At 37.5% G+C, this 62,567-nt stretch overlaps 8 protein-coding genes and 1 long non-coding RNA gene across 9 annotated transcripts; 7 read left to right on the top strand and 2 right to left on the bottom strand.

Annotated features, from left to right (window-relative positions):
• The first annotated feature begins 1,806 nt into the window (after window positions 1-1,806).
• LOC137000072 (uncharacterized) lies at window positions 1,807-7,128 on the top strand. The gene has a single exon (XM_067355702.1). It carries the CDS (start codon window positions 1,807-1,809, stop codon window positions 7,126-7,128), a length of 5,322 nt encoding a protein of 1,773 aa, XP_067211803.1.
• A 6,082-nt stretch (window positions 7,129-13,210) lies between these two features.
• On the top strand, window positions 13,211-16,241 carry LOC105672574 (uncharacterized). The gene is made up of 6 exons (XM_067354658.1): window positions 13,211-13,283; window positions 13,379-13,927; window positions 14,052-14,257; window positions 14,327-14,492; window positions 14,597-14,690; window positions 15,405-16,241. The coding sequence occupies exons 2-6, from the start codon at window positions 13,396-13,398 to the stop codon at window positions 15,544-15,546; spliced, it is 1,140 nt and encodes a 379-aa protein (XP_067210759.1). The 5' UTR covers window positions 13,211-13,283; window positions 13,379-13,395; the 3' UTR covers window positions 15,547-16,241.
• A 2,465-nt stretch (window positions 16,242-18,706) lies between these two features.
• Window positions 18,707-21,570, top strand: LOC137000073 (uncharacterized). Its single transcript, XM_067355703.1, has 4 exons — window positions 18,707-19,776; window positions 19,847-20,737; window positions 20,801-21,442; window positions 21,486-21,570. The coding sequence occupies exons 1-4, from the start codon at window positions 18,707-18,709 to the stop codon at window positions 21,568-21,570; spliced, it is 2,688 nt and encodes an 895-aa protein (XP_067211804.1).
• Window positions 21,569-22,415, top strand: LOC136999920 (uncharacterized). Its single transcript, XM_067355005.1, has one exon. It carries the CDS (start codon window positions 21,633-21,635, stop codon window positions 22,413-22,415), a length of 783 nt encoding a protein of 260 aa, XP_067211106.1. The 5' UTR covers window positions 21,569-21,632.
• A 1,544-nt stretch (window positions 22,416-23,959) lies between these two features.
• On the bottom strand, window positions 23,960-25,232 carry LOC136999921 (uncharacterized). Its single transcript, XM_067355006.1, has one exon. It carries the CDS (start codon window positions 25,230-25,232, stop codon window positions 24,141-24,143), a length of 1,092 nt encoding a protein of 363 aa, XP_067211107.1. The 3' UTR covers window positions 23,960-24,140.
• A 4,686-nt stretch (window positions 25,233-29,918) lies between these two features.
• Window positions 29,919-34,263, bottom strand: LOC136999922 (uncharacterized). The gene is made up of 2 exons (XR_010890204.1): window positions 33,474-34,263; window positions 29,919-33,374 (listed from the first exon to the last, which is right to left on the bottom strand). It is a non-coding gene; the product is annotated as an uncharacterized lncRNA (long non-coding RNA).
• A 1,413-nt stretch (window positions 34,264-35,676) lies between these two features.
• LOC137000165 (uncharacterized) lies at window positions 35,677-36,501 on the top strand. Its single transcript, XM_067356116.1, has one exon. It carries the CDS (start codon window positions 35,677-35,679, stop codon window positions 36,499-36,501), a length of 825 nt encoding a protein of 274 aa, XP_067212217.1.
• Window positions 36,502-36,515: 14 nt separating this feature from the next.
• LOC137000166 (uncharacterized) lies at window positions 36,516-37,079 on the top strand. Its single transcript, XM_067356117.1, has one exon. It carries the CDS (start codon window positions 36,516-36,518, stop codon window positions 37,077-37,079), a length of 564 nt encoding a protein of 187 aa, XP_067212218.1.
• Window positions 37,080-45,787: 8,708 nt separating this feature from the next.
• On the top strand, window positions 45,788-58,917 carry LOC136999886 (S phase cyclin A-associated protein in the endoplasmic reticulum-like). Its single transcript, XM_067354789.1, has 6 exons — window positions 45,788-48,451; window positions 48,528-48,974; window positions 49,050-49,159; window positions 49,241-49,362; window positions 50,997-51,132; window positions 58,793-58,917. Exons 1-3 carry the CDS (start codon window positions 48,326-48,328, stop codon window positions 49,152-49,154), a joined length of 678 nt encoding a protein of 225 aa, XP_067210890.1. The 5' UTR covers window positions 45,788-48,325; the 3' UTR covers window positions 49,155-49,159; window positions 49,241-49,362; window positions 50,997-51,132; window positions 58,793-58,917.
• Window positions 58,918-62,567: the final 3,650 nt, after the last annotated feature.

Genomic DNA, 62,567 nt, shown 5'->3' on the forward strand with positions numbered 1-62,567 from the left:
GATCAGATTGTTCCACTCGAAAATCTAAAAAAGAAGCATTTGCAAATACTGCACAGTAATTTCGCGGGCGGACATTGGGTTACTTGTCATTACGACGCAAAGTCTGTTATTATATATGATTCTCATGAAGGCAGTCGTAATGCTAATAAGCAAAATTTGAATGGAGAAATTCGAATTTTTGTGGAGAGATTATTTCCTTTTCATGATTTTCAAAACAATCCGATAGTCTTTCCTACAGTCCAGTCGCAAGTCGACGGTTGTAATTGTGGTCCTATGGCGATTGCGTTTGCTACATCGATTCTGTTTGGCATAAATCCTTGTATTGTGACGTACGATCGATCTTTGCTAAGACCTCATTTGTCTGCAATGTTTGCAGGACAAACAATCACTCATTTTCCGTACCTCTGTAATTCAACTGCTCCATTAATGTTATTACCGTTGGAGACATTGAAAATACGAGAGGCGGATGCACTGAGAAAAAGGCTTGCACGTAGCAAGGAAACTGAAGAACAGCGTTCAAAACGACTCGAGAAAGATGCTTTTTCTCACAAACAACAATATGCCAAAAACGCTGATTTTTTATGCACTCAAAAGCGCAATAAATATAAACAGGACCCTAAAATAAAATGTTATAAAATGTGTGAGGTATATAAAAAAAACCCCAAACCGAAACGCCAGATAATGTGTGATCAGTACATACAAGATCCCGAAACACAACGTCAGAGAGTGCGTAATCAGTACAAAAAAAATCCTGAGGAACAATGTAAAAGAAAACGCGACGAGTACCAAAAAGATTTAGAAAATAAACGAGCTCAAAAACGCCATAATTACTCACACCAATTGCTGTACAATCGGCAAATCAAAAGAAAAAATTATTTTAAAAATGCTGCACGTGAAAGAGATCGCCGAAGAAAATTTAAACACAAACATTCTGACTCAAAAAAACTGTACAACAAAAAGTATTATGCAAAACGTGGTAACAAGTCTATCGTACAAAGATCAAAGACGATCGAGAGAGTAAAAGAAAAATTCAGTACTGTCCGATCTTGGCAAAAGTGTTTTAACTTTCCAAAATGGTCAGAGTTCTATATTCGACGGATATCGAGGAAAATTAATAAACCGGCGATATGTGCTCGATTGGAAGCCGAATATATATTCAAGTGGTGCATGATAGCAAAAAAATCGTACGTCAATGCAGCAAGAAAAGTGTTTTTGTATTTGAAAAATGCTGCTGAAACCGCACTATTGCGATTCAATGAATGTAAGACTTTGAAATATCCAAAAAGCGATCGAATTAGAGCTCTTTGTGGCTCATCCAAACATACTTCGTCTTCCGAAGCATACTTTTTTGAAACTGCTTACGAGCAAAGGAAAAAGTTTGAGCAACCACTTATAATAGGACAGTCCTCTTCTCATGGAGTGATAAATGTTTTACCGTTAATGGATAACAATGATAAAAAGTCAAAAATATGGCACTGTGACGAGAAACGATGCCGCATAAGTGATATTTCCTTGGAAAAGTATGTGAAATTGTTGGAAGAGTTTGAAGGAGCTACTATAAAGAAGATAATGAATGCTAAATTCATGGCGCGGCTCAAAAATTGTTCTGTTTCACATATGAGTAGCAGATTGGGACATCCTCCGGACTGTTATGCGAATCCAAATATTTGCGAATCATACATTGCAACGATAAGCACTTTATCGCCTCATTTTCCTCTCGTGAGAAATATTCGAATAAATGTCTACAAATTGATAGGCAATTATAAAAAATTTCATCATTTGTTTTCAGCTTTGAGATTTGTCAATATGGATAAATTGCTGGAAATTTCCAATGATGCAAAGGTTAAAGCAAGATTTTACAAAAACAATTTGACCGTTAGTTTGGACGAGGAAAAAATTTTGTCGCAAAATTACGAAGCGTTTACAGTTATGAAAAAGAGATTGTTGGATACACCACGTTTCCCTTGTGTCTCTTGCGAAAAACTATGTGTGAATAGTGACGTTTCTGAGCTAAAAAAGCTGAAAAAACCAGTAGAGGGACCTTTTTGGAAAAACTTGATGACTTACGTAACAGAACACAATAGCGATACTGGATTAATTTGTAAGTTTTGTTTGGGCAAATTTCGGAAAGGCATGTTGCCTTCTACTTGCGTTTTGAATAATCTTGCCGTAAAACCATTACCGGATGTTTTGTCGGATTTCAATGATTACGAAAAAATGTTAATCAAGAGAATGAGCAGCTTCCAAGTAGTGCAAACAATGGGCGCTGTTTCGAACAAACATTTGCCGCACAGACAAATGATCCGTAAAGTAAAAGGTAGAACATTTCATTTGCCACTTCCTTTACAAGAAACATTGGATAAGATATGTCCTCCGGAAAATCCTATAAATTTGAAACACGAGTTGCACATTCTCGTTCGAGGTATGCCTAAAAAATCAAAAGTTGTTTGGGAAAATTTGGTGGATATTAATAAAGTGTTTAAGGCTTTGCAATGGTTAAAAGAAAATAATCCGCACTATTCGGAAATTCGTCTTCCAGCGTCATCTGATGATTTATTAAATGAGAAGTTGCAAGAAACAGAATATCAGATCGTCGATGATGGGGGCGAGGAGAGCAATAATGACGAAATAGATGAGGTGGTTGAGGACACCGTACAGCAGATTAAAGATAATGACCAAATCGTTTTGAAACGTAAGGCTTTCCTGACGCAAATTACCAAAGACTCGGGTATTAATGATCAGTATACGATATACCCAATGCGCGTGAAAAGGATTGATAACGAATCTGCACTCAAACTTTATCAAATGTTAAAAATCGAAGATGTTCCAATGGATAATCGTTATAAATATCTGGATGTCATGTGTTTCCCCGATTTATATCCAGAGGGTATCAATGGACAACGAGAAGATAGAAATTTTGCATTACCGGAATATTTATTCATCAGAACGCGATTGATGTCGAAACACAATAGATTCAGATTGAATCCGCAGTACTTGTTTTTCCTTCTTCATGATACTAACAACCGACAATTGAAAAACGGTATATATTATACGATGATGGTTGCTAACGCACGAGAGAGATATACTGCTGATAGATACTTGAACGAATTGAAAGACGAACAATTGGAATCGAATTTAATGAGTATTTTCGGAAAACTGAGAAATACGGATCAATTTTGGCGACAACCATCCAATAATGTGAAATGCATGACTCTGCATTACGGCCCAGCAACGTGGTTTTTGACTTTGAGTCCTAGTGAATGGAAATGGTCCGATTTGGGTGAATATTTACGAGACATGAATCCCGATAAAGAGAAGTTAAGCATTAACGAACTAATCGCATATGACCCTGTTAGCACGTCTAGATTCATGTGCATAAAATTCAAAGCCATGATTGATTTTATTCGTTCAGTTGATAACCCAATAGGGGAAGTAATCCACTACTTCTGGCGATTAGAATATCAAACTAGAGGTATCCAGCACATGCATTGCTTGATTTGGATAAGAGATGCTCCTGTGCTAGGAAAATCGCCGGATGAAGAAGTTGTTTCGTTTATTCAAAAATACGTGACGTGCGAAATTCCAGATAAAAACGTTTCGCCAACATTGTACGAAACGGTTACAAGTGATCAGAATCATAAACATAACTCGTATTGCATGCGTACAAAGAAAACCGAAACAAATATTTACAGAAAGTGTCGGTTTGATTTTCCGCGATCAGTTACGACAAATTTCGTTTTAAGAGACGTTGTCACTTCAATAGTGGGTAGAAAAAATTTACGCAGTAGAAGCAGGTTGTACGATCTTCCTCGCAAGAAGTCGGAGAGGTTTATTAATGATTATAATCCGGCTATCAAATTGGCTTGGGAGGGAAATATGGACATACAATTTGTTGGAGAAAAATCAGAGTTTTTAAACTCGTATTTAACAAAATACACGACAAAGTCGGAAAAATGTAACATAGACTTTGAAATGATAGATTCCAATAAGCCTTTGGCATCAAAATTGTGGAATTTTGCGATGCGTCGTTTGAATAACAGAGAATGCGGTGCTTTAGAAGCTGCGGATACACTATTAGGGCATCCCTTGTATGGTACGGATTGTGATACCATTATCAAATGGATCGACGTCAATGAAGTGAGAAACAGAAAAGTTAAAACATTCAATGAAATTACAGCTCTCGATAAAAATTCTACGAATATCTATTGTCCGTCGCTCATCGATGATCATTATCCAAACAGACCTAAAGAACTAGAATCATTGAATTTGTACGATTTTACTAGATTCTGGGACATTGTAAAACAGATGCCAAAAAGTGACGAGGTCGAATATTACGAACTGGTATCGCGTTTATTTGTAAAGAAACGAAAAAAGGGTAGTTTAATAAACCATTACCGATTCAATGTAAAAACTGAACCCGAAAAGTACTTTTACTCGCTGCTTCTTCTGTTCAAACCATGGAGAGATTCGAGTGAACTCAAAGGTGCGTACGAAACTTACACGGATGCCTTTAAGAATTCAGAGACTGGATTGACGAAGGCAATGAAATATCACGAAAGGCTCGAAGAAATACAGAAAGCTTTTGAGGATGTTACTGAATTGATCGAGAAGCGTGAAAATGATTTAAAAATAGCAGACGGAGACAAATCTGATGACGATGAACTGGATTGCAATCCAGTACAAGCTGACGACGCGATGAAAAATCTGGAAGATTTTGGTAAGATTGACGCCCCGATTAATTTATCGCAAATGATGTCGCAATTGAACAAAGATCAGAAAAGAGTCTTCGACAGGGTATGCCAAGTTTTACAAAATAAAAATCATATTCTACGATTGTACGTAAGCGGTGAGGGTGGTACAGGAAAAAGTTTTCTTATTGAAACGATCAAATATTGGATCAAAATAAATTTGAAAAAAACGACTGCGATATCTGCTCCCACGGGTATTGCAGCATTCAATATCGATGGCCTGACAATCCATAGAATGTTTCAGCTACCCGTCACTCATGAATCTACGCCTAAGTACGTGCAATTGTCAGACGTAATCTTGAAAATTTTGAGAGACAAATTGAAGAATGTCGAACTATTCATAATCGATGAAGTATCCATGATTTCGAATGTGACACTTATGTTTATCAATCTACGATTATGTGAAATTTTTGATACGACAGATACAAATGATGGTTTCTTTGGTAGAAAACACATTCTCTTGTTTGGAGACTTGTTGCAGCTTCCTCCTGTAAAAGGACATCCTCCGTTCGTTAAAATGTCTCGATCAGATGTTCAGAAGTATTTAGGTACCATGGGTGGATTTGACTTGTGGAGATTGTTTGATTACGACGAACTCTTGATAAATATGCGACAAAGAGGCGACAACAGATATCGCGATATACTTTCTAGAATACGAATAGGTCTCATAACGGATTCTGACATCAATGTACTTGAATCAAGAAAAATCATTTTCAAAGAAAATAGTTGCGACGAAAGATTGAATGAACTTTACACTTATATGAATCAATTACCGACCGATACAATATGTTTATTACCTACGTGTTATTTGTGCAAGGTTTTGAACACGGCAATGCTTAATAAAATCGACGGCGAGGAAATTCTACTAATAGCAGAAGATGATGTCGACTGTGCTCCAGCAATGAGAAAAAAAGTGCAAAAAACCTTGGAAGATAAAGATGACAAAGTTTCAGAAACGGCAGGCATTGAAAGAGTAATAATGATTAAAATTGGTGCTAAAGTGATGATTCGACGAAACATTGACGTAACTCTGGGACTTGTCAACGGAACAATAGGCAATGTAGTTGCGGTTAATCGTGCTGCTGATGGAAATATTTATTCCGTCACATTAGTTACTTCGGATAACAAAGAATTCGCAATAACGAGAGTAGACATTAAATTCGAGATATTTCACAAAATAGTGGTACATCGCAAACAATTTCCATTGTCCCTCAGTTATGGAATAACTATACACAAAAGTCAAGGCGTTACGTGTAAAAATGCAATGATGGATCTGGGAACGACTGTATTCAGTGATGGTCAAGCCTATGTAGGTTTGTCTCGAGTGAGTACATTGGAAGGCCTACATTTGATAAACTTCAATCCGGCATCAGTTCAAGCACACTCAGGAGCCATTTCGGAATATAATCGACTAAGATCTTTGTTCAAATCTCAGCTGCCACAAATCGATTTATCCAAGAAAAAGGCTATAAAAGTTTACGATCGTCGATGGACCATACCTAGTATCATTGATAATGTACAGAATCATGGTTGCGAGGAATCAAAAAGTGTAATTACGTGGAAAATATACGGCCTTCTTAATGACGATAATGTTTCGTGTTACGCTAATGTAATATTGCAGTGTGTATTTCATTGCGTGCGTATCAGGCAACAAATACTAAAATATAAAGCATCGAACGCATTGACTGATGCTATATGCGCGTATACTGAGCGTAAATATTGCAACGTTCAAGCGGTTAGAAGATCTGTCGGAGAATGCTTCGAAGAACGAATACAACAAGATGCTTCGCAATTTTTCATGGCTCTAATGTCGACGTATTCTGAAATCAATGATATATTGGAACACGAATTGAAGCACGTAACATGTTGCTCAAATGCCAAATGTAATTACACGGTAACTACGTTGGAAAAAAGTTGTTTGCTAATATTACCTATACAATCGACATTAAAAAGGAAAAGAGGTGTCACGCTACAAACTTTGATTGATTCGGAATTTTCCAAATGGGAAACGATAGACGGCAGTTGTAACGCATGTAAAGGTTCCGTTCTGAAAAAGAAAACCGTAATCGAATCGACTTTATCCATCTTAGTGATACAGCTCAATTTATACACTTTTGTGAACGGTGTTTGCAAAAAAATTATCAACAATCGGATTAACGCCGTACCGACGAATAATATCACGATAGATAAAAAAAAGTACAAGGTAATAAGCGCTATATTTCACGAAGGCGAAGAAATGAATCGTGGTCACTACACGTGTATGTTGAGAGCAGAAAAAAAATCAGAATGGTATTGCTCTAATGACATGAAAGTCATTAAGAAAAACTGGCCCAAAGGAGCACAAGGGGCGTACATATTGTTCTTGGAGCAGATTAAGTGATTTTGGAAATAACTGCATTTAATGACACTTTCCTCGAATGTAAGTGTCGGAATTTCTTTGTAGTAAATTTACGTGAATTTTTTAGATCCGGAAAATTATAACAATTAATCGGCTGCTCTGGCGCTTCATAAAAGCTGCCGTAGGCGCTGAACTAAAACATCGGCTGCCATAGCGCTGAGTTTAGACTTGTCCTAGGTGCCAAATTAAAAAAATTATTTTTGGGCCCCAAACAAAAATTATTTTCGCAATTATAGCGTTTACGGCTGCAATAGCGTTGAATTCAGGCTTGCCCTAGGCGGTCAATTAGAAAAATCTGGGATAGAATTCTGTGCACAAAATGTAAAAAAGTAGGTGATATAGCACAAAAATTCATAAATGATAAGATCAGGCCAAGTTCCAAAAAAGACACTCCAATATGTTTATATTTTAATAATAATCTGAATTTTTAATATATTACCAACATGAAAAGTAACTGATATATTGTTCAAGGTGCAAATTCAAAATAAACATACATAAAATATACATAAAATGTATAAATAAAACTGATCATAATTTGATTCTAGAAAGTAAGTGATATATTATTCTTAGTGCACATACAAAATTTTTTAAAATTTAATTAAAATAACAAAATATTTATTAAAAAATACAAAAACACTTGGCGCTGCCACACCGAACAACATGTTAACTTACATAATGTCAATTAATTACATGATGTCAGTTAATCATGCTATTATTACATTATTACTCATTTTCGTTGTTTCATAATACTATAGGTGTAAAGATGTAAAGGGGTGGAGGGGTGGTGGAGCCTCTTGACGGGGGGGGGGAGGGGAGGAAAGGGGAAAATGGCGTAAAGGGGTTGCGCTAGGGGGAGGGGGGATGGTGAAGCCCGTTGGCAGCGCCAAGTGTTTTTGTATTTTTTAATAAATATTTTGTTATTTTAATTAAATTTTAAAAAATTTTGTATGTGCACTAAGAATAATATATCACTTACTTTCTAGAATCAAATTATGATCAGTTTTATTTATACATTTTATGTATATTTTATGTATGTTTATTTTGAATTTGCACCTTGAACAATATATCAGTTACTTTTCATGTTGGTAATATATTAAAAATTCAGATTATTATTAAAATATAAACATATTGGAGTGTCTTTTTTGGAACTTGGCCTGATCTTATCATTTATATACATATATGGAGAATATATTATTTTTTATATTATAAAATCGTAATATTTATTTCTATCGTATTTGTAAGTTTTATTGTTATTTTCAGATATGTTTTATGATGTCACATCTACCAATTTTGATCATTGTGTGAAGAAATTAAATTTCAGTGATTGTATGTAAACTGTTCGATTGTAATTACCGTACGAAAAACATTTGAAAGATACGATACGTTTGTTTGTAAAGAAAGAATGAAACGTTTGACAATCGTTACTGTTAAAATACTGCGCAGATTTTTCAGTGTATTTATTAATCATTTGAATAATCAATTAATCAATCAATTAATCAAGTTTATACGTTTGTAATAATCTTTGAGGATATCAAGCGTAAATTGTTTTTGCTTGATTATTTTACATTTACAGTTTATAATTTAATCTGAAGCGCTTCAAAATTCAATACAATTTCGTTCGTTATAATAATGATCTTATTAAAAATACATATAAATATAATTTTACAACTTTACAAATTTACAAACGTTTCGATCTATATCTGATCATCTTTAATGAAATTTAATGCTGTCGTTGTCTACTGGTGTCAAAAAACTCTTAAAACTCTTAAAAATGATTTCCTTTCCAAATATTTCTCGTATGCTTATTGATTCGTACAGTTTTTCGATTTAGTAATAAATTATATTTCTGTTTACAATATTTGACAGATGCAGCAGATGTATGCATACCTACCATTATTCAAAATACGACAACGTGCAATAAAGAAAATACTAGTATAACGTGCAATAAAGAAAATACGAGTATAACATGCAATGAAGAAAATACGAGTATAACGTGCAATAAAGAAAATACGAGTATAACGTGCAATAAAGAAAATACGAGTACAACGTGTAATAAAGAGAACATTAATCCAGTACCACTTTCAGTGCTACCCAATCAGCAGACAATGTTTTTAAAATGTTTTTTTAATATTTATTTTTTTTCAATTATTCATTTGTACGATTCATTTTCAAAATAATATTTATTTAACGTTTATTTTATATTTATTTTTCATTAATTATTCATTTAAAATAATGATTCAGAGAAAAATATTTATTTAACGTTTATTTAAGATTTATTTAACGTTTATTTTACATTAATTATTTATTTGAAATAACTATTTCAAAAAACATTTATCTAACGTTTATTTAATGTTTATGTTACATTCATTATTCATCTGAAATAATGATTTCAAATAACATTTTTTAAATGTTTATTTAACGTTTATTTAAAGTTTATTTAATGTTTATGTTACATTAATTATTTATTTGAAATAATAATTTCAAAAAACATTTATCTAACGTTTATTTAACGTTTATGTTATATTTATATTATTCACTTGAAATAATGATTCGACAAATATTTATTTAACATTTATTTCACATTAATTTAATATATGTTTATTTTACATTAATTCTTCATTTAAAATAAAATGGTTTAAAGAAACAATTATTTTACATTTATTTTATTTCATGTTTATTTTACATTAATTCTCTATGTGAAAAAATGATTTGAAAAGACATTTATATTTTATTCAACATTTATTAAATATCTTTTTTCTCATTATTTTAATATTTATTTTTAATTTATTATCATTTAAAATAATTTTAAAAGACAACTATTTAATCATTATTTAACATTAATTTAATATTTAATATTCGTGTTCTATATATGATACTATGTATATACATATATACGTGTGGCATATTAATTTGAAGAAAATCATGCACAAAATGCAGTGCATTATATTTGAATGAAAAATGACTTTCGACATGGGACTATGGCCGGTATTCATAGTCAGATCTTATATTTATTAAGATCGTCATTTGCAGCCATTTTATTAGTTGAACGAGATCTTAAGACCCAAGACTGCTCTTAAGATGATCTTAAATCTGACTATGAATACCGGCCTATATTATACATATATTCCGCGCGCGCGGCGTGAGCGAAACCAGGTTTATTGTTTATATACACAGTTTTTTTCCTTTCCTTCCCCTTCTCCTCTCCCTTTCTATCACTCTCCCCGGTTAGAGAGCTTTCGAGCTCGCAGAGTTTTCCGATTTCAACGACAGATTGTCCCACAATAACCAGTTTATGGCCGTATGAGCCTGCACTACGCGGTTCGGTGTCAACCAAATCCGAAGAAGAAGAAGAAGAAGAAGAAGCTTTTTTATATATACACGCATCGCGCTGGTGTGCAGGAGGCGCAGGAGCCATTATTGTGTCCTGCAGACCAGAGGCTTTACCCTTGAATGCCCTTGATTCGAAAGCGAAAGGACTTGAGAAATCATCCCGAAAAAAACTTCGCTGCTGATGCAGAGTAAATTGGCTTCATAGAAAATAAAGGTTTTCATTTTAATAATTTATTATATATAACCATTATTACCGTATCGTTGCATAACCTTAAATTTTGCACTTACGTGTCTGATGCAAATTTTATTGCTTGGACTGGAATTTATTGCTGATCGAGGAAAGGACTTTTTTTCACGAGCCCTCGATCTATATAATATATACATTGTGTGTGTCGGAAATAAAAGAAACAAGTGGAAAAATTTACATTGCTATATTTCATCGATTTGTGTCGGTGGTTAAAATATGTCCATCGGCAAATCATCATTATACCGCTGCAGTGTACGGTAACTAAAATACTTACGAAAAAGTACGACTGTGAACAAATCATAGAAAATTACGTAAAAACTTGTGATACCAAGGCTGCGTTCCGTTTCACGCATATGCGCGCATTTATCTACAGTACACATTACGTATATTATATATTATGCGCGCATATGCGTGAAACGGAACGCAGCCCAAATATTATGCGATTTTGTCTAACCTATAATAGTATTTTACAGGAAAGCGTGTGCGGTTGAACTCTGAATTGCTCTGAATACGGATTCACAGTGCAAGTTTATAACATTTCAGAAGCTTTTGATCAATTAAGTAAGTAATACCTTATTTCTTATCATATTTGTCATAGCTAGTTTGTAGACAAGTTGTCGCAGCAAATTCCCCCAATATAGTTAAAAAATGTTTGTGTATTATATGACAAGTATGAAATATGTACACATATGAGCTTCATATCAATTCATATTTAGTATAACTAAACACATTCTAAGTAACAAAGGTTAAGTATAACCAAAGAAATATAAATAATATTTTATCAAATAGGGAAACAAAAATGTGAATGCGCAATCAAAAAATTCCACTGAGTTTATATAATAATTTATTTCTATTTGTTCGTTTAAACTCAGTTTCTATTATGTAAATCAATAAATTATATGAAGTATGTATGTAGATTGTCCATGCTATTTATCATTATGCTCAACGTTAAACAATATTCATATCGACTGCATGCGTATACAGTTAAAAGTGGATTTTTTACTTTCTTTTACTTTTATTACAATGTGAACTAAATTCCTGCATAAATCATTTTGCTTAAAATATGTGCATGTTAATGCCAGTGATTTAAATATATTTGAACAATATTTGTAAAACAAAATTTGGAAAAAGTGAAAACAGTTAGAAAAATCCATTTTTAACTGTACGTATGCAGTCAATATGAAAATGGTTTAACACTGAGCAGAATGATAAATTGTGTGCATGGAGAGTCTACGTACATACTTCATATAATTAATTAATTTACATAACAGAAACTAAATTTACACGAAGAAATAGAAATAAATTATTATTAAACTCGGCGGAGATCACTTTCTGATTGCATATTCACATTTTTGTTCCTCTTTGAGTTTGCTAATATATTATTTATATTCTTTTGGCTATACTTAGTTTTTGCTGTCTAGAATGTTTAGTTTATACAAAAATATAAAAAAACAAAAGGTGTCGTTTCTTTTCTAAGTATTAATATGATAAACATGCCATTGTAATAGATTATTTTAATGCAGTATATTTTAGTAATACGATCTTTGTATTTTCATTCATGGTAATTTTAATTTTACAGATCATTCATTTCATTGTCTAAATCAGTGATAAGTTATTAATTTCACTGAATCAATCTGTGAGTATTCACTGATTGTCATCACTGATTGTGTATTCACTGATGGTATACTTATGTATAACTGCAGCACATTGTGACTTATATATATTGAAGATCAGTGAGTTTTCTTTACTAATTCAGATTAAGAGAGTAGTATTGATTCATTTTAATGTAAGTTATTTTTATTCCCTGATTTGGGCATCACTTATCAAATATTTATTTTAATTTTGCTTGCTGTATATATAGATCTACCATAAATTAAAAAATGTGCCATACGGTTTAATTTTTATCCGGGGTTATAGTATTATAACTTTTTGCAATATCTTATTATGTGCTTCATTTAAAGTATTGGTAATTAAATACATAATATATATGGTTATGTCTCAATCCGATCGCAACATAATAACTGATTGCTAATGTTTTCAAAAGATTAAATATAACAATTTTCAACGACTTAAAAAGTTATTTCTGTCAATTTCTTAAAATTTTAAGGAAAGTTTTCAACCTTCAAATATAATATCTCGGACATGGTTTAAAATATTAAATATGATTAAAAATTGAAGGCTTTTACGGTTGACTAGCCTACACATACGCCAATGGCGTCAACCGTCAAAGCCTTCAATTTTTATTAAAATTATTAAATGTGGCTTTCGGGTGGTTGCCCGGGTGTCAGCAATTCAAATGTGGCGAAGAATGCAGCTATCACTCGGAAACATACATAGGCTCAATATATGTGTATTGGGAAAACATGTCGGGGATCTTTAGTTTGTTGTGTAATTTTTCAGACTTTTTGATACCTAAACTCTTTTTCATTCTTAAGTCGTGGTCCTTGATCAAGACCTGCATACACATAAAGCCTTTTGTTATAGAAATTAGTCAAGCAGTGTGCGAAAGCTAATCCGGAGTGGAATTGTTTTTCTATCCGAAAGATTGAACAAGGCATTGGTAAATTTCAGATGAGATAATTTTTCTTATATAATTTATCTTACAATGGTTTACACTTTCTTGCCCTAATATATAAAATTCATAATCTTTTGCAGAAAACTATGATCGGGGCATGAAAATGCTAGTAAAAATTGATAAAAATCCGAATGCAGCACTATATTCAGATCTTGAAGAAAAAGGCAAAGGAAAACGACTTAAAAAAACAACGCAGCGTTTTGTCGGTTCGCACAATAAAAACGTCCAGAAAAAGCAAATTACACAGACGATGTTACCACCTATTCCGAAATTGGGGAATATAAGCAAGCCTGAACAGGCAAGCCGGTCATTGAGCAATATAAAGGATGTAACGGATAATCAGTATTCATTATTGGACAATGCACAGCAGCCGAATTGTAGCTCATGTGATGAAATATCGATAGATGACAAGGGAACTAAGGGGCTAAAGCCCGCAAAAGAGGATTCTCTCGTCACGAAGATGCCGACTTCGAACCGTGCAACAAATAAGCCAGGAGTGTATAGTGCTGAACATTTTTCAAAAATTATAGGATGTAAAATACCTTCGAAAATAAATCACAAGTGTGCTTATATCGAAGGAGGAGTGGCCACACTGGAATCTCTGGCCGATGCAATTTGTTATCTCAACGGTATGTTGAAAATGTCGTTTATATATACAGAGTAATGAAGATATAACAGATAGTGAAGTAGATTGTTGCTCTCTCACTTATACTAACAACCCTAAATAAAACTTATGTTTTCGATTACTTTCAGTTGAAGTGTTTTCGTGCAAAATGTCTTTGCGCAAAACTGACAAAAATATGGAAAGTTTCTTGGAAACAGCGGCAATGGTGAAGAAGCCTTCAACCGTAATGATGACTCCTACTGTCCATGTTTTGGACGAGTTTCCTGTAAAAAACATAGAAGAATTACGCATCGTCGAACGTAAACTAAAAAAAGAAACTTTTCATTTGCAAGTGGTGAGATATTTTATTTTCTTGCTACATTATTTTTTAGTTACATTATCTATAATTATATATAATTTTTAGATCGAAGCGCTACACTCAGGAGTCATGGGAGAACCATTAAAAAAACAGATTAATTCCATACTCCGGTTAGTTCTGGACGATGAAGTAGCAAGTGTTTTCAATTGGAAAGGACAACGAGGAACGAAGATAAAGTTATCAAATCGTCGAATTGCCAAAATAATGATTGGTAAGATTTTATTGTCTCACAAATAGACCTGTTCCAATAAATAAATGTAATTGAGCCTGATAGAGATATACTGTGTGCTCTTATATTGTATTTTTTTCTTATAGAAGCAGTAGCTATGGATTTTCCAATGATCAATAATACCACATTTGGGCGGAATGCAGGACCTTGGTTAGCTCAAGCCACCTTTCGTTTAAAAAAGTAAATATTACATATTTTAGTTTTTTTATAACACTTTTTTAGCAGATCTTGACTGCGCACGTATGTAATACTAAATTAAATTGCTTAAAAAATTAGTAATATTACGATTTTTAAAATATTTTCCCGTCGATTTTTAAACTTTTTTAAACAAGTTTGCGATTTGTATAACATATAAAACTTTCATCTTACATTACATTTAATTAAACGTATAATTTAGCTATTAAATCGGATTCAATGACATAATTAGAAGTTAAATTTGTTTCAATTACAAATTTTAAAAAATAATTAAAAGTAAAATTTGTTTTAATTAAAACTAACTCTTAATTACTTTACAAATGTGTAATTGAAAATAATTTAACTTCTAATTTTTTTCTAAATTTGTAATTGAATCCAATTTAAATATTACATTATATGTTGATTTAAAATTATGTAAGTTGAAAGTTACATATATGTTGTATTGTAATATTATTAGTAAAATATAAAATGTTTAAAACCTTGTATTATTAGTTTTAATTAAACATGTAATTTAGTTATTAAAGTGTATTCAATTATAAATTAACAAAATAATTAGTAATATAATTAATAATTAGTATGTAATTTATTTACATTTGTAATTATAGTGTTGATATGCTTGATATGAAGCCATCGAAGCCACTCTGTGGTACATTTATATTTTTGAACGTTTAGTAATATCTATTTTCTATTTTGTATTAGCAAAAACGTCAATAACAATAAGAAAGACGACCCAGAAGATGTTACCGATGATAGCGAAAGCGATTCTTCTGAAAACGATGACGAATTAGGCGATGACCTGAGTGAAAAAGACTGTGATGAAATAGATAAAAGTATCTCATAAAACATCCATAAGTACCCTTATTTTTGTTTTATTATATATTTTAATTATAAAGTACATATTATTACTTATATAATATATTGATGTTACATTATGTATAAATATACATAAAAATACTTTCTTTGGTAACCAAAAAATGTTGTTTGTTCATTTTCATTTATTCAATTTTAACCCATTTTCAAATAATAAAAAAATATTTTTTCAAATCTTAAATAATCATTTTTCAAATCTTCAAAAAAACGTTTCTCAAATCTGGAAAATACATTTTCTTCAAATGTTAAACAATCGTATTTATAACGTTAAAAAAACATTTTTTCCAATTTTAAAATAAACATTTTTTAACATTATAAAAACATTTCTTTAAATGTTAAAATAAACATTTTGTAACGTTATAAAAACATTTGTTCAAATATTAAAATAAACATTTTTTAACGTTATAAAAACATTTTATCAAATGTTAAAATAAATATTTTTTTAATGAGAAAAAGGGGACTTAACCCATTATTTTTAACGTTTTTCAAAATGTTTTTAAAAATGTTTTGAAAATGTTTTTAAAAACATTTTTAAAAACATTGTTTGCTGATTGGGTATCTCCAATATCATCCCCAGTACCTGCATTGCATGGTATGTATATTTATGTTCTTTTTCAAAATTACTTTTGTATATTAGATACTTTTGTATATTAGTTTTTATTAGATAAATTATATTGACTAATTTGCACCCGAGAAAAAATGGTATAATATGGTCAGATGTAAATATATATAATTGATTATAAAAAGATCTGATAACATATATAATTTTATATGATCATATATAATCATCAATAATTTTAATATCGCCCGTGCAATGTTCATCATAGTGACCGTTCTGAAACTAAGTTTACGAATAATTTATATAAAAGTCATTTAATACGTAATGTAACAAAATATCTTTAAAAGTTTTAAAATTCTGTCTGTCATATGATGCACATGTGCGACTAGTTTTTCTATACAATGATAGTATAATGACCAACTCCGTTACGAAAAAATTAAATAAAAGGTCACATGTCAATGCAGCTGTCATGACCTTGATCTCGATGCATAATATAAAGATATATCTTGATTGAAATTTGATTATATTTTAAGCAGTTGTTACGTGTTATGTTTTGAATAACATACTTACGTAGATATAAAAATATTATTACTCCTGTTTTTCATTTTCTTTGCAGTTTCTTGTATATTTGCCACATATTTACACGTATTTGTATCATAAATAATATATAGGACTTCATAAGGAAAATAATAAAAAATAAATTTAATTAAGCCTGAAATTTAATATAGTAGTAGCTATACTATAGGGGTTCTAACCCATGGGGCAATGAGGGGGGTGCGGGTGAAGAGGGGAAGAGGGGTATTGGATAACAGTGGAGGGGGTAATAACGTCATCGTTTTTGGAGGAGAGGGGGTAAATGTGGAGTGGTAGGGTATCAGATTACAATAATTTCCGGAAGATAAGGATTGTTAATACAAATCGCGAGATAAGGATTCCCGGAAAAGATAAGGATTGTTTTTGGAAAGAGAACTGTTTACATCCTATGGTTTTTTTCTACACATCAAAGTAGAGCGCCATGTTGTTGGAATCGCAATGTTTATAGTATGTAGGTTCGTGCAGGTTTACGGATTGCGTCATCGCTGTATTTTAGAACAAAAGCCCATAGCAACAGGCAGCCACGTCAACATTTTTCGGCGCCATGTTGTTAGATTTCAATTTTGTATGCAACAAAATAATTCCCGGAAGAGATAAGATGAGGATTGTTAATACAAATCGATAGTTTTAATCAGTGTCGTGTGCAACAAGCGGGTATATAAAGCATGTGAAAAAGAATAGGGAACCATCAGTCGTTCGAAATCATTGTGAAAATCACTAGTTCGCTGTGACGTTTACTAGCAACGATGTTTTGCACCATGTCAACCGTGAATAAACAGATCAACGAACAGCAGAGTGCGAAGAAGCTGCAATTACCTAACGTGTAAGTTGACTCTCTTACTATTTGCACTTTTAAACTCACCGCCATTGTTACACTTTGAACTCACGCAAGCTTTTATCCACAGAAATAAAAGTAATTCACCAAGTAATTCACCAAGAAGCATGATCACGCCTCCCAGAATTTTAGCTAGAAGATACCCGTTGACAAAAACCGGCTATAAATATCTGGATATTGGAATCAATATTTCTACGCCGAGCCACATAGAAATCGCTCTCGGTGACAACCATGGCAGAGAGATACATTTTACATACAACATGTGGAAGATCCTCCTGGATCAACGACATGCCATCAACCATTTCTTTAACAATGATGAAGACAAAGCACATGCATCATCTCAAACCATCGAACATGTCACGCTACGGTTTGGAAAGATAAATAATCTAAAAGTGCTGCGTCTGGAAACATCAACGGTGTGTTTAGCAATGTCACACAACACCATATATAACATGATCGCTCTCGAGTATTGTGTGGATCGTATCGTTCAATCGTTGAACAACGTCACTAGTATGGTCGACATCAAGTTCACACACTTTCGAAAAATCGCGAGCGGTGCGAAGGATCCCATCGCGGTGATACGTGAGAGCGAATCGTTCGATAAGAATGATATAATCGATTGTGAGCTGTTAGCTCAGGTCTTTGGATCGCAATAATTCTAGCATATCACATATTTTATTGTTAAAATATTTTCACCATCATAATGTATTTATTAGATGCATCTGTTTAATAAATATTATTTCAATTAAATTATTTTTTATTATCTCGACTATATACCTTTCTCACCCTATCCGCTATACCGACTTATCCTACAACGCGCGCATCAAAGTAGAGTGTCTGTTTAAATCGCGTCATCGCTGTATTTTAGAACAAAGAGGTAGCATTTGAGCGCCGTTTCTTAGAGGGTGTGATAAGGATTGTTAATACAAATTGTAGGCATCGCCATGTTGCTAGATGCGTAATCATGTTTGGAGGAGAGGGGGTAAATGTGGAGTGGTAGGGGTATCAGATTACAATAATTTCCGGAAGATAAGAATTGTTAATACAAACATGAGCCATTGTTATGCTTATAGTTAGTGTCGTGTGCAACAAACGGGTATATAAAGCAAGTGAGAAAAATATGAATCTTCAAAATCATTCGCAATGGAGAAGGAGCGCGATCTTACCGTACGAGCAGCGAATATCAAAACGACGGGAGAGTTCCTTCCATGGGACTACGAGTGCAACGAGTACCTCGATTCTCTCAAGGAACAATGTCGCAAGAGACAACGCACCGGAGTAGTCAACTCTCTGGTGGCGCAAATTGCACGTCTGGAGGGTGTGAGGGACGCCCTGCACGAGCGTTTCGTACCCATCGGTGCTGGATACGGTGGATACGAGAAGAAGGGCTACACGTGGAAGGAGATCGAGACGGCGTTTAGGAACCGTGTGCTGACGGGTGTGGTTGTCAATCGCGAATACATCGATCCTCATGAATTTTTTGAAAATGTAAAAAATACGGTTATCGAGCGGATCCAGGGCGTCATGGCGGAACACAACAGCGTCAAGATTAACACCGCGTTCAACGGGGAATTCGTCGCGGGCGACAAGACTGCCGTGAAGACCATCGCCACCAAAAATTGCGAGTTGTTTCCCACATCCGATCTCAACGAGTGGTACACGCGGCACGTGGAGGATGATATTCTGGCAGCTTTGGAGGAGTTTCAGGAACGCGATAGCGGATGGGCGTTGTCGCGTATCCTGAATCTCACCGTCAATGTGAACAAGTTCAATCCTCTGCACGCGGGATACCACATCGAGTTACCGTGGCAAATTATGCTAAAAAGGGCTGTGGTTAACGTGCAATCGACGGACAATGCATGTTTCGCGTGGGCGGTGGTAGCAGCTTTACATCCGGCGGAAAAGTACCCGGAAAGAGTATCGCAGTACCCGCACTATTCAACGGTGTTGAATCTGTGCGGCATCGAGTTCCCCGTGACGCTATCACAAATATCAAAGTTCGAGAAACTAAACGCCATCTCCGTCAACGTCTTCACCACCGAAGACTCAAAAATCGTCCCTCTGCGGCTCGCCGATGACAAAAAGGAGAAGCACGTCAACCTGCTATACGTGCGTAAAAACAACGATGCACACTTTGCGTGCATAAAGAACCTGCCGCGGTTGGTGAGCTCACAACTGAGCATGCACAAATGTAAAAAGTACATTTGCGATCGGTAAGTAAAAACACATTTATAGAATAATTCGAAACTTTATTCACAGTATTAATCATACAAATTATTACAGGTGTCTACACTACTTTTATACACGGGAGAAATTATCGGCGCACAGCGTCGACTGCGGGAAAATGAACGACTGCGCCGTCGTTCTCCCCAGCGAGGACGACGAGTGGCTGACGTTCCGGAATTACAATCGGAAGGAGCGGCTCCCGTTCGTAGTGTACGCCGATGTCGAATGTACGCTCGAGAAAAAGGTGGATCAGGACGGTACTACTTACGCCTATCAACATCACAGAGCCTATAGCGTAGGATTTTATGTAAGTTGCACGTACGATAATTCTTTATCTAGTTTTAAGTCGTATCGCGGTGAGGATTGCGTGACGTGGTTCGTCAACGAACTTCACGATTTGGCGCGCTGTGTGAAAGCGATCCTCACCACCGTCGTCCCCATGGCGGATCTTACGCAGGAAGAATCGGAAAAATTCCGTAGCACCGCGACGTGCCACGTGTGCGAGAAACCGTTTACGCCGGACGACACGCGGGTGCGCGATCATTGTCATCTGACCGGGCGTTACCGCGGTGCCGCGCACTCGTCGTGCAATCTAAATTACAAAGACTCCCACGTTATCCCGGTGATATTTCACAATTTATCCGGTTACGACGCGCATTTCATTATTAAAGACGTTGCCAATGCCTTTGAAGGCAACGTCGAATTGTTACCGCTGACGAAAGAGCGATACATTTCTTTTACAAAAAATGTTAAAGATACCATGAATCAAAAATCAAAATTGTGTATAAAATTACGGTTTATTGATTCGTTTAAATTTCTCAGTACAAGTCTCGACAAATTGGCATCATATTTAACTGTGGATGAATTAAAGATTACACGATCGGAATTCAATCATTTATCCGCGGAACATTTCAATTTGCTTACTCGGAAAGGTGTGTTTCCCTACGAGTACGTCGACAGCGTCGACAAGCTCCGGGACACAAGCCTGCCATCGCGCGAATCGTTTTACAGCTCGCTCACCGGAGAAACGGTATCCGAGAGTGATTACGCGCACGCGACAAACGTCTGGCAAACTTTTTCGATCGAAGATCTAGGTCAATACAGCGATTTGTATCTAAAAACAGACGTTCTTTTATTGGCGGATATTTTCGAAAATTTTCGAAACATGTCAATAAAGAGTTACGGTTTAGATCCCGCTCATTATTACACTCTACCGGGGTACACGTGGGACGCTATGTTGAAGTACACGTGTGTAAAATTCGAGTTGCTCACGGACATCGATATGGTACTGTTTGTCGAGCGCGGTATACGCGGTGGTCTCAGCCAATGCTCCAACCGATACGCCGCCGCCAACAACAAATACATGCCATCCTACGACCCATCGGAACCGTCATCGTACCTAATGTACTATGATGTAAACAATTTGTACAGGTGGGCGATGTGTCAACCGTTGCCCTACGCCAAATTTCGATGGGTCGATGATGTCGAAAACTTTAACGTAATGTCCGTTGCATCCGATTCGGCTACCGGTTATGTGCTGGAAGTCGATCTCGAGTACCCGGTGAATCTTCACGACGCGCACTCCGATCTGCCGTTCTGCCCGACGCGTGATAAGCCGCCCGGCAAGCGGGAGATCAAATTACTCGCCACGCTGTGCGATAAGCAGCGTTATGTCATCCACTACCGTAATCTGCAGCAATGCGTGCGACACGGTCTGCGAATTGCAAAGATTCACCGCGTACTGCAATTCGCGCAATCTCCGTGGCTCCGCGGATACGTAGAACTAAATACACAGTTTCGGACACGGGCGAAAAATGATTTCGAGAAAAATTTGTACAAATTGATGAACAACGCCGTTTTCGGCAAAACCATGGAGAATGTGCGAAATCACACGGATGTACGACTCGTTACACAGTGGGAGGGACGGTACGGAGCGGAGGCTATGATCGCGAAACCGAATTTCCACAGCCGAAGCGTGTTCTCGGAGGATCTGATCGCCGTAGAGTTGCGAAAACTCGAAGTGAAATTCGTCAAGCCGATCTACGTGGGTATGTGCATCCTCGACATATCCAAGACCTGCTTGTACGAGTTTCACTACGAGTACATGGCGCCTCTCTACCGCGACAATTGCAAAATTATGTACACCGATACCGACAGTCTGATATACTTTCTGCACTGCGAGGACGCGTATCGGGATATGAAACATGATATATCCAAATTCGACACGAGCGACTACTCCGAGGACAACGTTTACGGTATGCCGCGCGCCAACAAGAAAGTACCCGGTCTGATGAAAGACGAGAACAACGGCGCGATCATGACGGAATTTGTCGGACTGAGAGCGAAGATGTACGCGTTGAGAGTCACCGGTCAAAAAGACACCAAAAAGGTTAAAGGTGTAAAAAAGAGTGTAGTCGCTAGAACGATAACGTTCGACGATTACACTCGGTGTCTCAACGCCGAAATCGAGCTGACGCGGCGTCAATCGTGCATCCGCTCAAAGTTGCACGAGGTGTACACCGTGTCGGAGTCGAAGCTCGCGCTCAGTCCGTACGACGATAAGCGGCACGTCGTATCCGGTTCCACCGACACTCTACCATGGGGACATCGCGAGATACATTTGTAAATAATGCGTAGTAATTTATATAGTTTAATATTTTATGTATTATTGTTATTAGTTTTTTAAATGTATATATATTGTAACATATTGTAGTAATAAAGAACACCATTGTATATATATATGTATAATAGTTTATTATAATACAATGTAAAATATACACAGTTTATTACAATACATCGTCTTTATTTATCCAAGAGTTGTGCGAATTGTCGAATCCCAACCACTTTACAAACACCTTATCGTCCTTTCGGCGCAACACCTTCTCCACGAGATAAACGTCGGGTTGAGCGGTCTTGAGCAATTCGTGCTCGTAAAAGCCTCCCGCGACCTGATCTCCGCGATAATCTTTAATCAGATACGTCACAGGATTGGTACGTTGCACCGTGGCGATCTTAAACACCTCCGTCGACCAATTCGACGTGTATCCTTTCTCGAATACAGTTTTGAATTTGCTCACACGCACCGAATCACCCACCCTGAATTTCGCCGGTGCGACAATTTTTATGTTACTGTACACGGTGTTCAAGAGTCCCTTTGCGATCGCGGGAGTGACATCGATCGGACGCATACCGATCGTACGATGTTTACGACCGTTGTATTCCGAGACCAATCGCGGTAAATCGTCGATCCACTTGTACGATCCCGCGAGCGTAAAAAACTTCCACATTTCGTTCTTCAACGTGCGATTGAATCGTTCCACCACCGAAGCCTTCATGACCGAGTATGTCGAATAATGATTGATGCCGTGTTTCTTGACAAGATTTTGGAAATCTCTGTTGTAAAATTCTTTTCCATGGTCGGTCTGCAAGTTTTTCGGAATTCTCTCCCTAAATATCGCGGAAAATGCTTTGGACGTTTCGATTCCACCTTTGGTCTTTAAGGGCACGGCCCACGCGTACTTGCTCAGCACATCGATAACGGTTAGAATGTAGTTGCAGCCGCCGTTGGATCGCGAGTACGGTCTCATCTCGACAATGTCAGCCTGCCACAAATCGTCGTATCCTTTCACGACGACTGGCCGACGCGTAAAGTTTCTTCTCGCCGGTGCGTGGAGCTCGTCCACGAGCGATCTCCTCTCCAGGCTCACCGCTTCCTTCTTGCTCATTGTGATTCGTTTTGCTTCTTCTTCTTCATCGCATCATCGTAGTATTCGATGAAATTTTTGCAGCTTGTTACGACAGTGTACTAGAAGACTCCGAGGAGGAATTTTCGGTGTTTTTGAAAGAATCTATCCTACCGATATTGATGCAAAAGTTGTGCTCTTCCATCGAGTAGCGCCACACTCTCGTCGAGGAGACCTCTCAGATCGTGAATCTGTCGTTCCAACGCCACGTATCTGGTCTCGATGTAATCGTCGTGGTCTCTCTTCCAGGTCCGCTCGGTATTCTCCGAATCTTCGAGTCTCGAAAGTACTTCTCGCTTAAAATTTTCACAGAGCATACGATTTCGATTCTCACGATCGCTCATAAGCTTGAGGTGATGATCCAGATGCAGCTTGTTGACGGCGTCGGTGTCCGCTTCAGGGTCGGCGAGATGTCTAATCACGCGCGACTTGGCGTTGAAAACCTCACCATCCTTGCAGAGACAATTCTCGCGCACGTAATTCTTCGAGACTCCGCCGCTCTGTCTCGTCACCCTGGCGCTTCCTCCTCCTAGCTGTAGTCCGAATTTGTTGATAGACATTCCTGTAGCATCACACGAGCAATACTGGCGATAGTTGAAAAGCTGTGATCAATTTATAATCAGACCGGCTTCGCGCAGTTCCTCGATAATCGAGAGAAACTCGTTATCGTGCGCGTTGTTTCCCGCCTGACGGGAGGCGTCCAGCAATCGAAGGCGATCCACCAATTCGTTCGGATCATCCCAGTGCACGTAATCGACCGCGTTGTCGGTCACAGTCATGGTCTGTGGTACGTTACACTTGGGTAACGTGCGACCCACACCTCTCTTGTCGAGATGTGCAACACCTCCACCTTTCTTAGATATCAGAGGTGTGATGATATGTTTGTATTTGTATCCTTTGTTTCCCAAAACAGGTAAATGCGCGTTATGACCGCGTCTGTGAGCGTTAGTAGCGAGTAGTATGCTCTTGTACTTTTGTTTGTCAGCCTCCGTACACAGCGTATCGTCGGGAAGTCTTTTGAATATTAATTCAAACAGGCCGGGTGTGCCAGCGTATTTCACACCGTCCACGATCACATTGTCGTCTTTATCAATGTCGAAGGTCTTGTCCCCGAGAAACGTTCCCGCATCGTTGAAGTATACGCCGTACACGTTGTCGATCCCTCTCTTCTTGTCACCGCTCAAGAGCTCCCCGATGTACTCTTGATCCAGCGGACCCATTTGGCCGTACAGAGCTTCCCGACCATCGGACGTTTGCATCGTCTGTCTCACGGATGTTACGAAAGACGGGTCAGTGGTTTCGAACACGTTTTCGGTCGGTAAATATGTCGGCGCTTCAAACACCAATTTTTGCGGCTGGAACGGAGTCGAGGCTTGTATCGGTGGCGTCAATGGAGTCTGTATCGGTGTCGTCAACGAGGTACGCTTGATTTTCTTCTTCTCAGAGCTTGTCCGCTTTCGTTTGATGTCCGGTTCGTTTTTAATCTCGAGATCGTCAACTGAATCATCGTCACCCTTGATGTTCTCGACGATTCGTTTCAACGGTTCTACGATCGGTTTCAACCGTTTCTCCAATTGCACCTCTTGCTCCACTCTACCCGTCTTCAACGTCCGATGCTTCTTGCGAATCGACTCGCTCGTACGAGCGATTTCCTTCGCGATCTTCTCCCTCTCGTCGATATCTTTCGTGTCAAGCGTCATCGTCAACGTCTCGAGAACAACTAACCATTCCGCGGTACCGCAAACTCGTTAAAACCACGTCTGTAACGTCCATCGTTAATCGCACTATCCTTGTCTATCACTAAAAATCCGTACTTGTGCTGCCAACATGCGTGACACAATGTATCGAAATCTTCGTACGTCATGTCCGTATTCACATGATCATTGTAGACGTGCTTAAGGTTTGTTCCATCCTGCTTGAATATTACGAGTAAATTCGCGTTGTCGCGCACGAGATGTTTCGGTATTTTTGCATACGTTTGGCATAGATAAAAACAATCGACCTTCGAATGTCGACCCATAGCAAAGTACTCATGTATCGCATTCTGCTTGTCGCACGCTATATCGTCGAAGACGAATACGGAATTCGGTAACGCCTCGCTGTGCGGTACAATTGTGTTGTTGTCCGAGAATGTAAAGTAGCCGATTTCATCGATCGATCCGAGCAATCTTTCGAGATATCGATACTTTGGTTGATTCAACGATTTCGAGTACACGTACACGTTTTCGAAACGTACACCGTTCGGACTTTCCAGCAGACTAATCATTACATTGGTTTTACCGCAATTCGAGGGACCGCAAATGATACCGCGTATCGTGTTTGGCAGCATTTTACCGTGTCTGCACGCCTTCTCACAAACCCCTTGCGTCTTATCATCCATGTTTCTCACACGGATCGTGTACGGTTGTTGTACAAATTTCATTTTTTCTTTACCAGACTCTTTCTCATCCTTGTTATTATGCGACGAGTGCGCAGCATCGGTTGTTGGAAAGAGCGGTACTGGTTAATGATCGATACGCGCCTCCTATTTATAGGTGAGCGCTGTCGAAACACACCTCAGTTGGAAATATGATTTACACGCGATACGTTAGAATTCGCGCTCTATGAAACGATACAAGGGTGCCGGTTTACTGAACAGTGTGATAAATCGATTACCGTTGGAGCTGCATATACCCGGCTACCAATTTTGCGGGCCGGGGACTCGTCTGCGGAAACGACTCGCGCAAGGGGATCGAGGTATCAATCCGTTGGACGCGGCGTGTCGCGATCACGACATCGCGTACTCGCAAAACCGCGAATCAGCGGACCGCCACGCAGCCGATCGCGTTCTCGCCGATAAAGCGCGGGTGCGGATCACCGCTGCGGACGCGACTCTCGGTGAGAGGGCTGCTGCTACCGCCGTATGGGCTGCTATGAAAGCAAAGACGAAATTGGGGATGGGTATGACAAAGAGAAAGAAGAAGAAGACCAAGAGGAGAACGCTTCCGACGGCGAAACGCGGTGGTATGTTACCGTTGTTACCGCTCTTGGGAGTCATCGGTTCGCTTGCCGGTGGAGCGGCGGGTGTTGCAAAGGCGGTGAACGACTCTAAGGCCGCGCGACGACAACTCGAAGAGACGAAACGTCACAATAAAGCAATGGAAGGACGGGGGATTTATCTCGCTCCGTACAAGCGGGGCAAAGGATTGAAGAGAAAAAAAAAACGTCGAAAAAACGATAGAGATGCCCACGGGTGCCACCACCAATCTACAGTTGTTACAAATAGCGAAGCGTATGCGAATACCGTATTTCCGAGGTGTCTACATGCGTAACGCTTTACCCGACAAGATACATAAAAATGAGAGCGGTATCGTGAATTTGGACGATGTCGACGGGCCGGGCACGCATTGGGTGGCGTACGCCAAGAGAGGCGATCGCGCCGTATACTTTGACAGCTTTGGCAATTTGCAACCGCCGAAGGAGCTTACACGCTACCTCGGAGACACCGATACAACGATAACGTACAATCGCACGGTCTACCAGACGTACGATCAAACGATCTGCGGACAATTGTGCCTCCTGTTCCTTCAGAAAATAGATATAAAAATCGATCCGCCATCGATCGACATCAGTCGTCAATGGAATCTCGACAATGTCGCTGACGCTCACTCTAAGCGGTAAAAGCAGCGTTCTCACGGTGGATTATTTTCCACCGATAGACTTGAGCGATGGGGACTACGAGCTCGGCCTAACCACGATGGAGACCTACAACACGATTCCGAACGTGACGGTAGCGAACAATAAATTTTATTTCGACGACAATGACGAAGAAATTACAATTCCTGAAGGATCGTACGAATTGGACGCCATTGCTTCTTATCTGAAACGCGCGATACTGCAAAAACGAGGAAAAAGTGAAGAGCAAGATTATCCATTGTCACTTCGTCCCAACATTAATACCATGAAGAGTGAAATCATGTGCGCTTTTCGAATAAATTTCGCCAAACCGAATACCATCGGACCGCTGTTTGGATTTTCGACGGGTCGTATACTGGAACCGAGAAAGTTGCACGAATCAGATTCCTCGGTAAACATCGTCAACGTAAACATTATTCGAGTGGAATGCAGCATAACCACGGGTGCGTACGCCAACGACAGGTCGGTGCACACGATACACGAATTTTCACCGAACGTGCCTCCGGGATATAAAGTCTCGGAAACACCGGCGCAAATCATTTACCTTCCGGTCATCGCGAGGAGCGTTACCGATATCACCTTGCGTGTGGTGGATCAAGACGGACGATTGATCGATTTTCGCGGAGAGGAGATTACCATCAGACTGCACTTGCGGCGACGTGGTGCGAGGAAATGCTCGTGTTGAACGAACAGCGAGTGATTGAGAGAACAACGAAAATTGGGAAAACATCGCCATTCAAGAGGCTCAGTACGACGAACGTAAACTTTTTAAAATCGTTGGGATTCGTTGTGAGAAACGTTTAAAGAGATGGATATACTCGACATCGCTGACGAGCCTGTCTTCGACGTGCGTATCGTAAAATATGAGATGCACACGTACAATCCGTACGCTAACACGACGTTGGGACACAGCGACGAGATACGAATACCGATACAGCAACAGGATTTGTACACGTTACCGTGTGAGAGTTTTCTCTACGTTAAAGGAAAACTCGTTACTTCTGCCGATGAGAATAGAGATAACGTGTGTATAATGGGAAATAATTGTGTCGCGTTCATGTTTGATGAAATGCGATACGAGCTCGACGGAGTTGAAATCGATCGTAACAGAAACGTTGGAATAACGAGCACGATCAAAAACTATGTATCGCTGACGACGGAGAAGAGCAAGACGCTGAAATACGCATCGTGGAATCCGGATGGATATTCGTTGCTCGATGGAAACTTTAATTTTTGCGTTCCGCTCAATACTCTTTTAGGATTCTGCGAGGACTACAAACGGATTGTAATCAACGCTCGTCACGAACTTGTATTGATACGATCGCGCAACGATAACAATTCTCTCGTTGGACGAGCCGGTGCGAATCCGACGATCGAGCTACTCAAGATACAGTGGCGAATGCCTCACGTATCTCTGAGCGAAGTCAACAAGCTGTCTCTTCTTCGAACTTTGGAAAGCGGAAGATATCTGAGCGTGTGCTTCCGTTCGTGGGATCTGTACGAGTTTCCTCTGCTGCAAAACACGACCAAGCATTCCTGGGCGGTCAAAGCTGCGACGCAATTGGAAAAACCGCGATACGTAATCTTCGCTCTCCAAACCGGTCGAAAAAACGTACTGTCTGAAAACGCTACGCAATTTGACGCTTGTAAACTCACCAATGTGAGACTGCATCTGAATTCAGATTTTTATCCGTACGACGACATGAATTTGGATTTCGACAGAAATCGATACGCTATACTGTACAATATGTATGCGCGTTTCCGCAAAGCTTATTATGGACAGGACGATACGTATTTGGACATCGATGAATTCTCGAAAGCCGGTCCGTTCATAGTCATAGATTGTTCGCGACAAAACGACTCTGTCAAGAGCGCCACCGTTGACGTGCGAATAGAATTTGATTGTAAGGAAAATATACCGGCCAACACCACCGCTTATTGTCTCATTATACACGATCGAATGGTCGAATATAATTCGCTGAACAACATTGTGCGCAGACTCGTATGATTTTTTTTTTATAAATTGGAGATGCGTACGCGGACATGTCAGTTTTCCGACGGTCGACGATGATGTCTGACGTACCAATTTTCGTCGATCTGCAAGGTTACGCGTTCAACAACATTTTTATCGTGAAAGAGGTAGCGGTACTTCGCGATGGCGAAACGTTATCTCATTACGTATTTCGTGAACACGTACCGTGGTATCTGTTGACGAAATCGGAAAAATCGCTGGCGTGTTGGTTACGGATACACCACCACGGCTTCCGATGGGAAGATGGACACGTCTCGTACAGTCAGATGAAAAGTCTTATCAACAATGCCATTGGTACGGAACCGTCTCTGATATACGTGAAAGGACTCGAGAAGAAAAAGTGGTTGTGCGAGATTTTGGAAGATGATGTAGAGATTGAAACAATAGATGCGGATTACGAAGATATCGCACGCCTGACGAACTTGGATGTAATCGGAACCTTGCGCTGCGCGTATCACACGAGACATTGCGCTATGCGGAATGTTTGCAAATTGTACAAGTGGTGGTTTGAGCGTAACAAACGTATAAAACAACTATGATTTATGCTAATAAAATGATGTGTATCACACTCGTATGACTTTTATTCCACCTTTTACCCATCACATAATCCACCATATAATATGGTCTATCGCTTATCTCGCAGTAAAATAGGACGTTGAATAGGATGGGGAAAGAAAAAAAAAAAAAAAAAAAAAATGAAAAATTAATTTATTTAATATAAATAATATTTATTAAAAAACTAAAAAAAATATATGTACATTTGAGCGAACAGAATTTTTTCAATTGTATAAAAAATGTTTTTCCGACGCCTTTCCACCGCCGCCGCATCGATATCCCTCCGCTTGCCTCGTTTCCTCTGTTCTTTCCTCGCGAGGAATCGACTGGTGAAACCGACGACTTCGAAAGCGCGCCGCAGGAACCTCGCCCGACCAAGTTTTCCTCCGACTCTTCTTCTCCACCACCACTGTTTGAACTGCAAAAAGTCAAAATTAAAAATTAATGAATTAATTAAAAAAAAATTTGAGTATGAAAATATAAAATCGAAAAAATTTGTAGTGTTAAATCAACTCACCTCTCGATTTTCTTCTTTTTACTTTACTCCCCCGTTTGATAATTGTAATCGGGAGAGTAAGAAATCACAGGGGGGCTGTATCCTGTGAAAATTTTATTGTTTAAAAAAAATAAAATTCGAGCATAAAAGTAACTGTAAAAATTTTCAATCTTTCTTACCTCTGTCACCCATTCCCCATCCGTCTTGCGCGTAGCCTTCCTCATCCCCTCCTTCATAATACCTCTCCTCTTCCTCAGTCTGTAATTCCTCTTCCTCAGTCTGTAATTCTTCTTCCTGCTCTTCCTCCTCCTCGCGAAGTGAGCTCGTCGATTCGTCGCTCGCGAGATCGACGAGCTCAGGCGTTAGAACAATTCGAGCGCGAGCTGAAACATTAAATTTTTTGTAAAATTTCCTAATATAAAATCGATGCTGTTATTTTATTTCATATAAATAATGTATGCAGCGACTTACACGAGGGTCCGGCTTCGTCGCTCGCGAGATCGACGAGCTCAGGCGTTAGAACAATTCGAGCGCGAGCTGAAACATTAATTTTTTTTTTTTTGTAAAATTTCCTAATATAAAATCGATGCTGTTATTTCATATAAATAATGTATACAGCGACTTACACGAGGGTCCGGCCTCAGGCGAGGTATCTGCTCGACGTCTTACCCCGAGACGTCGAGTAGCTCGCTCGTCACGGTTTTGACGCGTACCACGCACCACACCCTCCACCACCATGGTTTTTTTAGGTGTTGAATGTTGTAGCGTTCCTAAAAAAAAAAAAAATGATTTTAATTTTTTAAAACTTTATTTTAATATTCATAATACAAAAAAAAATAGAAACTTACCATTTTTTACCGCACCATGATAGCAATTCGACAGCCTGATGATATAGCCTCCCACATCCTCTTCCTCGTTGTCGTTGAACGCTCGCCTTGTCTCGATTATTTCGCCAGCAATAATCAAGAGCTGCAGATAAATCGAAAAATGTCCCAAACGGAATAAAACCGCGAGCACCGCACTAGGGCACGCACCCGCAAACTTTGCGAATACCGCATAATTATTATCGTCGTTGTCGGATAACGATGATAAATAATTATCGATGTATAGCCCGTTTAAGTTACACGCCAATCGCAAACACGAATCAATAATTTTCCGCAAACTAGACATTTTTAAAACGAATAACCAGCTCCCGGATGATTTCCTACGTTCCACTCGAGCCTTGAGAAGTTAATACGTCGATGCAATAGTTAATCCCAGCTTATATACCCTTACATCAAAGATGCCGCTAAATCTTATTATAATCTAATTATGTTCACAGATAGCTAACATTTGTATCGATATCCACTATAGTTTACAATAATATGTCGAAGACGAGATAACTCGCTCGACAGCAGCATTTCCTTTTCGAGGAACAGTAATCGTGGATCTAAGGTTTCGCTAGGACGATAGGTGCTAAGCTATTCGTCGCTAACTAACATTCGTATCGATATCCACTATAGTTTACAATAATATGTCGAAGACGAGATAACTCGCTCGACAGTAGCATTTCCTTTTCGAGGAACAGTAATCGTGGATCTAAGGTTTCGCTAGGACGATAGGCGGTAGGCCAGCGTATCATATTTCCATTTATTCAACGTTTATCGTACGTCTTTGAACCTATATCGAACGTCTATCGTATATCTTTTAACGTATTGTTGAACGTCTTACGTACAACTTTTAACATCTTTTGTACATCTTTTCAACATTACTTAAACCACTTTTAACATCTATCAAACGTCTTTTAACGTTTATTACTACAGCAAAATTGACGTTTTTGCGTCGAGCTGTATATAAGGTGTGCGGAAGAGAGAAATTTATCAGTTCAAAGTGTGCACGCGGTGGAGAAAAAAGTATAGAAAAATGGAGCGTGATCAGAATAGAAAAAATTCCGAATACGAGAAGTGTAAGGATTGCGGAGTGTACCACAAGCCGATAGCTGTGGTCGAGCCTCGTCCGAGAACGACTCAAGCGCCTCCCGTCCCTCCTCGTAATCGTGAAAGGCGTTAAAGGCTCGGTTGAAACAATTTTTTTTTTTTTTGTAAAAAATGTATAGATGAAAAAAAATATGAATAAAATTTGTTAATACTAATCTTATTGCAATTTTTTCTCCTTTCACCTACCATCCTTAAATTATATATTAAGTTTAGATTAGAGTTCCTATTAAATTTATATTTTTACCGCGGATAATTTGTATTAAGAAGAAAACATAAGTATATTATTGGTGTTTAGAATAAATGCATAACTTAAATAATTCACTCTATATTATTCGCCACAATTAAAAGAAAAAAAATGATAGTCACTGGTCCGCTCGTTTCCTTCTATCGTGTAGTGTAACATGACGCGCGCGCTTATCTCGCAGTAGGATAGGTCAGTGAATAAGATGAGGCACAGGAATAATAATTCAAATTATTTTATTGATAAATAATATTTATTAAAAATAATTAGTTCCGCATACATGGTTCAGTGTTGTATACTCCGTTATCCCGGTTCTGCAAAAACATTGTTCATTCTTTTCTTGCACCGAGGTGTTGCATACTCCGTTCTCCCGGTTCTGCAAAATGTGTACGATCGATGTTTGATGTTGAGGAGTTGTGTGTACTTTGTGCAAATGTATCGATGTCGGCACCTTCTCTGGATGCATTTTTCTAATTTTTTCCAGTATCGCTGATTTATACTGCTTCGGTATCATATAATATATGTAGTCATAATAGTGTGAAGAGATCCTTGATATTAGACTATCCTGAGCGCATAACGAGCACAACTTTTCCATCAATATCGGCAGGATAGATTCTATTAAAAACGTCGAAAATTCCTCCTCGGAATATTCTAGTACACTGTCGTCAATTTCACTCGTCCATTCGATAAATTGTTGTCGAAATATAGTATCCGGAATATATGGTTTAATGAATGCAGGAAATGTTGTATACTTTTCAATTATTTCCTCACTGCTTTTATACTTCCTTCTACATTCCCGACATGTTGTTAACCAATCTGTGAGAGTACTCAGATTTTCCTCTCGTAAGGCGAGACTGTCTTCCATCTCTGTAATAAATAAAAATTATTAAAACAAAAAAATATCCAATTAGTTATTACGCATTCGAAAAATGTGTATTAAAGATATTTTAAAAATGTGTACTTTACCTATTTCAGTTTGCACAGAGTGCAATCTTTCCTGTACGGTGGGGGCCCGTCGATGTGGTCACGCTGCCACGACTGGTTGTAGTGCAACGAGCACCGACGATAACCTTGCACTTCCGGATCCGCTCTTAAATGATCCGGTAGCCTATCCCACACGTGATCCACAAACCTAGCAAAGTTTTTTATAAGAATCACTTTCGGCACGATTTCTAATTGCTCCGCGGACAAGCTCAGAATGTCACGTTCGTCCAATAGCGCGATGAACATTTCGACTGTTATACCACTCGTTCTTCGCGGGCCTTATATACCCGCTTGTTGCACACGACACTGATTAAAACTATCGATTTGTATTAACAATCCTCATCTTATCTCTTCCGGGAATTATTTTGTTGCATACAAAATTGAAATCTAACAACATGGCGCCGAAAAATGTTGACGTGGCTGCCTGTTGCTATGGGCTTTTGTTCTAAAATACAGCGATGACGCAATCCATGACGTAAACCTGCACGAACCTACATACTATAAACATTGCGATTCCAACAACATGGCGCTCTACTTTGATGTGTAGAAAAAAACCATAGGATGTAAACAGTTCTCTTTCCAAAAACAATCCTTATCTTTTCCGGGAATCCTTATCTCGCGATTTGTATTAACAATCCTTATCTTCCGGAAATTATTGTAATCTGATACCCCTACCACTCCACATTTACCCCCTCTCCTCCAAAAACGATGACGTTATTACCCCCTCCACTGTTATCCGATACCCCTCTTCCCCTCTTCACCCGCACCCCCCTCATTGCCCCATGGGTTAGAACCCCCATAGTATAGCTACTTATAGTGTTCAAAGTTATATACATTTATGATTAATGACTTGTTCCATCCTAGATCTAGTAAAGTAAGTCCGAAGGATGTCTACTCTGATTTACATACAAGATTGATATGAGGGCCATTTATACATATATAAATCTTGCAAATAGAATAGGCATATTCTTTGAACTTGCTTCACTAGATCTAAGGCAGAACGAATGATCGCGGATAATACAAAGTGTCTCATGGGAAGCTGTTGAAATTAATTGTCATTTTTAAAATGCATATCAACATCAAGAAAAGTAAAATATCTTCTAATAGAAGACATTTAGCAGTTTTATTTACACACAAGCTAAAGACGGATATTTTTATCATTAAATAAACATTTATTTAAAAAATGTCAAATTTTGTTAATTTTAATGGTGTGTGTGGCGGCTCACCGCCACACCGCTGCACTGACGCGGTATAATACGCCGCGGCGCCGCTACGTGCCGCAGGCCGTCTACGATTATGAGCTTGCGGAGACACCACCAGGTTGCGCAGGCGGTGAAGAGCTTTCTCGCGATCAAGCTTCGATCGAAGGGATATAAAAGAGCTGCTCCGCAGATCTTTACTCACTCACTCGCTTCAAGGCGAGCTCTCTCCAGGGCCCTTGAACTGAGTCGTACTCTGCCTCGGCAGAATCTAACCAGAGACACATAGTCTCGCAGTTTTCCTCACGCTGCCTCGCAAGGCGCGTAAAAAGAAAACAGAGTCCCAGCATCGGCCGCACATTTCAACCAAGCGGCCCGCGGATACTCCACTTTCGCCGTCACCTCCTCAGTCTCTAGTTTGGAAGTTAATTCCACTAGAGTTCTGCGTCCGGTTGACTCGACCACCAAGGGACACTCTTACACAAGGCGAATTCGGAGACCTCTCTCTCCTCGGTACACGGAGCAATCCGCAATTCCGAGAGCCGAGACGGTTGCTACCACCATCACATCAGAGACTCGTTCCGTGGCAGTACAGACTTCACCGCTCAGAGCCTGCTCAGAGAGCAGTTGTCAGACGGAAGACCATTTCCCGAACGGAGTTCCACCGACGCCGGGAAAGGGGCTGCAACGAGCTAACTCAATTGAACCGTCCTTTTTAGGACCCGTTCAACACACTAAGACGCGGCCGGTAATTTCTTACCGCGCCCGTCAATTTTTCTTTTGACTCTCGGCCTTACACTTTTGCCGAGAAAGCGCCTCTGGCGCAATCAATCAAATCAAAACTTGTACATTTACTCTACTTCTCTGACGAGGAAAAATAAATTATATTTTTCTAAGAAATTGGTTTCATAATTTCAACCAAGTCGAACACAATCCATTAGGCCATACGCCCATAAACTGGTGACCCCGACGACTGGTTAAAACAAATGAGCCAATCAGAGAAGGCCGGCGATATGCCAGGCGCCGACGCAGCACAAATCGGCAGAGTATCGGTGCGAGTACCACCTTTTTGGCCGGAGGAACCAGAATTATGGTTCGCCCAATTAGAGAGCCAGTTCCTGCTGAGCGCCGTCACGTCGGATTCAACCAAATACGCATACGCAATCTCGCAAATCGAGACGAAATACATCAAGGAAATCAAAGACGTGATAACGAATCCTCCGACATGCGGGAAATACGAAGCCGTAAAAAGGGCACTCATCCAAAGGCTGAGCGACTCGCAGGAACATCGCATCCGCCAATTACTGGAGCAAGAGGAACTAGGCGACCGAAAGCCATCGCAGTTCCTGCGCCATCTAAGGACGCTCGCGGGCAACGCCGTGCCCGATCAACTCCTGCGCACGCTATGGCTGGGGCGTTTACCGGCCCAGATGCAGATTATTTTAGCGACTCGAGCTGACGATCTTCTCGAGGACGTGGCGGAACAGGCCGACCGCGTTTACGAAGTTACATGCCGAACAGTGGCAGTATTGGACAAGCCTAAGGAGACGAAATCGAAACCTACCGGCTCGCTCGAGGACCAGATACAGGCATTGGTTAAGCAGGTCGCGGCACTCAACACGCGATTAGGCCGGCAGGAGCACCGCCACAAACAGCAGCGCCACAGATCGCGCAGCTGCAGCCGGACGAAATCAAATTCGGAAGAAGACAGCGAGTTTTGCTTTTTCCATCGGCGATTCGGCAGCAAGGCTAGAAAGTGTACAGAGCCATGTACATACAAGGAGAAGAAGAAGGACAAAACGGAAAACTAGACGGTCCGGAATCAATGGCGGCAGACGGCCCGGACCCGAAACCTTGCCGCCTTGTAATAACCGAGCGACAAACGAAAGTTCGGTACCTCATCGACACGGGATCAGACATAAGTGTCTACCCGCGCTCGATGGTACGCGGACGGATGTCCGGAGCAACGCAAGCCCTGTTTGCAGCCAATGGAACTGTCATTCACACTTACGGGTGGATCGCGCTTCAGCTCAATATCGGATTGAGGCGCGCCTTCCAATGGAAATTCATCGTAGCTGACGTCACACAGCCAATCATCGGCTCCAATTTCCTCGGGCACTTCCATCTCCTGCCGGATGTAAGGAGAGGCAAACTTTTGGACGCTACGACGGGATTGGCCACAAACAGCCTGCAGAGCAGAACCGGACAAACATCAATTAAGACGTTACTGCAGGAAACAGCTTTTCACGCCTTATTGGCTGAATTTCCACAGCTCACTAGACCAACCGGAAAGACGGAATCCGCGCCGCACTCAACGATGCATTACATCGAGACAACACCGGGACCACCGGAAGCATGCAGGCCGAGGAGACTGGCGCCGGAGAATTAAAAGAAGCGAAGCAGCAATTCGATCTTTTGCTGCAAGAAGGAGTAATCGCGCCGTCCAAGAGCGCATGGGCCTCACCATTGCATATGGCACCGAAGAAAGGTGGCACGTGGTGACCATGCGGCGATTACAGGAAGCTCAACAACCGAACGGTGCCGGACAGATACCCGATTCCGCATATCGAGGACTTTACACAGGCTCTTCACGGGAAAACAATTTTCTCTACACTGGATCTGGTTAGAGCTTACAACCAGATTCCAGTAAACGCTGAAGACGTGCCAAAAACGGCAATCACCACACCGTTCGGTCTGTTCGAATTTCTCAAAATGCTTTTCGGCTTGAGAAACGCAGCGCAAACGTTCTAGAGATTCATCAATGAGGTGATACGCGGACTCGATTTCTGCTACGCCTACATTGATGATATCCTGGTAGCATCTCACAACGTAGACGAACATAAAACACACTTAACAGTTTTGTTCCAGAGACTCAGCAAGTACGGAATACAACTAAACCCAGCAAAATGCGTGTTCGGAAGAGAAACCGTAGCATTTTTGGGCTACCAAGTCTCAGCAGAAGGAACGCAACCACTACCGGAAAAAGTCGAGGCCATTCGGAAATTTCCAAAACCGATCACCGTCAAGCAGCTGCGGCAGTTTCTCGGAACCTTAAATTTCTACAGGAGATTCATTCCGGGAGCGGCCATAGACCAAGCAATTTTGAATGACGCGCTAAAAGGGAACAGACCAGGGAAAACACCAATCGAATGGAGCGCAGAACGAGAAGCAGCGTTTGAAACGTGCAGAGAAAGCCTTGCACGGGCAACGCTCTTGGCACATCCGGACCAGAAAGCAGAACTCTCCTTAACAACCGACGCCTCAGATTTCGCAATTGGAGCAGTAATCCACCAGCATGGAAAACTCGGACAGCAACCGGTGGCGTTCCTCAGCAAAAAGCTGACCACCGCGCAGCAGAAGTACAGTCCGTACGACCGAGAGCTCTTGGCGATATACGCAGCAATCAAGCATTTCCGGCACTGGTTAGAAGGAAGGGAGTTCATCATTTACACGGATCACAAACCGCTCGTGTATGCATTTCGAAAAGATCCTTTGCAGAGCTCACCGCGGCAGACACGGCACTTGGAGCTGATCGGGCAGTATTCAACCGACATCAGACACGTGGCGGGAAAGGATAACATCGTAGCAGACACACTATCGAGGACGCAGGCTGTCCAGCAAGCAGTAAATTTTGCAGAGCTCGCAAAATCACAAAAAGACGACGCCGAGATACAAGCATTACTTCAAGGGAATACGAAGTTGCAGCTTAAAGAAACCGTAATTCCCGGCACGGATATCAAGCTGATTTGTGATACATCGACGGGCATCCCACGACCATACGTCACGCAACAATTCCGAAAGCAAATCTTTAAGCATTTGCACGGACTTGCGCACACCGGGATAAAAACCACCGTCAAACTAATCACGCAGCGCTTCGTGTGGACCGGAATAAAAAAGGATTGCCGCAGATGGGCGCAGGCTTGCGTTCCCTGCCAGAAATCAAAGGTCCACCGACACACCGTTTCACCAACAGGAAATTACTTGGGGCCTACCAGCAGGTTCCAGCATATACATATGGACATCGTCGGACCTTTACCTTCGTCTCGAGGGAAGAAATACTGCCTCACAATCATTGACAGGTTCACACGATGGCCAGAGGCATACCCGATGTCCGACATCACCGCAGAAACGATGGCTCGCCTCTTATTCGAAAACTGGATTGCGCGTTTCGGAGCGCCGGCACGAATCACCACGGACCAGGGACGGCAGTTTGAGTCGGAACTATTTAAGCAATTGGCCAGACTGACCGGATCGCAACACATCCGAACTACCGCGTATCACCCGGCAGCCAATGGCATGGTAGAGAGACTACACCGGCAACTCAAAGCGGCTATCAAAAGCCACGAAACGGAAGCATGGACGCAAATTCTTCCAGTCATTTTATTAGGCATCCGCGCCGCAGTAAAAGAGGACATCGGAGCCACACCAGCAGAATTAGTTTTCGGAGAGACCATTCGGATTCCCGGACAATTTTTGGACCAAACCAGTAACGAGCAGCCAACGGACGAGTTTGTCCGTCATTTACAAGAAAAAATGAACAAACTCCGTCCACACTTACGACGCCATGGCCACCGCAGCACCTTCGTACACAAGGACCTGGCCACATCGGAAAAAGTTTTCGTCAGACACGATTGCCCGACCAGAGCGTTACAGCAACCATACGACGGACCATTTAACGTTTTAAGCAGAAACGACAAAGTCTATAGGCTATTGGTCAACGGCAAGCCAATCAACGTCTCGATTGACCGATTGAAACCGGCTTACACGTTGGACGACGATGAGCAGCCAATCGAACCAACACCAGCCGACCAACCAAAGCCCTCCGCAACCAACAAGACGAGGAGCGGCAGAACTTCAAAACCAACCGTGCGTTTCCAGGCTTAAAAACTGCCAAGGGGGTCCTGTGGCGGCTCACCGCCACACCGCTGCACTGACGCGGTATAATACGCCGCGGCGCCGCTACGTGCCGCAGGCCGTCTACGATTATGAGCTTGCGGAGACACCACCAGGTTGCGCAGGCGGTGAAGAGCTTTCTCGCGATCAAGCTTCGATCGAAGGGATATAAAAGAGCTGCTCCGCAGATCTTTACTCACTCACTCGCTTCAAGGCGAGCTCTCTCCAGGGCCCTTGAACTGAGTCGTACTCTGCCTCGGCAGAATCTAACCAGAGACACATAGTCTCGCAGTTTTCCTCACGCTGCCTCGCAAGGCGCGTAAAAAGAAAACAGAGTCCCAGCATCGGCCGCACATTTCAACCAAGCGGCCCGCGGATACTCCACTTTCGCCGTCACCTCCTCAGTCTCTAGTTTGGAAGTTAATTCCACTAGAGTTCTGCGTCCGGTTGACTCGACCACCAAGGGACACTCTTACACAAGGCGACATCCGAATTCGGAGACCTCTCTCTCCTCGGTACACGGAGCAATCCGCAATTCCGAGAGCCGAGACGGTTGCTACCACCATCACATCAGAAACTCGTTCCGTGGCAGTACAGACTTCACCGCTCAGAGCCTGCTCAGAGAGCAGTTGTCAGACGGAAGACCATTTCCCGAACGGAGTTCCACCGACGCCGGGAAAGGGGCTGCAACGAGCTAACTCAATTGAACCGTCCTTTTTAGGACCCGTTCAACACACTAAGACGCGGCCGGTAATTTCTTACCGCGCCCGTCAATTTTTCTTTTGACTCTCGGCCTTACACTTTTGCCGAGAAAGCGCCTCTGGCGCAATCAATCAAATCAAACAAAACTTGTACATTTACTCTACTTCTCTGACGAGGAAAAATAAATTATATTTTTCTAAGAAATTGGTTTCATAATTTCAACCAAGTCGAACACAATCCATTAGGCCATACGCCCATAGTGTGTATTTTCGAAGTGCATACCATTAGAATTGTAAGAAAAATTAAGTCGCTTTTGAAAATTATAAAAAATTTTATGTAACAAAAGTTACAGTTATAGTTATAGTTTCCGGAAGAGAAATTATAACTTTATTTTTGTTATAATTCTGACAATGCACATTTCAAAAATATATATTGTTAAAATAAGCGATATTTGGCATTTTTTATAAACGTTTATTTAATGATAAAAATATTGTCTTTAGTTTATATGTAGATAAAACTGCAAAATGTCCTTTGTTAGAAAGTATTATATTTTTCCTGCTTCCTATATGCATTTAAAAATAATAGCTAATTAGTTTCAACAACTTCCCATGGGACACTGACATACAGGATGAATCATCAAACGTTAGCTCCTTAAATAAATCGTAAAATACTTGCTATATGAAAAACTTATTCAAACAAAAGTTGCATGGTATCAAAAATACATATAGTACAATAATCATTTTTTTTGCTATCTTGCTTTTTATCGAGAGATACAAAGGTCACCTTCAATTTTTATAATGGAATGCCCAACATTTCTTTCCGGATTTTGATAAAGTATCCAACGCTGAGTAAAAAAATATTATACCGGATAGGGTATACAACTTTTGTGGAACAATTTTTTCATATAGCAAGTATTTTAGGATTTATTTAAGGAGCTAACATTTGATGACTCACCCTGTATATAGTTTTCTGTAAAATTTTTGTAATATATTTACAATATCATATTTCAAAAATTTCGAAAAAACAACAATAAAAATATAAGCAAATATTTATATTTCTGCTATTATAAGATGCATCCAGATCAAGGACATTACAGCTATATGTTATCCCCAGCTGTATGTATTCACTTAATATACTTTTATATCTTAGATAACGTTGACAAGAAAAATAGCAGTGAATCGGAGTATTTGCCATCTGAAGATGAACTACGTTCACTGGAATATAATTACAACAAAAAATTACAACAGAAAAAGAAAGTAGTTTTAAATACAACTGTGGCCTCAGTATCAAGTGGAGATGTCTCGATAGGAAATATTATATCTGCATGCAACGATGAAGATATGTATGTAGAAAAGTCTAATACAAAAGCGCTAAAACAAAACTATTGTTATTTCTGTTCGAAATTACAAACACAACTTCCGCGCCACTTGGAAATTGTACACCGCAAAGAGCCTGAAGTTAAAAAATTTGCCATGTTATCTAAAGGCAATCCGGAAAGAAGAAAAATAATAGATATTATTCGTAAAAATGGTAATTTCAAATTTAACACAAACTCAGAAGTTAACAATGGAAAACTTATCGTATGCAGACGTTCTAACGAAAAATATAATAAGTCTGCTACAGACTTTATAGCATGTGGAAAATGTAAAGGTTTTTTTACAAAACAAACTATACGACATCATTCTCGAAAGTGCCTTAAAAAAGATTTCAGCAAAAATAAGTGCATCATGATTATGGGCAGAAGAATAACTTGCAGAATACACCATTTGGCAAGTGAAACATTAGCGAAAACAGTATTTCCAGTAATGAGGGAGGACGAAGTAACAAGGATTATACGATATGATGAATTGATAATATTATATGCAAATAAACTATGTATCAAATATACAGCACAACACCAGCACGATATGATACGCGCAAGATTGCGCCTTCTTGGTCGATTCCTTTTAGCATTAAGAAAAATAAATACAAGTATTAAAGATTTCAAGTCACTCTATCATCCGAGAGTGTACGACGATTGTATTTCCGCAATAAATATAGTAGCAGGATACGATAAGGAAGAAAATGTTTATAAAACTCCAGCGGTAACGGCTAATTTATCTACATTGCTTAAACATGTGGGAAATCTACTTATTATAGAATACATAAAGACAGATGCTTCAGAGAAAAAGAAATTAGTAAAAGATTTTTTGAAGCTTTTAGTCGTAGATATTGGAACAAGTGTTAATAAAACTGTCATCGAAACACAGTCAGCGCACAAAAGACGTAAAAAGATGAATCTCCCGTCAATGCAAGATATTAAAAAATTGTATAAGCATTTGGAAAAAGTAAGAAAAGAGACTTACATGACATTAAAAAAGTCTTTTTCTTATGAAAATTGGGTTTCTTTAGCAGAGGTAACACTAACTTCAATCCATGTATTCAATAGACGACGGGCAGGAGAAATAGAGCGAATACTTATCGAAGATTTTAAACATTGTGAAAGAATAAATAAAAACATGTATAGCGACATATATGAATCATTATCAGAAGAGAATAAAAAAATAGCAGAAAATTATAGTCGATTCTGCATAAGAGGGAAATTGGGACGTACCGTGCCTGTATTATTGACGAATGAAATGCTGAAATGTATTAACACGATTTTACAATTTCGTAAAGAAGCCGAAGTGCCACAAAAAAATCCGTATGTTTTTGGACTACGTGGTTCTAATAAAAATAGATACAGGTATCTTAGAGCTTGTATTTTAATGCGCAAATTCGCACGAGAATGCGATGCAATTGAATCATCAAGTTTACGCGGTACGATTTTACGGAAACACGTGGCAACTTATTGCATACAATTAAATCTCTCTGATATCGATGTTTCTGATTTGGCTACATTCATGGGACATGCAGAAAAAATACATCGAGAACATTATAGACAACCCTTGGCAAGCAGAGATATTCTTAAAATATCACAATATTTAGAGGCGGTCCAAGGTAATGCACAAGATTTGAATGAATCTTCATCAGACAGCGAACACGAAGAAGATGAAGAAAATGAAAAAGTAGAAGATGATAATAATAATAATAACGACAACAATAATACATCGACGATGTATATGGACAAAGAGAATTTATCTTTAAGTAATTATATTAGAGCTAATTTTTTATTTTTGCTTAACTGAAAATATACTAGAGAAGAACTAAAGATGTTACATAATATTTTTCACATTATCGAAAAATGACAATATTTAATTTTCTAGTTACGCACGGTTTGATCTCGAAAAAGAAACATTCCATGTAATAACTGTGTGCTAATGATTTCTTGTTTACTAAATACATTGTTTGCTGGAAGATTTCAAAACTATTAGAATATTATTAAAATATTATTCGTAACAAGTTCAATTTTTCACCTTGCGCATGTTTATTCGAAACTCATTTTTAATTGCGACAAAATATTTATATATATATTTCAGACGTACCCTCACATAATACATCTATTGATGGCATAATAATTGAGAATGAGATACAAAAAAATAATAAACGGAAAAGATCCAGTAAATATTTTACTTCGATTAAAATTTATATTTTGGTTGTGCGCATTATTATTATTTATCAATTTGTTTATATTTATATCTATTTTTATGATTTATCATCTATCAATTTCAATATGTATATACATTACTTTAATATATATGGTTTTTCTTCTAGCATCTCCTTATGGCAAAACCAAGAGGACGCGCTGGACAGAAAAAGAAAAAGAAACAGTCCTTCAAGCATTTGCTATACTTACATATGGGCAATTTAACGCTACCGTCTTTACGAGAAATTCAAGAAATAAAGAAAAAGTACAAATGTTGATCTTACCGAACATCGCCGCAAATAAAAACATGGATACACAATAAGCAAAAAACTCTACGGCAATCTACATATGAGTGATGTCATTATGGTAATTGCAACTGCTTTAATTGTTGTTTACTACAAGATATTAATTTTTATGAAAAATGTTTAGTTTTTTTATTATGTAATTAATTCAAACATGCCTTCAAATTGATAATTTTCATGTATTCTTTCAGGATGTCATGGATGTCACAACAAAACGATGACTGAAAATTAATTAGTAGTACTGCAAACAGGCGCCGCGGAACTGGGGGGGGGGGGCAGAGGGGGCGACCGCACACCCAGAGATAATTCAGGGGGGGAGGGGCGTAGCCCCCCTGAAATTTTTCTGTTTTCTTCAAGTATTTTATGACCAAAAATATTGAGTATCAAATATTTACATCAAAGATGAAAAAATGGGTTATTTTTTTCTTTTTTCTTTTTTTTTTGCTTTTTTTTTTTACTATTTACTCATTCAATTGAAATACACTATATAACAAAGAAAAGTAAGCGCATTAAGTTAATTAGAACAAAATATTTTTTGTACATTTATACTACCCACTAAGTGGCCTATTATTTGGTGTTTGAATGGAGTTACATATATATACATATTATGAATATATTATGTATCCCCTTTATAAATTTTGCCCCCTCAGATAAAAAATACTTCCGCGGTGCCTGACTGCAAGCAAAAAAATCATCTTTTAATTTTACATTGTATTTTTATTCAGTCAATGCATTTTGAAACATTATTTTCATTTTAGAATACTACTATATTAATGTAATACAATATTATATGTAATTAATAATTATACTGCACCTTTTGGCAAATAAAACTTTGGTATTGCTAAAATAACCAAATTTCTTCCAGTTAGCATAAAAGTACGTTTACTCAATCACATCATTTACTTCATCGGAAAATTATAAGATTGGAAGAGAGTGAGAAGGGGGGGGGGGGGAGGGGGAGGGAGGGAGAGACTCTCTTACATATAGTATTGAGTTTTTAGTATTAAACATATCGATATATTATGTGTATTTAATAAGATTATATTATAATTTGGAGCAAGCATTTTTTATACTTTTTATAATGATTATAATACAAGAAGTATACAAACGCAACGTAAGTCTGACAATTTTCCAATTATTATTCAATTTCTTTTATCTTTAGTGAGATTTAGATTTAAAATCTGTATTAAATATATATAATGTTATATTTTATCATAAGTATAAGATTATAATGCAGTATTGCTTTTTATTTTTATATTAGGTATTAATACAAGGTAGGATCTGTCGATGAAAATACACATAAAGAGACAGCAGCACAAAACAAAGCTATATACATATCTTTTGGAAACGAAGACACTCGAATACAATTAGGCGAGTTTCTTTAAAATTGAAAATCATGATTACTATTTTATCGTAAGTATTTAATAATAATATGTTCTTGCTCTTTACTTTTATAAATAAAAGAGATTAATTAATGATTGAAACACTATTAGGCATATATGTTGCGTATACTCTATATATACTGTTGTATTAAAAACACTAAATAAAACACTTGCTTTTAATTATAATGTATCTTATTACATACACAAAAGAAATTGTTTCATGTTACTAAAATAACCATGTTCCTTTAAGCATAAAAGGATGCTTATACAATCACACTTCTTCGAAAGAACAAGACTTGCAAGACTTACAGATCCGCTTACAAAGCACAAGAATATCACTTGAACCTCCTTACATTAAAAATAATCAAAATATAACATAAATATGCAGCGCAATATTAAGATCTCATTCGTACCGTAATCTTATCAGAATAAATGTCATTATCAGCATTCAGTCTTGCTTTACGTGGAATAAATAGTCAGAAAACATTGTAGCGTATGTTTCTAACACTAGTATATGTTGCATAGGAAAAAATTGCATTATTTCCAGCAAAACTACAGATTTCACCACTGAAAATAAAAGAGATTGATAAATGACTGAAATACGATGAAGCATATGTGTTACATATACTTTATATACGTATACTTGTATTATAAACAATTAAACAAAAAAAAACACTTGCTTCTAATTATAATGTATCTTATTACATTCACTTAAGTACTTACCCCGTGTTGCTAAATTAATCATACCGGGTGTTTCAGACCACCCATCCCACCCTTTTAAAACGTAGGGATGTGCTTGTACAAAAAAATGGCTGAGACGAAATTTGCATGATTTCGAGGGATCTATCTGATGGTGACCTTAACTTTGACCTCGCAGTTGATTTTCAAGGTCATTTGAAGGTCAGAGTTATTTTTTAAAATGAAAACTCCTATTTTTGATTCCAAAATCTAATAGCTGGTGTCAAGAGCTTTTCAAAACACTATAATGAAGTTATTTTTCATTAAGTACTTTTCGAGTTATGAGGCTTGTAAATTACAGTATTTTGACATAAAATACAAAATATCTTGTAAAATATTCAATTTTTGGGAATCTTACCTTAATACTTTTATGCATAAAATAATGAGACGAATCAATTGGTATAAAGAAAACACATAGTTGCTTTCAAGAAAAAATATGTAGTTTGCAACATGCAACTGCATACTTTTTCTTGAAAGCAACTATGTGTTTTCTTTATACCAATTGATTTGTCTCATTATTTTATGCATAAAAGTATTAAGGTAAGATTCCCAAAAATTGAATATTTTACAAGATATTTTGTATTTTATGTCAAAATACTGTAATTTACAAGCCTCATAACTCGAAAAGTACTTAATAAAAAATAACTTCATTATAGTGTTTTGAAAAGCTCTTGATACCAGCTATTAGATTTTGAAATCAAAAATAGAGGTTTCCATTTAAAAAAATAACTCTGACCTTTAAATAACCTTGAAAATCAACTGCGAGGTCAAAGTCAAGGTCACCATCAGATAGATCTCTCGAAATCATGCAAATTTCGTCTGAGTCATTTTTTTGTACAAGCCCAGATGGCAATGCCTGATGATCAGATTTCATCACGTCATGATCTTCAGATTTTTACTTCAAAATTATGTATATTTTGTAATCATATTATGATGATACATATCATGAACACGAATTAACGTACATATGAGGAAAAATGTGTCCTTACATATTGAGGTTAAATTGTCAACTCATGATTATCACAAACTGATTGCAAGAATTAACAGTTATGTATTATAAATTGTACGTTTATTATTTTCGTCATTATTATATATTATAGAGCTCAAGCGCATGATCTCCATAATCAATTTTGCATAATGATAAAATGTTTTATGTTTACATTTTTTTAATCTGAAATATTTTAATAAATATTAAAAAATTTTTAATGGTTAATACATATTAATAATAATTAAAAATATATATTAATATTTTTTTATACTTTTATATAAAATTTCGGAATAATATTTATATATACATACATATTTTAGTATTTCTTTACAAATTTTTATTTCCACATTTCTGAAATAATTTTGATTACTATTTCTAATTACGTGAGATAACCGTCACAAATAAATAAATAAATAGATAAACAAGAATTAATTCGATAGCAGTTAATATTATTGATTACTTTTACTTGCAATTATATCTATATTTAAAAAAATGGTATTTAAATGATTCATTTTATTAATTTTTGTTTAAATATGATAATTTTTAGCACCACATACGATAAGCGCCCTCTCAGAACCTGGGAATTCCGGAATCCGGAACGCTACATGGCTGCAACGCAGCAACAGTCTCTTTCTCTTCCGACTTCCGACTTCTCGAGAACGTGCCCTGCCATGAATTAAAGGTAATTACTTATTATTTATTTATAAATAAATATTTTTATTATTAAATTTATCAATAAATATTTGAAAAAATAATAATTTTTACATATTTTAAAGATATACTATATATAATTTATTTTATATTGCTGTATGTAAAGAAAAAGTTGGGTTATGTCTGCAAAAAGCACGTTGCATTTGTAAAAATTATTTTCATTATAATTATTTCAATTCTCAATTTAATAGATAAAGTTTCTAAATCCATCAATTTTTACTTTATAGGAATTAACAAGGGAAAAAGCACGAAATCGCGAGGAACGCTTATCGGCACTTTATGCAGCTCAACTGGCTAATCAAGAAGAACTACAGAAGAAAATAGCGCAAAAGCAACAAGAATCCGCTAGACGGCATGTGGAGAATATTGAACACATTCGACAGCGCGCGGTTAAAATCTTCAATTTTAAGATCGGAAGAAGTACCACCTACTCTTAAATCTTATCCCGCTCAAAAACAATGTTCCCTATGCGACACGATTGTAAGTTTTTTGGTTAAGCAACGCTATTTTTCTCTTTTTTACGAGATATTATATTATTTGCATTATTTTCTTACAGATATCTAACGAAGTGCATCTTTTGAGCCATTTGAAAGGAAAGCCGCATCTTGAAGCAGTACGAAATGCGCATGATAATCGCGAGCCATCGCGAGATGAACTTCAACGATTTAATATTGCGCAGATACGGGATGTTCCAATCACCGTAGTTAATAATAATAACGCGAACAACAACAAAGTTGCGAAAGAAAAGCAAAAGGCACTGAAACGCCGATGTAGAAAAATAAAACAGCGCATGAGTTTACGCGGTCAAGAATGGGAAGATAAACACAAAAATGAATCTAATCAGAATTTATCTACCGAATCAGCCAATAAAGCCAAGTTTAGATGCAATTTAAAAGAGTTAGATAAATTATATAATAATCATTCCAAGTCTGCGTGGACGACTGTGGCACTTACTGCCTTGGAGCGCTGTTTAGGTGAAATTGTTCGAGCTTTCTCTAAATCGGTAAGTCCCATAATGAAGAAATCGCTATCTTTTTTCATTATTTCACATAATTACATTCTGTCTATTCTGTTTCAGTGTCCATTTGATCAAGATGCTTTCAAAAGTTTGAATAGATTTGACACCTTAACAAACTTGTTGAATCTAGGCTTAAATACACAAAATGTGTCGAATAATTTATGAAATAAGTAAGTATATTGTAATTTGGTACTAATAAAAGTTTTCAATTAGTATTATAAGATATTTTCTATTTATACTTAACATTTTAGGGCTATCATATCGCTATGTCGAATTTACAAAGCGGGTATTGGTGGAAATCCTGCGAGCACAGAGACTATTTTTAAGCAACAAAATTCTCGTTATTTTGGACCTACTTTTACAACGTTTAGAGGTAAGTTCGCATTTATTCTATGTAGCTTTAATAGAGATTATTAGAATAATTGTTTTCGTGTGATTATTTCAGTCTAATAATTTATAATGGAAAAACGAGCAGAGATGAATATATATTTATCTTTTCAATTTTATCCATTTTTGGCTAAATAAATTGCAATAAACAAAAAACTAAGAAATAATAATTTTAAATATAACACCGAAATTGAGAAAAATCTTTCGGTGTACTCTACTAAAATAGCTGAAGCTATTTGGAGGCTTCTTTCATATCTCTGTATCGCATTTGTCTTTCATTATTCTTTGATAATGCTCAATTCGGTTTAAAATTAAAATCAATAATTGATTAGAGTTCTTCACATTGCTTTTTATGCTTTGTCATTCTGTGCTTTTCGATAGAAAATTTTTAGAATTTTGAGTCTTGTGTTGCAAAATATAGTTTGAATCAACATCTATCCCTATTTACCCGATACATGCTGCCATCTTAAAATTAAAGAGTTAATTCTAGTAGGAATCAATAGCTCTCCGGATAATTGTACTAATTTTTTTTTTAATTTTAGCAAAAAAATCGATTTTTACAATTGAATTAATATCTCGTATTTTATTTTTAGTTCTTTGTTGTATAATTATGCCTAAAAATTATCGTAATAATTGTCATTTACGTCGAATATCAATATCGAAATTTTATATTTTGTATAAGCAATAAAAATATTTGCAAATTAAACTTTAAAAGTAATCAAATAAATAACGAAATTGTGTGCATTGCTCAATTTCGAACAAATTTTTACAAAATGGCTTTAATAAACCAAGAGTCTTAAAATATGAAATTACTTGAGGATTAGTTCATAATGAAACTTTTAATCATATTTATTTTTCATTATTGGAAAGAACATATAAATTTTTCTTATAAACAATTTTTTGAGTAAAAACGATTCTTATCAAATTTTTAATTTTTTAAATCTATATTTTTTAGTTCTGATTTAAAAAAAAAGCGACTTAATCTAGAAATATTTTTCAATTAAACATTTTTTTATCGAATAAACTATTCTTTAGGAGAAATATATATGTAATGTTATATGCTCTCTATCCGTAATGTGTTTTAATTGAAAGTTATCGAATGAAAATTTTCATTTCTCGGTAAAGTTTCGGGACGTAAGCCAAGGTACACGTTGATATTCGAATGCACATAAGCACGTCGTCTTCTAAAATGAGTTAATGTGAAAGATAGGCATGTAGATAAAGTTTCGAAAAGTTACATATATTTCATTGAATGTCCTGTTTCCGAACATGTTCATTTTCTCTCGAAAGCTAAACGACAAATTTACAAATCCAAGCAGTTTGCGCATCACATTTACATATCCGCATCTTTATTTCTAATTCTCAATAGATGTGTCCTCGCAAGAACGCATAACTTATGCTCACATATGTATAAATATCAAACATCAATACATGCTAATTATCACAGAATCATTATTATATATTTTGTTCTTTGTAAATAAAAAATGATGTAATCTTTAAAAAAAAGATAAATTAATGAGTACTTATAAAATATATGAGTTCTCGTGGTTTTCGCACAAATAAAAATATGTGCGTATTTATTATAAATATATGAAAATAATTAAATACTTAAAATTCTAGTGCTTGTGTCTGACGGCTGAAGGAAGTTGATTGAGCAAATACCGTACAGCGGAAGTACGGAAATTGACAGCGTTTATTATGACCGCTAAGAAATATTTAATACGTATCACGTTCCGTCTTCGCAAGTTCAACTGACGTAAGTGTACAACGTTACCATTTTACATCATTTGTTTCACACGTAGGTGTTATATTTCTGTACCGCATGCACATTTCGATGAAACTGCAACTTTCAAAATTACCACTTTCAGTGTCTAATATCATTGAATATCCGACCTTCTCGTTTTGTTCAACAATTTTAACGCAATCAAATAAAGATTTATGCGATCGTGCAATTCCATGAAAAGTGAAAGCTTATCCAATCAAGTCACGTACATTTTTTAAAATATCTTGATAATTTTTTGCAATAACAATAACTTTTGCTAATCTGTAAAACAGCAGAGAAAAATGTTAAACGTATACACATCTAACACATTTTCTGGAATAATTAGTCAAAATTGCAGGTAATTTTCTTAATTATTTTGGAGTAAAGTTTCTTTTGCGGCAGAAATAAGACACAAATAGCTTTAGCGTTAAAATAGAAAGTCTTCTGTCAATAAAAATCGCCGAGAATGCAAGTAAATGATAAATCTTAATATCCTATTTAATTCAACGGCGGTCACATGTCATTACGGATATGTACACCGCCGAAAACGACTGCTAATGTTTGCATAACGAAACGCAACGATCGGATCCGCTGCTTAAAGTAAAAGTTTGAAATCCCTTGGAAGATATCTTATATGTTTGTTTTTGCTGCTACTCTGCAATTACACGTGTATAAATGTAGAATGTAAATTTTTATTTAAATATTATGCATATATAGATTGTGTTCCTAAATTCCCTATCAGTATTGAAAATTTATAGTTTATGGCTGCGATCGAATTGCTGCTACAAATACTTCGTTATCTCTCTCTTTCTCCTCCCCCCTCTCTCTCAAATAATAAAGCATTTAAAAGCATTTGTAGTAGCAACTCCATTGTTGCCTGTTATGAATATTATTAATTGAAATGCTTTTGTTTTATGGTGTAATATTGTTTTGTTTTTATTTTCAATAAATGCGAAACGCTTTTACAAATGAAGAAAGCGTCTTTCCGACATAGTCGCGGTGCGATTAATGAAGAAAACTGTTTATTGTAAATTTTATATTTTTATAGATATGTATATATGTTAGAGTTTTGCGATCAATGTAAGTATCTCGTGTATGAAATAAGCAAGCCCTGCCGATTATGCGTTTCAATTATAGATTTATTATAAAAACACAAGTCAACGTTATACATGAGAGAGAGAATGGAAGTGACCACAGAACACACGCAAAAAGAAAAGGAAGTACTATATGTGTGAACCATGTTACAAAAACCAACCTAACTATTAACGATACTACCAACCTCTCAAACTAAAACTTTACCATAGAAATCTAAATAACATAGAGAGGTTACTCATACAAAAATGTCTATAATAATTGCAATATCCAACACTCCTCCTCAATTATTACAAATATATAAGCCACAGCCTTCTCGCAGTTCTTTTACTTTGGCTGCTCTCAGTGGCTTCGTCAACAGATCCGCAATCATGTTTTCGCTTGGACAGTATGAGCAGGAGATGTCACCTTTCTTCATGTGGTGTCGAATAAAGTGTCTTTTTGTGTCAATATGCTTAGTTCGATTTGACAGTCTTTCCTCTTCAATGAATTTCAGGCAACTCTGATTGTCCTCGTAGATAACTGTTGGTGTCTTGATATCGACGTTGAAATCCCGTAACAAGCGTCTCAACCATATTGCCTCCTGTCCAGCTTCGCAAAGCGATATGAACTCCGCTTCTGTAGACGAAAGCGCCACACATGGTTGTTTTCTACAACACCAGCTTACCGCTGCTCCAAAAACGAAGAAAATGTGACCGCTGTTTGACTTGCGGTCCTGTTTATTTTCTGCCCAATTGGCATCTGCGTACCCAATAAGTGGTGCATCTACGCTGACGCTACCAAGCTTCAGTTTAAAATTCATCGTGCCCTTTAAATACCTGACCACACGTTTAAGCTCATTCCAGTCTTGCTGCGTAGGTCCACCTTTTGTGCTAAAATGCTTACGCTAGCAGATATATCTGGCCGCGAAATAACACTGACATATAGTAAACGGCCAATCAATTTTCGATATTTATCGGTATCTGGCAAAATATCAGATTCGTTTATATCTTTTCCATAATTGCTGTTCATTGGTACTTCTGAGATTTTAGCGTCAGTCAATGAAAAATCTGCAATTATCCCTTTAATATATGTTGATTGACTGATATTATATATTTCGTCTGCATCTTTAAAAATTTCAAGACCGAAATATTCTTTAATTGGGCCTAAATTTTCAATTTGAAATTTTGACTTCAATATTGACTCGACTTCTTTAATGAGTTTGTGTTTCCTGCTCACAATGATAATATCATCGACATAAACGAGAATATAGCACCAATCATTATTAAATTTCTTGCGATACATACAGGGATCTGCCTCACCTTGTAAAAATCCTGATGATGAAAGTGCTGCATGTAATGTCTGGTTCCAGGATCTGGCAGATTGTTTTAGACCATATAGACTTTTGTTTAGCCGACATACCGAATTGAGTTGATCTTCCGTTACGAATCCAGGAGGTTGCTTCATGTATATTGTTTCGTTTATAGTTCCATTTAGAAACGCTGTTTTGGCATCCATATGGTATATTTCCATATTATTTCTTGCTGCCAGTGAGAGTAACACGCGAAACGTTGAATGCTTCACGACTGGTGCAAAGACTTGGTCATAATCTTCACCATATTTCTGTGAATAACCTTGTGCGACCAGTCGAGCCTTAAAGCGACGGATACTCCCATCCGCCCCACGCTTCACTTTGTAAATCCATTTGCAGCCAATTGCCTTCCTATCACGGGGTAATTCCGATAGCTCCCATGTCTGATTATCCTCTAGAGATGCCATCTCCTCCTGCATTGCTTTAATCCACTGATCCTTAAATGAACTAGTCACAGCCTCGTTGTAGCTCTTTTGGCTCCTTTACTTCATCGTGAACGACATTTATTTCGTTTATCAGACGCTTGGGTGGTATGCCCTTTGTGCTTCGCTCCGATCGTCTTAATGGAACGATGTTAGTGGTTTCGTCGTAGCGTAACCATAGGCTGAATGATATGTCGTGTCTAGATCCTCTTCTTCGCTATAATCCTCTTCATTGTTATGATTCTCTTCATCGTTATGATCCTCTTTATCTTGATCTGATTTATTTATCGGTTCTCCATCCGATGACATCGTTCTTGTGTAAATCTCAGAGATCTCCTCTTTGATATGAAATTTCACATCTCTGCTAATGACTACCTTTTGTGTTGAAGGATTGCAACATCGATATGCCTTTGATTTATCATCATAGCCGACTAGAATCATCAAAATAGCTTTCGGATCTAATTTTCGACGTTTTTCCGTATGGACGTAGACGTAGCATTTTGATCCAAATGACTTAAAATGACGAATGTTTGGTTTTTGACCAAACCACCCTTCATATGGAGTAACTTGAACTGACTTCCACGGTAAGCGATTTTGAATGTAATTCGCCATCATTACAGCTTCTCCCCAGAATCGATTATCTAATTTTGATTCAATAATCATACAGCGTGCCATTTCCATGAGCGTTCTATTTTTACGCTCGGCCACGCCATTCTGCTGCGGGCTATATGCTGTGGTGTATTGAATTTGTATACCATTTTTGTTCAAATATTTGACGACTTCTTTACCAGTATACTCGCCACCTCTATCAGAACGAATTATCTTCGGTCGTTTATTAAACATCGTCTGGACCAATTGTATATATTCTTTTAGTTTATTGAACACTTCTGATTTATGCTGCAACAAGTAAACAACGGAGAATTTAGTGTGGTTATCAATAAAGGTTAGTACGTACCTTTTTCTTGATGGTGTCATTGTTTGCATGGGACCGCAAACGTCTGTATGGACTAAGTCCATAACATCCTTAGATTGTTTCTCGGTCGCTTTTGGGAATGGTACTCGTGTCATTTTACCTTGTTGACATGTATCACACGTCTCATTAATGGGACAATTTACAATGTCAGCACCTTTGACATATCCATCTGTAGATAAACGTTTTACAATCTCCAAATCACGATGTCCACACCATTTGTGCCATTGGTGTATACAATTCTTCGGATGACCTCCATCAATAGTTAATAGTACCTTATTAACTTCTTTTAATACGAATAAGTTGTCTTGTAAAATTGCTGTAGCAATTTGTACTGCGACGTGAACTAGCCTCGGAATTACGCCAGATCCGAGGGAGCACGCCCAATGGAAATCGGTACTCGAGGCATCGGCAATAACTGCTCGACTCGGTAACTTACGGTATCAGAAGCAGATGCTTAATTCGGTAACTCGCGGTACTCCACGCTCGTCGGGAGTAAGGTAACTCGCGAAATCGGCAATAACTGCACGATTCGGTAACTCGCGGTACTCCACACAATTCGGGAGCAAGGTAACTCACGCGATAACGGTAACCGGAAATGGGCGCCAGGTGCGAATAATCGCACCGCGGTATCGGTAACTTTAATAGTTCTCAAAATTTGCTCGGCCGCTCCCCGCTCAGTATGGCAGAGGGGCGCAGTTCTTTTACTTAACGTAGATATCTGGAGTGAGAGGCGAACACAAGGACAACTCAATACTTAATAGTTAACAATAATGTATTTCCATAATTTGGCTTACAAGGGTAAAGATGTGCAGCGTTCGGCCTGAGCCGATACGGCGGAGACGGTTCAATGCGGTAGCAGGGCCATTCGCCCAATTACTCGATAACAAGAATAAAGTTAGACAAATACGCGAAATCACGGAGATGCGATCACGATAGTTCGCCGCTGATCCGACTCTATCCGGTAAACACGGAACTTATACTCTGATCATTCGATACGGCCGGTAAAGGCCAAATAAACAGACTTTAAGCGACGGGAGCCTAACGGCCGGGACTGAGATGTCGCGGAACGGCTATTTTTCGCGGGCTTTCCCGTTTCTCGCCGAGACGCGAACTTGGCGGTAACCGCAATCTCGCGGAGAACGTTCCCGGATCAAAATCCGCCCGCAGACATTCACGGTACTTCCGGTACGGTGATAACGCGGCAAACGGTAACGGAGCGGTATCGCAAGAAAACGGTAGCAATCGGTTTTTCTTTTCTTTTAAAAGACGGTAACGGCAGGACGGTACGGTAACTAAACGAACGGTAACGAAACGGCAACGAGAAAAGACTGTCGGCGCTGAATTCCCACAAGACAGAGAGACTGTTACGCGATATCCGGGGCCGGCTGGACATGCGGTAATTGAGCGTAATTGAGCGCTCACGATATCAAACACTACGGTTAATGTGAGAGACACTACATATTAAACGAACTCACGCTACCAGCCATCACCGGACGGAACTCTACGGCTACCCGAGAGGCGGCTTACAACGATTGGACGTCCTCGGCGTCTTCGGTGTCGTCGGGTTGAGTCCCTGATGTCGTCCTCGCGCACTTGTGTCACACCGAACAGTGACTCTTCTCGGCTATGCCTCTAGGTCCTTCCAGATTCGCGTCGCCTTCCTGCGCATCCTGCCGATTTTCCGAAAAGGGGGGCCCCTGAGAACCGCCCACAGTTCATCCAGGGCGCCCCCTTCCGCTCACTGTGGTTTCCTCAAGTCTTTCGGCTGATAACGTGTCGGTAAGTCGATGTTCCCGGAAGAGACTGGTTAGGCTGGCCGGGCCATACTCCGGTCCTTCCGGGTGCAGCATCTTCGGGGTCCTCGAAGCCGTCTGCAGCCGGGCGAGGTCCGCTGCTGCGTGTCTTTGTGTTGCTTTTGACTTTGTGGCTGAAACCAAAGCGGAGTTAGATAGGGCTTGGATGGCGGAGGCGACGGAATCGCGGTACCTGACCTTTTTCGTGGGGTCACTAACGCGTGGCCCCTGCGGATGATCCCCCGGTGTCCGCCTTCCCTGGCGATGCTGTCTTCGCCCTGAGGCACAAAACACGCAACGCCGCCCGCACGGGGTCTCGCCTTACAACTCAAAAACGGTATTACGGTACAAAAACAGGAATTACAATACAAACGACGCGCAAAAATTGTGGAGTCTCGCGGGTTGCTCTCTCCACGCGAGGAGCAACACCAGGGCTCCTTGCTCCCTCGGCCGGGCTATCGCCCTTGTGACGGCGCTCGAAAAGCGTCACGTCACAGTACATTTTGATACATGATGTTACAATATTTATCGGAAACAAAATTGAATTTGAACCCATTTGCCACAAGCTTACAGACCGACAACAAACTTCCATTAATTGAGGGTACGTACAAGACGTTTTGAATCTTAATCGATCGCCTTTTTCCATCATTGTTTACTACATGAATTTGTACTGTACCGATTCCCTCAACTGCCACTCGTTGACCATTTGCCACGAAGATCTTCTCCTGATGATTCTCGTTAAATTCTGTGAACATACTTTTATTAGATGTAACATGTGATGTCGCACCTGAATCGACTATCCAACCATGGCTAATTCTTGAAGTTAAAAATAGGAAATCGCTTTTCTCCGATGCTTCTACTAAATTTGCTTGTTGCTTGCCGTCACTGCTTTTTCTTTTGTCTTTTACTTTTTCTTTCTTGTCTTTCAAATACTTTTTGTACTTTGGGCATTTAGGCTTAAGATGTCCTTTCTCCTTGCAGAAGAAGCATATGATGTCCTCTCGATTTTTAATTGACGCGTTTCTACTTACACGTAAAGCCATCGTGCCATTTGTTTCACTAGAAGTTTTATTCTTACGTTTGTTCCATTCATCTAATAAACGCTGCTCTACTACGGCCGTTGTCAAATTGGTTTCTCTTGACTCTAACGCTGTCACCAAAGTATCATAACTTTCTGGTAAACTACCTAGTAGAACTGCGACATGCCAATCTTCGGTTTTTAGTTCCTTACCGATATCGTTCATTTGTTGAAACGCTTCGGCTATGCGTGTGACGTGCATTTCCAGATCTGCGCCTTCTTCTAATTTCATATTTATAAGACGCTTTATTAGTCGAACCACACTGTTAGCGTTGCTCTTCTCGTGATACGTTTTCAGGGCCTCCTATGCAGATTTAGCAGTTTTCGCGTTTCGAATAAGTATCAATTGCTCATCTTCCACATTCAATCCGATGGTCGCATATGCAAGAGAATCTTTCTTTTTCCATGCTTCCGTTTCAGGATTCGGTGGATCTGCTATAACGGTTTCCCACACACCTTCCTTCGTCAAGAGTAATTGCATCTTGAACTTCCATACGAAATAGTTCGTATTATTTAGTTTGGTTATGGCGTACTTTGTATCCATGCTGCACGTTTTCCTGCTGTCTTATTTCAATACTGGGCCCAAAACCTGTTAGAGTTTTGCGATCAATGTAAGTATCTCGTGTATGAAATAAGCAAGCCCTGCCGATTATGCGTTTCAATTATAGATTTATTATAAAAACACAAGTCAACGTTATACATGAGAGAGAGAATGGAAGTGACCACAGAACACACGCAAAAAGAAAAGGAAGTACTATATGTGTGAACCATATTACAAAAACCAACCTAACTATTAACGATACTACCAACCTCTCAAACTAAAACTTTACCATAGAAATCTAAATAACATAGAGAGGTTACTCATACAAAAATGTCTATAATAATTGCAATATCCAACAATATATTGTACATATTATATATTGATTTATTTTGATTATGTTACAGTGTTACAAGAAGAAAAAAACTTTTGAGCTTGCCGAATCATAACTGAGCTTGAATCGTACTTCAGTGAAATCATCCGAGGATTGTATACTTGAAGTCAGGATTTTATAGATTTCCCAGTAAGAAATATTTTCATTTTCTCTCTTATATTTGATACTAAAATAATTGTATCTTATAAGATATATAATATAAAGAAATTATTTTTTTTATATTATATAATATGGCAGATAACTTAAAATATAGTAAAAGTTTTTTGCATAAAAGTATTTCGCAAAAAAAAAGACAAATATTATTTTTAAGATAAAAAAAAAAATACAAAAAGTGTAACAATTTGGTTGAAAATTGTAATAGTAATTTTGGAAAATCAAATTTATTGTCTGTGGCCAATAATTTGGCAGATGAAGACAATGACTTAAATTGTTCAAAAATATCACATTCAAATATAGAAGAGAAATCAGAATTAGATTTTAATTTAGCATCAAAGTCTTGTTCAAGATCAAATTTAGCTGCTAATTGTAATCTAGAATTAGATTTGTTTGTTAATTCTAGTGAAAGATTAACTAGTCAGTGTTTATTTACTTCTGCTTTGCGTAATGTTTTTCTCATGCATAATATAACACATGTGCAAGGTGATGCTATTTTACGTACTTTGAGGTCGCATAATTGTTTGTCGTATTTACCATGTTCAACAAGAACTTTTCTTCAAACACCAAAAAAATCAAATTATGATATTTTTCCAATAGGTTCAGGTCAATACGTTCATATTGGTTTTCAAATAACCCTTCAACAAAAATTAGTGTGCATACCTAAAAATAAATTACCTGTTGAAATAATCATAGATATAAGCACAGATGGTGCAACATTAAATGGATCTTTACAGTTTTGGCCAATACAATATAGAGTAAGAAATATAGAAAATAATAAACCTATAATAGCAGGAGTTTATATTGGAAAATTAAAACCATGTGATCCTCATAAATTTATGCAACAATTTGTTGATGATGTTCTACAAGTCATACAAAATGGTGGAGTTTCCATGAATGATAGAAAAATTCCTGTCCGTATTAGATGCTTTATTGCAGATGCACCAGCAAGAGCATTAATTTTAAATCATAAGGGTCCCTGCTTAAAAAATTCGATAAGAAATGATAAAAATAGATTAACATTTTATTGAAACTGTATATAAATTTATCGTAAGATATCAATTCAATCAGACACAAGTTTTTGATGAGATAGAAAAGCTATCAATTCCTATCGTTTTAATATCTAATTAAATCGTATCTTCTTTAAACGTTTAAATATTTATCTGAACGTATATGCTTTTTTATATTTAAACTATCTATTTATAGAATTTGATCAGCCAATTATGCATCTATATTATTCAATACACGTTATCCGAAAGACTGCTTATCGTTCTTTATATGACGTATTCGTACATGAGTAACTCAATGAATTTAATCTTATATTTATTATTTAGTCTATATCGTTTTCTATCGTTTAGTATATCTATATTATTCAATACACGTTATCCGAAAGGCTGACTATCGTTCTTTATATGACGTATTTGTACATGAGTAACTCGATGAATTTAATCGCATATTTATTATTTAATCTATATCGTTTTATATCATTTAGTATATCTATATTATTCAATACACGTTATCCGAAAGGCTGACTATCGTTCTTTATATGATGTATTTGTACATGAGTAACTCGATGAATTTAATCGTATATTTATTATTTAATCTATATCGTTTTATATCGTTTAGTATATCTATATTATTCAATACACGTTATCCGAAAGGCTGACTATCGTTCTTTATATGACGTATTCGTACATGAGTAACTCGATGAGTTTAATCGTATATTTATTATTTAATCTATATCGTTTTATATCGTTTAGTATATCTATATTATTCAATACACGTTATCCGAAAGGCTGACTATCGTTCTTTATATGATATATTCATCTATAAATTACTCGATAAATTTAATCGTATATTTATTATTTAATCTATATCATTTTCTATCGTTTAGTATTATATCTATATTATTCAATACACGTTATTTGAAAGGCTGCTTATCGTTTTTTGTATTTAGATGTGTTCAATTTTATTTAGATATATGTATATTGAATAATATAGATGCGCTAAACAATATAGAAAATAATATAATCTAAATAATATATACATATTTGTGTTTTATCTTTATTTCCTTATATCTATTATTAATTATCTATCTATCTATATAATTAGTTACAATAAACAATTAGAAACTTCCGTTTTTTATTATTACACGTATATATAAAATTTTCATTATTATAAAAAATGATTTATTACTTTGGCCTAAAAAATTTAAATAATAATTTTCTTCTGATATAAAAGAATGCAATTAGTTTTTTGTAACATAATTTATACAAATATAAAAATATTTTTACACAATACTTACGCACATATACTCATAAACATACATCATCGCAAGCGCAAGGAATTATATAAATTATACAAAAGTATGTAGGGGGGGGAGTATATATTTGTATAAATATTTTATAATTGACTAATCAAATTCGATAAATCAAACAGCTTAAATATAAAAAAGCAAATACGTTCAAATATTTAAACGTTTAAGAAGAGACAAATTTTAATAGCTTTTCTATCTCATCGAAAAGAGTGTGATTGAACGAATAGGCTCTACGATAAATTTATATACACTTTTAATAATACTTCAATGTTTTGATCGTTTCTTATCGGATTTTTTTAAACACAGTAAATAAATTAACAAACTATAAGTAAGTATGATTAAGTTTATTGTAATTCGATTGTATTTGGTAATTCACATACATAACATTCACCAACATCTATAAATATCATTTTTTGCTTAATTTCTTCCATCGAAATTATCATGATATTTTTTTCTTTTTTAACAACTTTCATTAAATGTAACATTGGTACATTTTCTTTAATTGGAGCAGTTATAATTTTTCGAACTGTCATACAGCATCGTTCTTCAATTAAAATAAACTTTGTAATTTGTACAATAGTATCATTTTTTAATTTAATTATAGTATCATCTGTTTTCTTTGGCCGATCGTATAAAGTACTGTGAAATACTATGCCTTTAAACATACATCTATTAAAGACAAGACCATTAAGCAAAGGCTCTTCTGCGGAGTCTGTTATATTTATTAATGGTGTACCATGATCACTAAAAACGATACCATCTTTAGTAGTTGTGTATTGCGTTAATCTTCGATATTCAAATAAAGTTTTACAGTATTGATAACTATCGTCATTGTTAAATGCGGCAGTGGCTATAGAATGTCGATATGTCATAAGCTGTAAATGTTTTTCTATTATTTGATTTTGCACGCCTTTGGGCCCATTTACATATTGTTTGAAATAAAATATGTTGCTTTCGTATGGGAATGTTGATGTGGCCCATAATGGTCCAGATTTTCTAACAGATTGTACTAGATGCAGTAAGGAATGCATATTAAAAGTAATTACTTCTTCTCCATACAATATTTCACATTCACCTACAAATCTTACTAAATCTAATTCGCATTGCAATAGATTTTCTTCACTTATGTCAGTTTTTAAAAGAATATAAACACTTTGCACTAATAATAAGAAAGATTGCAAAAATGTATTTTCAAGGACTCCACACAGACATGGATAACTATAAAATAACAACCAAGATCGCCATTCTGTAGCCTTCCATTTTGCTTTAGATATTAAATCTCGCGGAATTCTGTGAATTTCGTGAGGTGGTTTTATCG

Source organism: Linepithema humile, chromosome 5 (assembly GCF_040581485.1).
Source record: "Linepithema humile isolate Giens D197 chromosome 5, Lhum_UNIL_v1.0, whole genome shotgun sequence".
Classification (NCBI taxonomy): Eukaryota; Metazoa; Arthropoda; class Insecta; order Hymenoptera; family Formicidae; genus Linepithema; species Linepithema humile.

What these genes read in the sequence shown, in the direction of transcription:
- LOC137000072 (XM_067355702.1), top strand. Translation starts at nt 1,807, where the DNA reads ATGGATAAATTGCTGGAAATTTCCAATGATGCAAAGGTTAAAGCAAGA.
- LOC105672574 (XM_067354658.1), top strand. Translation starts at nt 13,396, where the DNA reads ATGAAAATGCTAGTAAAAATTGATAAAAATCCGAATGCAGCACTATAT. An exon ending in AAACTTTTCATTTGCAAGTG is followed by an intron (nt 14,258 to 14,326) that starts GTGAGATATTTT and finishes TATAATTTTTAG; the next exon opens with ATCGAAGCGCTACACTCAGG. An exon ending in AATTGCCAAAATAATGATTG is followed by an intron (nt 14,493 to 14,596) that starts GTAAGATTTTAT and finishes TTTTTCTTATAG; the next exon opens with AAGCAGTAGCTATGGATTTT.
- LOC137000073 (XM_067355703.1), top strand. Translation starts at nt 18,707, where the DNA reads ATGGAGAAGGAGCGCGATCTTACCGTACGAGCAGCGAATATCAAAACG. An exon ending in AAAAAGTACATTTGCGATCG is followed by an intron (nt 19,777 to 19,846) that starts GTAAGTAAAAAC and finishes AAATTATTACAG; the next exon opens with GTGTCTACACTACTTTTATA. An exon ending in AAAGGTGTGTTTCCCTACGA is followed by an intron (nt 20,738 to 20,800) that starts GTACGTCGACAG and finishes ATCGTTTTACAG; the next exon opens with CTCGCTCACCGGAGAAACGG.
- LOC136999920 (XM_067355005.1), top strand. Translation starts at nt 21,633, where the DNA reads ATGAACAACGCCGTTTTCGGCAAAACCATGGAGAATGTGCGAAATCAC.
- LOC136999921 (XM_067355006.1), bottom strand. Translation starts at nt 25,232, where the DNA reads ATGACGCTTGACACGAAAGATATCGACGAGAGGGAGAAGATCGCGAAG.
- LOC137000165 (XM_067356116.1), top strand. Translation starts at nt 35,677, where the DNA reads ATGAGCCAATCAGAGAAGGCCGGCGATATGCCAGGCGCCGACGCAGCA.
- LOC137000166 (XM_067356117.1), top strand. Translation starts at nt 36,516, where the DNA reads ATGGCGGCAGACGGCCCGGACCCGAAACCTTGCCGCCTTGTAATAACC.
- LOC136999886 (XM_067354789.1), top strand. Translation starts at nt 48,326, where the DNA reads ATGTGGAGAATATTGAACACATTCGACAGCGCGCGGTTAAAATCTTCA. An exon ending in GTTCCCTATGCGACACGATT is followed by an intron (nt 48,452 to 48,527) that starts GTAAGTTTTTTG and finishes ATTTTCTTACAG; the next exon opens with ATATCTAACGAAGTGCATCT. An exon ending in TTCGAGCTTTCTCTAAATCG is followed by an intron (nt 48,975 to 49,049) that starts GTAAGTCCCATA and finishes ATTCTGTTTCAG; the next exon opens with TGTCCATTTGATCAAGATGC.